Source organism: Oryza sativa, chromosome 2 (assembly GCF_034140825.1).
Source record: "Oryza sativa Japonica Group chromosome 2, ASM3414082v1".
In the NCBI taxonomy this organism is placed as follows: domain Eukaryota; kingdom Viridiplantae; phylum Streptophyta; class Magnoliopsida; order Poales; family Poaceae; genus Oryza; species Oryza sativa.
The window spans coordinates 11,115,974-11,185,468 of record NC_089036.1 but is presented as its reverse complement, the minus strand read 5'-3'; the positions used below and the strand labels follow the sequence as shown (position 1 = coordinate 11,185,468).

Below are 69,495 nucleotides of genomic sequence, written 5' to 3'. Positions count from 1 at the left end.
GCTCCAGGACGTGCTGCAAGGCCTCCTGCATGCTGGCCTTCCTGTCCTCCTTGTTGTTCCACAGCTCTGACACCACGTAGCTGCCGCTGGCATTGTACTCGTTGATCTCCAGCAGCGCCGTGGTCACGGCCTTGTAGACCTCGTCACCGAGCTGCTCCTTCAAGCCCACTAGCTTCTCATCATCTTCATTGATGATTTGCTACAGAAAAGAAAACGGATATCGTTGTCATGTCAGTGATGGAAGTGTAGATCATATATTTGTCGGGAGATCGAATGCGAAAAACTGTGCCAGAAGATTTCATTCTGTTGAGCATACCTCAGTCTTTCCTCCTCTGGTAACAATCTTGAACGGATGCCAATTGGCATCCTTCAGATTTTCTTGCCACTCGGAGCAAAATTCAGCAGCTTTTATTTCAGCTTCACCGTCAGCAGTACCATACCTTTTCTTGCAAGCTGCAAGGAAGGGTTTCTCATCCAGCTCGCCCATTCTCTTGAGTCCGATGGTGCTACGAGGGCCTAACAATTCTGATAAGCCCTACAAAACATACGCACAAACTCAGGTCTCAGCCACAATCATAGTATAATAAGATTGAATCTGAAATGAGTCCAAATAAACACAAATGAAAATATCTTCAGACTCTGTCAAGCAGTAGAAAGGAAAGATCAGCATATCATCACATTACAGAAATCAGCGCTTTCTTGGCATCTTGCAGTTCATCATTTGTCTTCCTTTCTTTGATAATGAGAGTTTGATTCAGACCTTCCATATATTCCATCTCCTCAATCTTCTCATTTAGTTCCTCAGTCAGCTCGTCAGTACGTTTCTTCACATCAACACCCTCTCCCTCCATGTGTTGGACCACCAGCAGTCTTCCTCTAAGTTGTTGTATTTCCAGTTCCAGCTTTTGCTTTTCATCCAATTGCTTTTCTAACTGCAGGATTTTGTTCAGAGCAATCTCCTTCTCTTTCTGTGAGATTTTTACAAGCCAGAGTAAATTCCAGAGCATGAGAAATTAAAAGAATCTTGCATAAGATTAATAATTGGAAACAAGAGTGCAGACCTTGTGTTTCTCAACAAGCTTTAGCACATTTTTATCAGACTTCTGTTGCTCGATTCTAGCCATGTGGATGGAGTCGTTTTGCTCAGAGTTCTGTAGGGGAAATCAGTAAGACAAACAGTCAGATAAGATATTCTAACAAAGATCATCGTAACCAGACTGTAAATGCGGAGCTAACAGGAAGTGTAATATAGATACATGACAAGTATACAGAAATCCTGTCACCCCTAGAAAGATTGTCATAGCTGTTCCTGAAGATAGAACTCTGAAGAGGAAATGCAAATGCTAAACAGTAACATAAAGCAAAGAGAGCAAAGCTGTGGTTACATTCATACCTTTTTCATCTCACTCTCCAATTTTCTTCTTTCTATGTCAGTTTGAGCAACAAACTTGCTTAGTTGCTTGGATCTCCTCTCGATGGCATTCTCTTTATCATCCAACTGTTTCCTCAGCTGATCAGTCTCTTCAAATATTTTCTGTGAATGTTCACGAGCAGCAGATTGCATATTTCGCATTTCTGTAACAGCAATAAAATGAAACAACACAATAGATATTATTATTCTGGCAAATTGGCAATAAAAGTAGACAACAACATAGCAATCATATGCCCATGGCATGAGAATTATTCATATGAACAGTTTGTAGTATGTACCTTCATTGTAACTTTTGTGCAGCAAGTCAGTTTCTTCCATTGCCCTTTTAACAGAGAGATTCATTTGATTGCATCTGCATTCCAGTTCCACCAAATACTTGCTCTTAGCTGTAATCTGGTGTGACAAGTTAGCTATGAGAGTCTCAGTCTTGCGAGACAGGTCATTTTCCAGACCAGACACGGTCTTCAGATCACCATTTGCTGACAAAAACCTACCAACTGGGTCACTAGATTTGTAGTCCTCTTCTTTTGCCATCCATCCACAGATGTACTTCTCTTGTCCAAGTGCTGCCCAATCCTTTTTACCCAGACGTTGTGATTTGAAGTAGTTGTGGAATGCCAAGGCGTTCGTGAACCCAATCCAATCTTTGCTGAAACCGACAACTGCATAACCAGTATACCTACCCTCGGAGCAGAGCACAGCAGTAAACTGCAAGGGATTGAAATTAGCTAGCTGCTGCATCAGACTAGCTCCATCCTCCTTTGTTTTCTCAGCTGGAACATTTGCAAGGATGCCCATCCATGGCCAAACATACGCTTCCTGATCTTGCAATGGCCTTGGAGGATTACTTGGTCCAATGGCCTGTCGTGATGGCAATGAGCCTGCTGCATCAGCATAGTCGTTCTTGAGAAGATTGGCCAAGGCCATGTGGTTTGCCTTCACCTTTGGAGCGCGATTGGATGCGCCAACCCCAATGGCATGCTGAAGTAGCTCGTTGTAACGGTAGTCCTGCTTCTTCTTCCCCAGACAGAATGGGCATCTGAACTTTTCATTGCCTAGACTCACCACCGGCTTCCCAGACTTGAGGTCCATGTAGCACTTGTCAGCATAGTCATCAATATCTGCATCACTTAGCTCTGACTCGTCGGAGGTGAAATCCATGGCAGACCTGAGTGACACGGAAATATTCAGGTGAGAACATTGCATTGAGCTCGAAAACAGCACTGGATGCACCTTTGTTACAACCACAGTTAAAAAAAAATCAAGCAAGGATGTAGTAAGTGTGCATATGGCATTGTTCAGAACATCAGAGGACCACACAGAACAACAGGGCAATGGTCATTCATGATTAGAATAGGAATTACGATTGCATTTCAATTTGCATTTGCATGACACAACATTAGACAGTGTTACAGATTCTCTAACACTAAATGTGCTTCAGTAGAAGAATTGAAATAAGTCAGCAGCAAAATAATTATGAAACAAGCAACACAAAATCCTACAGTTTTGAAATAACTCACTGATGTGTGTTCATTTTGCAATCTACTTCTTTTTTTTAGCAAGAAGGGCAGATCCCCTCCCATTTCCATTAAAGAAACCAGCACAGAACATTTCAGGAACCACTACACTCAGAACAAGTACAGGAAAAGTATATAACCTGAGAAGACCTGATAGGCAATGCCATCCCCATTTGCACCCCTGAACTAGCCTAAGCAACAATCCAGTAAAGTTCCAGCAAACAAAACTACTGCCAATGAACAGAGGTGATGCAATCTATTGCAATTGCATCAGAAACAGCCCTATAGAAGCGAAACTCGAAATATCTACACAGTCCAAGTATAAATGTATAATCAAGAAACCTTTTAGGCACCCTCACTAACTATCAAAGATCAGTTCAGTCGGACTTAGTCGCACCGCAGCCCATGATAACTTCCCCCATGGGAATAATAACTATTTGCCACTCTTCCGAGTAGTTCTAAAGGATTTGCCATTAAACTCACATGTCATAGACACATAAGGACCCACATGTCAAATACAGCGAGTGATAAATTCTTAATTGACACATCTTAAAAGTTGCAAATAATTAAATGTCCCTCTCCCATGGACAACCAGTGCTCTCAAGCAACTGAGATGTTTATGCCTTTCCCTTCCCCCTTCTTTTTTCCTTTTTAATCCATCTTCTCAATCTCAATTCTCAAATCGACCAAAAATCCGGCGCCGCCTCCCTCCGTTGCTCAAGCGGTTGCTCTCCCCTCTCCCCTCTCTCTCTCTCTCTCTCTCGTGGGCCAGTGAAAGGCTCCTAACGGGCCATGGGCCTGACTAGTGAGTGACTACACAGCCCAGCAAGCATCAAAGCATCAAGGCAGCATCTCTCTCTCGTCGGCAGAGCGGGCGACGGCGGCCGGAGATGGTGAAGACCGCCGGCGCCGCCATGCCGAGAGCTCTGCTTCTGCTTGGCTTGGATGCAGGTGCAGAAATGTGTTATGAGCAGGCAAAGAAGCGAGATGAACCTACAACAACAACAAGAAAAGGAGCACGCAGACGTACGCAGACTTGGCATTTCCGTATGGATGGGTGAGAGATTCCATGGAGATCGACCAACCAAACCAAGTGGAAATCATTCAATCAATCGAAGCAAAATGGAGAAAAAGCAAGGAAGCGAGCAGAGGAACACATGGTATATATAAAGCAACTAGAAACCCATATCCTCCTAGTACTTGGATGTGTGTTTCCATCTACTATGGAGTACGCACGTAGAGATCGATCGATCAAAACCCACCCTATAGCTATATCATACGCGTGCAACGCAGAAACAAATTCACCCAGAAAGAAAAAAACGACGACGACGAGGGAGGAGATTATCCACCACCATCCGCGCGAAAGCAAAAACGAAGCAAGATTCTCCTGCAAGATCCAAGAAACCAACAACAACAACAACAAGAGGATACACACACAGAGAGAGATGGAGAGCAACGACCTGAAGCGCCTCCTTCCAACCAAAACCAGATCGATGAGCACGTCGTCTCTCTCTCCCTCTCTAAGCTTTGCTTTCTTCCACCTCCTCTCTCTTATAGGAAGGAGAGGAGAGGAGAGGAGGAATTAATAATGTGGAGGCCACACCTGCTGCTGCTGCTGCTCTGAACCTGCACCACGCGCGTCGTGGGAGGCGCCGCCTCCATCCTGGCCGTCCACCTCCCTGAATCGACGGCGGTTAGGTTAGGGGTGATGGGTGGGCCCCACGGTGGAGGGAGAATGAGAATGACGAGAATGGCATGCAGATGTGGTGGCCTTCCGACTGTCCTACGCCTTCTGTGCCTTCCCGTTCAGGAAAGGAGAGGAGAGCTTTTGACTGCACTCTCCTTTCTTTTTTACTGCTCTGCTCTGTGCAGGCCTGCCAAATCTGCCATGGATGGATGGATGGATGGATGCTTTTTGTTTGGTTTTGCACGGATCCGGCGTTGCCGTGTTGCACAGGATGCTTTGCTTCCTCCTCCTGCATCCTGAATGAGCATGAACGTGCAGATCAAGTCGAGAGATTCGAGCCAAACATGGCAGTGAGAATTGAAATGGTTCACGTTTTCGTTTTTCAGATATGCGAACATGAATATGAATACTAGTATCCGGTTGTGTATCTCAGAGTTCTCTACTAATAAAAAAAAATAGAACCCCTTCATTCCAGTTCTTTCTCAACCACTGTATTTCTCTCATGTAAAAAAGCCACATGTCTTAGTTAAGAAAAAACCTCCTACCTAAAAGAACCGGTGTTTCCACGTAAAAATTGACACATTGCATATTGAAAAGAAAAAAAAAATCAAATCCTGTCAAGCCATATTGAAAAGAAAAATCGCTTAATTTGTAACATATGGACGCACACATAGATCGAATATGAACCAATTATTCGTTTACGAATAATTTTGAAAAGCATGAAAACCTCTCTAGTTGTGGTCCCAAAACAATGGATAGATGTAACTAACTCTTTTATCATAAAAAGAAATATTCTCATTAGTTTTAGCAACCATATTACTAGGACATAGGCACATGCAAAGAGCCACAAATATAGGCACTTTAACACCAGCTTGCGGACATATAACATGTTAAGTAACAGATGAACAGTTCAAGCAGCAAACGACATGCACTCTTTCTTGGCAAGGACTATGTGATTAATTTGGTCCAAGATTTCAGAAATTTTATATAGGCATATGATGTAAAAGCAGATACTATAAAAAAAATCTACGATGGAAAAAAGAAAAAAATCAACTTAAATCTTAAGTTTTAAAATACAAAATTTGATGCATGTATATATAAACGTAAGTGAAACGAGGGAAAGTGCCTGTAACCTAGTGGTTACAAGAGCCTCAGTAGCACCTGAGGTCCTGGGTTCGACTCCCCATAGGAGCGAATTTTCCAGGATTTAACGGCGTTATGCTTTCAGTGGTAGGCGACGTACCCGTCGACAGCGAGGTGCCTGTGGTGACTTGCCGGCCCAGTCTTCGAAGATGCTCATAGGGGTAGGGTTTGCGCGTTATGCTTTCAGTGGTAGGCGACGTACCCGTCGACAGCGAGGTGCCTGTGGTGACTTGCCGGCCCAGTCTTCGAAGATGCTCATAGGGGTAGGGTTTGCGTGTTGTGAGTGACTGCGTTGTACTGCGTAATTTTAAAAAAAAACGTAAGTGAAACGAGATGGCGCTGATATATTTGAAGGCCTAGAAACGCCCATGGCCTAATGAAGTGACTTCTAATCAGGGGATTGTGTTTTTATTCTTTCTGCTTCATTTCTCTCTCTCTAGCTTCCGGGAAATTGCTCGTTTTCTTCTTTCTCTATTTTCGCTTGCTGCAGGAGAGGTGCTCATTTTTTTCTTTTATTTTCGCTTCTTGTAAAAGGAAAACGTGGGCCGACCAACGCAACACCAAGGCAAAAGGAGCTGTGCACTCTGAGTGTGTATCAGGCAGGCTGAGTCCATGGGCAGCAAGGATGGCTGCCATCTTGTCTGTTTAACACAAAAACGGAAGGTAAGTACACATCAGTGACGGACCGGCTGACACGCAAACCAGGCGCACCTCATTTTCGGAAAAAAAAAAGCATCGTTATCGGCAGAAGGCATCTCCCATCGTCTCTTTCCCTGGCACCGACTACTCATGTGTGTGCTAAGGTGAAGTGGATAAATATTACTCCCTCCGTCTAAAAAAAGGCAAACTATGGATTTCCGTGTCCAATTTTAACTGTCCGTTTTATATGAATTTTTTTTATAATTCATATTTTCATTGTTGCTAGATAATAAAACATGATTAATATTTTATGCGTGACTTGTCTTTTTAATTTTTTTCATAATTTTTTCAAATAAGACGGATGGTCAAACGTTGGGCACGGAAACCAGGGTTTGTCTTTTTTTAAAACGGAGGGAGTAGGCATCTAGTTTGATTCGGTAAAATTTGCTGCATGATATAAAATATCATGGTCTTTGCTACGTGACATTATCTAAAGAAAGTATGTTAGTTCGTGGATACCATAGAAATATGGTAATTAGTCGTATACTCAACGTATTATTTTATTATATTTGATGGAAACAAAAAGAGAAAATTCATAAGAAACAAGTTTGCCCTTGTGGACTCCTCCTTGCCCCCGCCACCACCAGTAGCGGCACCGCCCCCTCTCCTCCCGCTAACAACCACTCCCACTACCTTTTCCTCATCACCCCAGCGGCCACCGCTATAGTCCTCCTGCTCGTTATACTCCTGCTGCTTGTCGCGCTGCACTTCCTGAGCTACCACTGCACGCTCATGTTCTCACCGCCGCCGGACCCTGCCTGCTTCGCCAATACTTCCGTCGCGCCACTGGTGGATTCCACCTGTGTAGCTTTGCCCGCAGTGCCGCCTCGCCGGTCTACCTCACCGCCTTTCCCCAACATGTCGCTCGTCGTTGAGAGATTCCTCGATTGGCCCAGACGGTTCGCCAGCACCCGCGTGGAGGCGGCCGCTCTGATCGACACCAAGAACCTCACCGCGCATCTCATGTAGATCTCGGCAATAACCATCATGTCCTGCGAGGGAAGTAAGGCAGAGGTCCATGATAGCTCCACCGCCGATGCCTATTGTCGGAAGAAGACCAGGAGAAGGGAGAAGAAGATGAGAAGGGAGAAGAAGATGAGGGCAAAACAAACATTTTACATAGTTTTTCTCTCATCAATTGGGTGGATATTGTATTTTTATGCGCTCGGTGTCCTATGGCAAATTACCACGCTTTCGAAGTGTCATTAGGAAAAAATCACATTCTTACGACGTCTACCAGCAAAGATAATAAGTTTTTAAGTGTCATGTAGCAAATTTTGCATTTTGATTCAACAATATGTAGTTTACATGTTTCCACTATATATATGGTTTGCAATATATATTTTGCCAGATTATGAACTTATGTGAGACGTGTGTGGTACCAGTAGTGTAATTATTGATGTTCTACTTGTTTTCAAGGATGAGATATGTACCTCTAGAATATATATTTATGGAGTTATGCGCTTTTTGAGGACCGGAGTCTAGTTAATTATATACATAGTCAATGTTTCATTTAGAATCTTGAGGCTTTCTAGTTTTACCTTTAGGACATCGCAAGAGTAACATTATAGGGGAAAACACTATTAATGTGGTAATTAGCTAATGAACATTGTGCCTATTATTTTACTGTATTTGTGCTAACAACGTGTGAGAGGGCCTATTTTTTGACATAGGGTGACCAAGTTGGCCCTAAGTGTATCACACATTTTGACAATTTGACCCTTTAAAAAAACTATTTTTACAAATGAACCGCCGCCAAACTTATTTTAAAAATAACATTTTTTTCAGCGCCACATCATCTGGCGCTGAACTTGACACCTTAGCGCCACGTCTACTGGCGCTGAATGCCGTGCCATCGCGGATGGGAGGCTAAGTCAGCGTGCCAACGCACATTCAGCGCCACACTATTTGGCGCTGAGATGTCTAAGTTCAGCGCCACATGATTTGGCGCTGAAAAAAGGGTTATTTTTGAAATAAGTTTTGGCGGAGGTTCATTTGTAAAAATAGTTTTTTCAAAGGGTCAAATTGTAAAAATTGTGTAAGCGTATCCGGCTCAAATTGAGATGGTCTGGCTCAAACATGTCTGTCGAGGAGTGATCCTCTCTAGCGGGAGATCGTGAGATCCCCCTTTTTGAGTTCAGCCGGGGAAAAGGGTTCGCCTCTCGAGATCGTGTATCCACCCTCAGGGTTTCCAGATCGCGTATGGGCGCCAAGATTATACAGGTTCGGGCCGCTATAGAGCGTAATATCCTACTCCTGTGTGTGGGATTTATGATTGAGTGTTACAAGGGTTCCCCAACTCTGGAGAGTGCTATTGGTCTGCTCCCTCTAAAGCTCAGGCCTGCTGGGAGTCGTCCCCCTTTTTCAGCGGGCAAGGTCCTCCTTTTATAGTTCAAGGGGATACCACATGCGCCGCTCCTACCTACTCTTTTATGGGAGAGGGACCCACTTTACCTTGACCGGACCACGATCCGTGCCTTCGCCCGGAAGCTAAGCGGCAGTTCGTCCTTTAGTGGGATCCGGCGCCGCCCCCCGCCTGCCACGGGGGACAGCCCTATAATTTCCTCTTAAATGAGTGAAGACTTGTGGCGGTCCTCGCGTGGAGGGAACCCCAGATGACGCCCCGATGGGACGGGACATACCTACCTCCACTCCGCCGAATACAGAGGCGACGTGGGGGCACGGCCGCCCGTCCAATCGGACGTGGCCGGCAACAGGCCGGTCACAGACTGGTCACACCCGATTGACGTGGGTCAGTCTAGTGGCACCGCACGTTCGCCCTTACCGCATTAAACGCGGTGAGGGACAGTTGGGGCGCCGCGCATTGATGGTCGTTCAGCCTGGGTCTCCTCCCCGCTTGCTCCCCCCGCCACATGGCAGTTGGGCGAGGGCCTCGGGGCAAGGCAGCGCGAGGGCCCGAGGGGCATGACGTGGCACCCCGAGGCCCCCCGGCCGCCTCTGCGACTCGCGAGGTGTAGGGGTAGGGCTAGGCTGTAGAGCCACGCGGCTGGATGTGAAGGTAACTTCCCCTCACTTTGCATACCCCCGGGCCCATATCTCCGATAGTAGCCCCCGGCACCGCGTCGGACATTGGCCCCCTGAGGGCAGTCTGACGTGGCGCCTCACGACTTCCCGTGCCGAGGTTGTGGGCCCGGCGGGGAACCCAGATGGTTGCCGCTGAGCGGCCAGGCTGGCGCATTAGCCATAATGGCGATTTGACCGCCATTAACCGCGCTGATGATGGGGGCGCCTAGGGCGCGAAAATCAGGGGGTCGACCTGGCCATGCCCAGAATCGTCACCCATGCCGCCTCGACTCCCCTACCTGCCAGGCATGCGATGGGACCGACGGCGGGCCCGCCTAATCGCGCCCGTGAACATCGCACGCCCCGCGCCGAGTGTGCCGCTGACAGGCGCACTAAACGCGGGGCGTGGGTTCAATGGGCGATGTGATGAGTGGACGCGAGAAACGATGAGGCAACCGCAGGTGTAGGAATCGAGGAGGCAACCGCGAGGGCGTGAAACGAGGAGGCGAGCGCGGTCGAGGCGGGGATAAAAGGATAGGGAGGCGGAGATTTCGTCCCCTTCCTCTCGCCGACTGCTCGCCCGCACACTCGCTCCTCAAGCCCTAACGCTTCTCTCGCTCCACGCTATTCCGTACACCAAACTCCTCGCCGTTTCCCCGCCGGTCATCATGGCCCAAGACGCTAGTGACGTTGTGCTCCCGGTGTCGCGCATCACGGCAGAGAGGCACCTTAGCCTCATCCGCAAGATCATGCCGGAGGACGCCGCCATGATGGTGGGGGAGTCACGGCCGCGGCCGCGGTACCCAGAGCGATCCGTGCACCTCCTGTCCTTCGCCATGGTGGGGTTGATCCTGCCATTCTCCAGGTTCTTCCATAAGGTTTTGGATTTCTACGAAATTCATGCCTTGCATCTCACACCCAACGCCGTGATGACACTGGCCATCTTCGCGCACTTGTGCGAGATGTTCGTCGGGGTGCGGCCGACGATGCGGCTGTTCCAGTCCTTCTTCGTCCCACAGCTGCTGCAAGGCGCGGTGGTGGGAGGATGCTACTTCCAGCCCTGGCCAGGAACAGCGGGGCAGTACATTGAGAGCCACCTCCACAACAAGTGGGAGGATTGGAAGAAGGATTGGTTCTACACCGCGCTGCCGGATCATCCGCGACTTCGGCTCCTCGCCGGCCCTCCCGAACGATCCGCCGCGTGGTTAGCGGTTTCGGAACTAGGCGAGGAGTACGACGCTGTGCGGTATCGCCTCAGGGGCCTGCGAAGCCAGGGCCTAATGGGGGCGATGGTGTTCGGCGACTACTTCCGCCGTCGCATCGCGCCTCTCCAGGAGCGGTCCCACGGCGCGTGGGAGTACATTGGGCACAACGATCCCATTCGCACCCACGTGGGTGAGCGTTGGGACTGGGGCAAGGAGGAAGCGAAGACGGTGATCCGGCGGGTGGTGAGCAAACGCTGATTCCGGACGGGATCCTCGCCCTCTGCAGCGACCGCGACCGGGAGAGTATCCTGGTTGTGATGTCGGCCATCGGTGCTGGCAGGGGTCGGTCCCGCCGGGGCGGCGCCGGTGGTGGCGGCGATGGCGCGGGTAGCTGCGGCGCGACCGCAGGTCTCTGGCGGGGGCGGCGGCTCCAGGGCGCCCAGTCCGAGCCGTGGACCCGGGGGGGGGGGCCTGGCCAGCAACCCGAACGGGAAGCGAAAGGTGTCCGAATCTCGGCCGCCTTCTCCCCTGCGCAGAGGGGGCGCCGAGCGAACGGCGGACCGACCACCAACGGGCCACAAACGCCCCGCCACGTCCGAGGCTGGATGGAAGAAGAAGCGGCTTCGAAAGATAGGGCAAACGGAGCCGTGCCGGGGGAGTTTCATCGGGCCCTTGAAGTAGACCTTCAAATGCCCCCCTCGCAGGTACGATCGCTAGCACCCGACTAGGTGCTCTCTATCCACCTTGGCCTCTTGCTTTTCCCCCTTCTTTTCTTTCTTAACGTGATCAGGGTTCTCCGGTAGCGGGATTCCTTCCCAGAGGGTCGCGGCGTCTGATCCCTCGCAGGGGTCAAAATTCGAGCGACCGGATGACCGGGACCCGGCCGACTCGGTGCTATGGGGCCTTCGCAGTACCCTGGCGGGGCCCACGGGCCACACGCTGGGTCTGGCTCCGAGTCCGCCACAGCCGAGGTGCAGCCAGCCACAGGTGATGGCAGCGGCGGTGGCGCCCCCCCGGGGGGCGATCCCGAGGGCGCGACCCACGAGGAGCGCCACTCGGGAGTGGAGGCCAAAGCAGGTCGTGGCCCAGAGGCCGAGGCTGGGGGCGGGCCCGAACCCGAGGCCGAGGCCGAGTCAGCCCGAGGGCTCGAGGCGGGGGGGACGGGGGCAACCGTTCCCCTCTGCATCTGGGGCACCCTCGGGGCTGGCCACGTAGAAGGGGGCCGAGAGCAGCCCCCAGTCCCGCGGGGGTTTCAATAGCACTCCGTCATCCCGGGGGCGGACCGCGACTTTTTCTTCTCCGACTCCTGCGAGCATGGAGCCACTCCTGCAGGTGCTCGCTGCCGCCGACTCCACCGTCCGGGAGGGGCTCAATGCCCAAGTTCAAGCCCTGGCGGACGAGCGGGCGGCCCTGGAGGCGGAGTGGGCGCAGCTCGCGGCGGACCGCGCGTGGGTTGACGAGGGGCGCCGCGCTGTGGACGACATGGTGGAGGTGGGGCACAAAATGCATCAAGCCCAACTGGCGGAGATCCAGGCGCGCGAAGAGACGCTGGACTCAGTCATGCGGGAGATGGAGGAGGAGCGGCAGGCGGCGCTCATCGCTTCGAGCGTCCTGGATGAGGTGCTGGGCGACATCCGCCTGCAGTACGAGGCCCACGCCGAGGATCTGGTGAAGAGGGTTGAAGACGCCCGTGGAGTCCTCGACGCGGCTGCCGCCCAAGAGAGGCGGGCATCGGAGGTCGATGCCTTGTTGCGGGCTCGGTCGGCGGTGCTCGAGGCCGAGCGTAAGGCCTTGGACGAGCGTGCCCGCTCCGCGCAGGAGTTCGAGGCCACGATCCATCGACGGATCGAGGTCCTCGACCGCAACCAGCGCGAACAGGACGGGCGCAGCTAGGAACAGGCGCAGCGAGCCCGGGGGTGGAGGAGCATGCTCGGGTGCTGGAGGAGCGTACCCGGGCACTGGAGGAGTGGGCGCCCATGCTAGACCAGCGCGAGACCACTTTGGCCGCCCACGAGAGAACGGCGGCCGAGGCGGAGTCCTCCCTCCACCTCCGTGAGGAGGCCGCTGCCGAGCGCAACCGGACCACCCTCGCCGCAGAGGCTTTTGGTGGCTCGTTGCGCGGAGGAGCTGCGGCTTCGAGAGGAGGCGTGCCGGGAACGGAACGCCGTGCTTGCCGTACGCGAGGCTGAGGTGAACCGCCGCGAGGTGGCGGCACGCCGGCTGGGCGAGCAACTCGCGAAGCGCGAGGAGGCCGTTGCGGGCGCGAAGCTCGGCATCTGGAAAGCGCCCGCGCTGAGCGCGCGGCGATGGCGGCGAGGGCTTCCGAGCTGGAGGCCGCGAGAAAGAGCTGGTGGCAGGCGGGCAGCCCAGCGGCGCGGAGTTGGTAAGCCAACTCACCGCGGCTCAAAGCACTCTCGCCGACCTGGGGCGCCTGGTGCAGGACCAAGCCGGGGAGATCGTGGCCCTCCGCCTCACCAACGAGATTAGACCTGGCCAACTCTCCGACGCCGTCGAACAGCTGGAGCGCGCGGGATGCCGGGTAGGCATCTCCGTGCGCCAGGACAGGAAGCTCCCGCCTACACAGCCGGCACTTGCGTTCCGGCTGGACGGGATGGCGGCAGATTTGGAGAGGCTGGAGGAGGAGGTCGGCGAGGCCGTGAAGTCATCGTCGGCTTCTTTGGCGCGGGCTACGGTGGAGCTGGTCCTCACGAGTCACCAAGCTCGCGACCCCGACTTCCTCCCGTGGCACGCGCTCGAGGACTGCCCCCCGGGGACCAAGGCGAGGGCTCAGGAGCGAGTCCGGGAGGCGGCCGACGCAATCGTCTCCAACTTCGAGGGGTCGGCCCCTTGGTTCAACCTCGTACTTGCCTTGAACGAGGAGAGCGGGAGAAAGGTCGATGGTGGTGATGACGGCGGCGAGGACTGGGACGAGGTGGTCAGCGGCGCCGGACTCGGGGGCCCGAGCACTCCGTGACTATCTCCGCTTTTCTTCTTTTATTTTGTTATGTGCTCGCGGTGAACGCTTCAAACTTTAGGCCATCGTGCCATCCTGTTTGTAAATAAAGCTTCCCCTTCGCTCCTTTATGTTCTTGCTTTCTCCTTTGAATGTCTGCGGCAAGGAAAGAAGAAAAACCAAAGCTAACGTATTCAATTGACTTTCTAGTGATTAAGTTGCCGCTCTTACCCACTTTATACCCCCCCTCGGGCTCGTTCCGGTGAAAAGGGAAATTCGCGCTCGATCCGCGGGACCTAAGTGGCGAGGGGCAAGGCCGTCGCCCCGAGGGAGCTACCCAGCGGGTCTGGCCAGACCGAGGCTACGACGACCGGGGGTCGGGGATGGCCGTGTGTAGGCCCTTCTGAGCCCCCAGGGTTCGCCGCGGCCCGTGTTTAGGCTCCCTTTCGGCGGTTTTCAGGTCACCCAACGCCACGTAGGTTCTGGAGTAAGCGCAAATCGTCCTTTGAACCAGGACGAGCCATAGGAAAGAGTAAGAAAAGGCGTGCAACGGCCTCCGCTTAAGCGGAAAAATTTATTGATGGGGAGGGGAAAAGATACAACATATTTAACAGTGGTAGCCCCCGGCCAAGCCAGCACAAGCCAAAGGATGCGCGGGGGTTGGCCCGAGCTCTAGGAAAGCAAAAGACGCGCAACTCTATGGATAGAAACGGCGGAGGTGTTCGATATTCCAGGGGTTAGGCAACTCCGTGCCGTCCTCCGTGGTTAGCCGAACGGAGCCCGGCCGGGGAACGCCGATCACTTTGTATGGCCATTCCCACATCGGTGAGAGCTTGCTCAGCCCCAAGCGCGACTGTAAGCGGTGCAGGACGAGGTCGTCGACTTGCAGTGATCGGGCTTGGACATGGCGCTGATGGTAGCGCCGCAGGCTTTGCTGGTAGGGCGCCGCTCGCAGGGCTGCACGCCTTCTCCGCTCTTCCAAATAGTCGAGATCGTCGCGGCGAAGATCATCCTGGTTGGCCTCATCGTACAGCGCGACACGATGCGAACCCAAGGAAAGCTCGGAAGGTAGGACCGCCTCGGCACCATACACTAGGAAAAAGGGCATTTATCCCGTGGCGCGACTCGGAGTTGTCCGATTCGCCCATAGTACCGCGGGCAGTTCCTCGAGCCACGAATCCCCGTGCTTCTTTAGGACGTTGTATGTCTTGGTCTTGAGGCCTTTGAGGATTTTGGCGTTGGCTCGCTTGACTTGGCCGTTGCTCTTGGGGTGGGTGGGCGAGGCGAAGCACAGCTTGATGCCCATGTCGTCGCAATAGTCGCCAAACAGCTCTCTAGTGAACTGGGTGCCGTTATCCGTAATGATACGGTTGGGCACTCCGAATCGGGATGTGATGCCCCTGAGAACTTGAGGGCGGAATGCTTGTCGATCTTGACAACTGGGTAAGCCTCGGGAAACTTGGTGAACTTGTCGATGGCGACGTACAGGTGCTGATACCCGCCTCGGGCCGCTTTGAAGGGTCCTAGGATGTCTAGCCCCTAGACCGTGAAAGGCCAAGAGAGCGGGATGACCTGCAAGGCCTGGGCCGGCTAGTGGGTTTGCTTGGCGTGGAACTGGCACGCCTTGCATCGCTTGACCCATTCTTGGGCATCTTGCAAGGCGATCGGCCAGTAAAAACCTTGTCGGAAGGCTTTACCAACCAATGTGCGTGAGGCCGAATGGGCCCCGCACTCACCCTGATGAACGTCGGCAATGAGCTCGACGCATTGCTCCCGAGAAATATACTTCAAGAGTATCCCGTTGGCGCCGCGTCGGTAGAGTCCCTTCTACGAGCACATACCGCTTAGAGATACGCGCGAGCTTTTCAGCTTCTGCGCGATCCTCAGGAAGAGTATTATCGTCGAGATATGCCTGGATGTCAGTCATCCAAACAACCTGACTAGGAGGGTCGGGACCGACCCCCTTGGGCCCCGAGGCCCATGGGTCGTCGGGGATTGGGGCAGAGACCGTGGCGCCGGGTCCCTCGGGGGGGGGGGGGGGTCCAACCGCAACGACGGTTGTGCGAGCCTTTCCTCGAAGGTCCCCGGGGAGAGTGGGGCTCGTGCTGATGCGATGTGTGACAACTCGTCAGCGACTGCGTTGTCGCGTCGGGTTACGTGCCGGAGCTTGAGCCCGTCGAAGTGGCATTCCATACGTCGCACTTCGCGGACGTAAGCGTCCATTTGCGGGTCGGTGCACTGGTACTCCTTGGAGACTTGATTTATGACCAGCTGGGAATCGCCTAGGACCAGGAGGCGGCGGATGCCCATTCCGGCCGCCGCCCTCAATCCCGCTAGGAGTCCTTTGTATTCCGCCATATTGTTCGTGGCTCGGAAATCGAGCCGAACGACGTACTGGAGGACGTCCCCGCTTGGCGAGGTAAGCGTGACTCCGGCCCCTGCACCTTGAAGGTTGAGGGAGCCGTCGAAGTGCATAACCCAGTGCCCGGCGCGAATGTTGGCGTTTGGGTCTCCTCCATCTCCGAGGAGGGGGGGGGCATTGGATGCAACAGGGTCGTCCACCGGGGTCCACTCCGTGATGAAATCAGCCAGAACCTGGCTTTTTATCGCGTGCCGTGGTTCGAAGTGAAGGTCGAACTCAGCGAGCTCGATGGCCCACTTTTCGACCCGACCAGTACCTTCTCGGTTGTGCAAGATTTGGCTGAGAGGGTAAGACATCACGACGGAAACCCGATGCGCTTGGAAGTAGTGGCGCAGTTTCCTTGAGGCCATTAAGACTGCGTAAAGCATCTTCTGGGCCTGTGGATATCGTGTTTTCGCGTTTCGGAGTGCCTCGCTGACGAAGTAGACGGGCCGCTGCACCTTTCGGTGGGGCCGGTCCTTGTTGTTAGGAGCAGCCGGTCCGGGGTGCCCGTGCTTAGGGGCCTCGGGGGTATCTCGGGCCATGTCAGGATTATAGGCGTCGGGGCCACCCGCCAGAGCCTCCCTTCCTCCCCCGGGGGCCTCGGGGCCCTCCCGGGGTTTGGGGGGCTTCGGGCAACGAGCCGTCGGGAGACGAGGGTCCATCGCCAGTCATGGGGGCCCCTGGTCCCTTGCCATAGCCGGGCTCGTGACGCGGGTCACCTTCGCCACGCTCCACTACAAGGGTGGCACTCACCGCGTGGGGGGTCGCAGCCAAGTAGAGTAGCAACGGTTCCTCTGGCCCTAGGGCCACCAGGATAGGTGGGGGGAAGTGAGGTAAGCTTTCAACTGATTGAGAGCTTGCTCCTCCTCCTCCGTCCACACAAATGGCCTAGGGCGTTTGAGGAGCTTGAATAGGGGCAACGCCCTCTCTCCCAGCGTTGATATGAATCGACTTAGGGCGACCATGCATCTCGTGACGCACTGCACATCCCTAAGTTTGCTGGGGGGACGCATCCTCTCTATCGTGCGTATTTACTCGGGATTAGCTTCTATGCCTCAGGAGGAGACTAGAAAACCGAGGAGTTTGCCCGTCGGCACACCGAACACACACTTTTCGGGGTTCAGTTTCATGCGCGTTGACCTAAGGCTGTCGAAAGTCTCAGCCAAGTCCTATAATAACATCTCCTGGTGGCGCGTCTTTACCACCAGGTCATCGACATACGCCTCTACATTGCGCCCTATTTGATTACTCAAAGTAATGCGAGTCATGCGCTGAAAAGTAGGACATGCGTTCTTGAGATGAAAAGGCATAGTTGTATAACAAAATGTGCCTACAGGAGTAATGAAAGCATTTTTTTTCCTCATCTTCCCTAGCCATACGGATCTGGTGATACCTAGAGTAGGCATCCATAAAAGACAAAAGGTCGCACCCTGAAGTGGAGTCGACTATTTGATCTATGCGTGGTAAAGGGAAGGGATCCTTAGGGCATGCCTTGTTAAGGTCCGTGTAGTCGATGCACATCCGGAGCTTGCCGTTGGCCTTCGGGACAACCACCAGGTTTGCCAGCCACTCTAGGTGGATGACCTCTCGGATGAAGCCGGCCTCCATGAGCCGCGTCAGCTCCTCTCGGATGAAGGCTTGCCGCTCCGGGGTTTGGCGCCGTACCTTCTGCCGGATGGGTCGCGCGTCCAGCCGCACGGCGAGGTGGTGCTCGATCACCTCCCTGGGGACCCCGGGCATATCCGACGGCTTCCACGCGAAGACGTCGGAGTTTGCCCGCAGGAAGGAGACGAGCGCGCTTTCCTATTTGGCGTCCAAGGTACCGCCAATTTTGGCTGTCTTGGACGGATCATCGCCAAGGGGAATCTCCTTGACTGGCACCTCGTCGGCCGAGGTGAGGCGCTTCTTGGAGGCGCAGGACGCGGAGGCCTCCGGGACCTGCGGCTCCATGGCTGCCGCCAGGTTGTCGGCGCGCTACTCCGCGCAGGCGAGAGCGACCCTGACATCGCCGAAGACGGTGATGGGGCCGCTGGGGCCCGGCATCTTCATCTGGAGTTAGGCGTAGTGGGTGGCGGCCATGAACTTCACCAAAGCAGGTCTGCCCAAGACCGCGTTGTAGGGCAGATTGAGGTCCGCCACATCGAAGTCGATCCGCTTGGTGCGGAAGTTAGTGGAGTCGCCGAAGGTTACCGGGAGCTCAACGTGACCCAGAGGCCACGTGTGCCCCGAGGTTATGCCGATGATCGGCAGTGACGGCTGGAGCTTCATCCCTTGGGCCTTGAGCGTGTCAAAGGCAGCCGGGGAGATGATGCTGAGGCTAGCCCTCCTGTCGACCAGGACACGCTTCATCTTGATGTTGTGGATGGTCGGGGAGACCACGAGGGCCAACTTCCCTCCCCGAGCGAGCACTGTCGGATGGTCGCTCTGGTCGAAGGTGAGCTTCACCTCCAACCAGCGCGCCTTTCGTGTTGCCTCGTGAGTCGGGACTGCAGCCAGAAGCTCACGTCTCATGGCCTTGAAGCCACGGCGGGAGGTGTGAGCGCAAGCACCCCCGTCGAGGGTGGCGACGGTCCCCTGAGGTATCTGGAATTCCAGATCCTTGCTGTCATCATCGTCATCGGCGGGGGCCTTCTTCTTGGCCTCCCCTCGCCGGTCATTGGCAGGGCTCGCGGGGGCTTTGCCCTCCCGTTGACCCTGCCGCTTCTCCTCATCGGCTTTCCGAAACCCTCGGCCAAGTTCTTGACCAAGCGGCAGTCGGCAAGGCTGTGCCGATAAGTGTTGTGCACCGAGCACCACTTGTCTGCCGACCGACCCTCGCCGGATGTAGCGGTGGAGCTCGGCCTGTCGCCGGTGGCTTTTTCCTTGCGCGGGGCCCGTGAGGGCCCATCGGCCGCAAGGACGTGGCCCTCGTCATCAGAGCGGACCGGCTTCCTTTTCCCCCTCCTATCTCGCCGCTTAGAGTGGGGAGCGGACTCGGGGGCAGCCGCAGCCGCCGCGCCGGTGCCGGGGGAGTTCCAGGCCCACACCTCCTCCTTCCGAGCCACCTTGTCTGCTAGTTCGAAGAGCTCGGTGATGGTCTTGGGCTCCTTGGAGGCAATTTTCTCCAGCATGCGGTTGTGCCGCACGCCGTTCCGAAACGCATAAACGACCGCGTGGGCCGGAATGCACGTAATAGTGTTGCGGACCTGGCAGAAGCGCTGTATATACGAGCAGAGGGACTCATCGTCCTTCCGCTGCACAGCATGCAGGTCCGCCTCCTCTCCTGGGTGGGGGTACGTGACCTGGAAGTTTGTAATGAACTGCTGGCACAGGTCCTCCCAGGAGTGGATGGAGTCAGGGGGCTGGGTCATCAGCTAGCCGCGCGCTTGACCCTTAAGAGCCATGGGGAAATAATTCGCCATGACCCGGTCGTCCCCCCCCCCCCGATGCTGCCACGATGATTGTGGTATAGATATGGAGGAACTCGGAGGGATTGATGCTGCCATTATACTTCTCCGTGAGGTTGGGGCGAAACTTCGGGGGCCACCGGACATTCCCAAGACTCGCAACGAAGGCCCTACAACTAGTCCCTCCAGGGGTGAACGTGGGGGGCGGACCGCCTCGCGAGGAGGAATGCGGCACTCCGAACAAGGAGGCGCCTTCTCCCATGCGGGCAGCACGGCGCTCGTCCCGGCGTCGCTTAAGCATCCTGCTCCCCGTAGAGGCCATCGTGATGCCTCCGACTTCCTGAGGCCCCTGACGACGTTGGGGCCGTGGACCGCCTCGAGGCCGTGGCCGACCGACGGGCCCTCCTCCTTGCTGACGAGGAGAGGGTGGTGGGGGTACGCGACGTACTAGTGGTGGTGGGCCGGCCACCTGCGGCCAGCTGCCGCTAGGCAGTGGTGACCAGGTTGGCCACGTCGTCCAACCATCGCTGGACGGGGGTCTCTGGCTCCGAGTTCACGGGAGGATGCCGTAGAAGGGCTCCTGCCGCCTGAAGCGCGCCTCGGGGCGAGCCACCGTCACCGTATGTCAGGCGACGTCGCGCTCCGATGCGCCATGGCTTCCCCCCGCCCGGAGGCGGGGAGAGGGCCGAGCCACCCGACCGGGTGGGATCCTCCCTCCGCGAGGGGTCGCGGCGGGGCGGAGTCCGAGAGTTGCGGCGGTGGTGACGGGGGCCGCGGCTCCCGCTAGCATCCTCACTCCCGGAGGGAGTGGGGGTGTGCACCACCACTTCCTCCTCCAAGACCTCGACCATGATCGTCGAAGGCGGAGGAAAACTTGGGGCAGAAGAAAATAACTTCTCTTTGAAGCACGCGAATTCCCCCTACCTGGCGCGCCAGCTGTCGAGGAATGATCCTCTCTAGCGGGAGATCGTGAGATCCTCCTTTTTGAGTTCAGCCGGGGGAAAGGGTTCACCTCTCGAGATCGTGTATCCGCCCTCAGGGTTTCTAGATCGCGTATGGGTGCCAAGATTATACAGGTTCGGGCCGCTATAGAGCGTAATACCCTACTCTTGTGTGTGGGATTTATGATTGAGTGTTACAAGGGTTCCCCAACTCTGGAGAGTGCTCTTGGTCTGCTCCCTCTAAAGCTCAGGCCTGCTGGGAGTTGTCCCCCTTTTTCGGCGGGCAAGGTCCTCCTTTTATAGTTCAAGGGGATACCACATGCGCCGCTCCTACCTACTCTTTTACGGGAGAGGGACCCACTTTACCTTGACCGGACCACGATCCGTGCCTTCGCCCGGAAGCTAAGCGGCAGTCCGTCCTTTAGTGGGACCCGGCGCCGCCCCCCGCCTGCCACGGGGGACAGCCCTATCATTCCCTCTTAAATGAGTGAAGACTTGTGGCAGTCCTCCTCGCGTGGAGGGAACCCCGGATGACGCCCCAATGGGACGGGACATACCTACCTCCACTCCGCCGGATACAGAGGCGACGTGGGGGCACGGCCACCCGTCCAATCGGACGTGGCCGACAACAGGCCGGTCACAGACTGGTCACACCCGATTGACGTGGGTCAGTCAGGCGGCACCGCACGTCCGCCCTTACCGCATTAAACGCGGTGAGGGACAGTTGGGGCGCCGCGCATTGATGGCCGTTCAGCCTGGGTCTCCTCCCCGCTTGCTCCCCCCACCACATGGTAGTTGGGCGAGGGCCTCGGGGAGGGGCAGCGCGAGGGCCTGAGGGGCATGACGTGGCACCCCGAGGCCCCCCGGCCGCCTCTGTGACTCGCGAGGTGCGGGGGTAGGGCCAGGCTGTAGAGCCACGCGGCTGGATGTGAAGGTAACTTCCCCTCACTTTGCATACCCTCGGGCCCATATCTCCGACAATGTCCTAAGCCAAACCAATCTCGACAACTGACGCTGGCCAGGCAAATCTAGCCTTCTACCCCATTGCAAGTACATCAAGAAAAGAACTCAACTCAACGAAATCAACAAACCATGCATCCCAATCGAATCAAAACAAAGAAAAATCGAGCCTACCCTTTGGACACCCATTTTAGATTCACCAGCTTCGTAACAGATTCCACGCCCTGCTCTGACAACAGTGTAGCCATTGCTGCAAGCCAATTCCACTCCTAGCACGAGATCACCCTTGCATCCCTATTCCTAGTGGGTCAGGGATGATGAACGGGTCATGGTGGCAATGTCAAAATAGAGCATATATATGGTTGGGGTGGCGACATAGGGCTCTAAAGGGTTGACGGATCCAGTTAGTCTAAATATACAATAGGGGTAACTTGATCGCGCCGTGTCAAAAAGTGGGCCCTCTCATGTGTCATCAGCCCGAACACACTGAAATAATGGGAGTGGTGTCCACTAGGTAATTATCACATTTAGAGAGTGTAACTTTACTTTTTACGGTGTACTATAGTTAAAACCATGAACTTATGTAGTAATTTGTCTTGTTTTTTTTTAAAAAATGGTTGACAGGATTATGCACATGCTATTTACAGAATTTCGAAAATTAGAAGAAACAATAGAATGCCCACAATTTGCTGGTAAGCGTTGTTAATTTGGTTGGACCCATATGATGCTGTCCCGTATAGACTCCTATTGACTTTGTACAAGTGTACAACTAACCTTTTATTATGTACAAATAACCATACGCGTCTAGATCAGTGTCAGCTTGCTAGCCTAAGGTCAGTTATACATTTTGGTGATACGGATCGAAATTTGCTTTGCTATAAAAGTAGGGATAATTGCTTATTTGACCCTATCTCGAAACGTAACTATCAATTTGACCCTATTTTTCTAGGTTTGTTTATTTGATCCTTTTTCAAAAATGAAGATCAGAGTTGACCTTATTCCGTGAAGTCCAACTAACGGTGTTAACTTACGGGCCAGATGTCCTTTTTCCCTTGCTCATTTGACTATGTTTATATCAAAGTTTTTTAATTTGAATCTTTTTAAAACATTTATAACAAATTTGACATAGCTTTGATAGATTTGAGAGCTCCAACAGCAAATTCATATCCTACAAACCACTAATATTCATGTCCCTACAACAGCTCCAACAAACCACGAATTCATATCATAGAAATCATGGAGTGAGGAGGGAGGGAGAGGGGCGGCACACATGAGCAGCAACCACCGCCGTGCCACTGCCACTGCTCCCACCACGACCAACATCGCTCCTCCTTCCTCTGCACGACAACAGCGCCCCTCTGCCGTCTGCGCAGCCACCACCGCTCCTTCCTCTCTCTCTCTCCGCCGGCGCCATCCCACCCTCCCTCCTCACTCCGTGTGCTTGCGTCATCGCTGTTGTCCATGAAGCAACCACCGCCGCGCGCCGCTACTTCCTCTCTCTCCGCGTCGGCGCCGCCCCTCCCTCCCTCATCACTCTGCGCGCTTGCGCCGCCGCCACTGTCCACGCAGTAGCCACCGCTACTCCTCCTCGCATCACCGTGCGTCGGTGCCACCCCTCTGTTGATGCAAAAAAAAACCCAAGTCCAGTCTATGATTAACCAAATTTAGTCGTTAACACCCTCCCTCCCGCCTCAATCCGTGCGCCTGCACCGCCATCGCCGGCCGTGCAGTAGCCACCGCCGCTCCTTCCTCTCTCTCTCCGTGTCGGCGCCACCTCTCCCTCCTCCTCGCTCTGCATGCCTGCACCGCCGCTGCCGTCCGCGCAACAACCTCTGACGCTGCCCCTCCTCGCATAGTCGCCGCCGCTTCTCCTTCCTCTGCGCTAATGAGTTGTGTTAGGATATTGTTACGTATAATCAAGGGTATTTTGGTTAGTTCGCGATAGCAAATTTATTTTCTTTATTTCCCTAACCGAAACCCTAGCGCACCAGTGAAAACAGGTTTAGACGGTGGCTTCAATTTTGAAAAACTGGGTCAAATAAGCAAACCTTAAAAAAAAGGTCAAATTGGTAGTTGTGCTTCAAAACATGGTCAAACAAAGCAATTGCCCCATAAAAGTAACATGCTTTACCATTACAACGTCTATTTCCCTATGCATTTGGGTATCCTGGTCTATATATCCAAATGAACCCATCGTTAAATGAAAGAGGCATAATAACATAAGAAAAAATTAAAATAATTTACAGCCAATAATGCGCTTGCTTGACATCTCACTGAAACCATACAGTCCATACTTCATCCTTGTGCATCTGTCAATTAACATCATCATCAGAGCTACCGTACGAGCTTACAAAATCTTGGGCCGGGCCAATATCAAATTAACTCTTCTCCCATTCGGGAAAGCAAAAATGTCCAACTCAACTCCTTCAAAATATTTGCATATCTAACCGTAAAACCGGGTATATCGACCCATCCTACTATTAAACCATGTAAAATGACTCACTGGCTGTTTGGAGAGTGGTTTTCGCTATGTGGCGTCCACGTGGTAGCTCAGTCATCACATGAATTAAAAATAAATGTGGGTCGAACATTTAAATGATATGGAAAAGAAACAAGTACTCATTTGACCCTATTCACCAGGCTCTACCAATCTGATCTCACCTTTTCAACTATACTTATTTGATCCCATTTTTAAAAATTGAAGATTAAGGCTAACCTTATTTTGTGAAGGAAGATAACCGTGCTAGCTAAGCGGCAAATTGTTATTTTTGCCCTTGCTCATTTGGTCTTCTTATATAAAAGCCCTTTTTTTTTATAAATTACACCCATAGTACAACAACTTGGCGGGTGGGTGCGATATAGTGTAAGAACTCGAGAATTAAACGTTCGAGTGCAATAATTTGACAAATGGGTGTGTTTTAGTACAAGAACTTAATAATTTAATATTTTGATACATAAACTTAGCTAAGCATATAAGCATATGCTAGGTGAGTTTTTCTCATGATATCAATATGCCATTAAATAGCAATCCTATGGATATTACCTTATAATATTGAATTCAATCTTTAAGAATTATACTGCATATCTAATTACCTTTAAGAATTTTGTTTTCTTCACCTTCCCAAATCTCAACCAAAATATATTAATTTCTACCTCCAGTTTAATTGACTTTTAGTTATTAGTTATTAGGATAATATAAATATGCTTATATACAAATCCACGCTAGTATGTTGTCAAAATAAGTACTTAAAAATAAAATATGTATAAAAAAGTGCTCTAAATAATTAAGTTACCGCATAACTTCTTAACTTATTGTATCAAAATCGTACATATCTTGCAAGTTGTTGCATTTATGCGATCACTTATAAAGTTCTTGAACTAAATTGCACCTATCTGCCAAGTTGTTCCACTAGAACGCTCATTTCTCAAGTTCTTGTATGAAATTGCACCCACCTGCCAAGTTGATGCATCGTGGATGCAATTTACTCTAAGATCTTTTTGACATATTTATAATAAATTTAACATAGCTATTCAAACCGTGCAAAAATGACTCACTCAATTGTTTTGAGGATGGTTTTTTGCTAGCGTGGCGTCCAGATGGTAGCTCTGTCATCACATGAACTAAAAATAGATGTGGGGCCTACATGTAAGTGATTAAAAAAAAGATAATTGCTCATTTTACCCTATTCTGAAGGCTAACTACCCATCTATAATCTCACTTTTTCAACTTTACTTGTTTGACCCCATTTTTCAAGTTTGAAGATCAAGGTTGACCCTATACCATGAAGACAAGATAACTGTGCTAGCTATGGGGCAAATTGTTATTTTTTCCTCGCTCATTTGACCATGTTATATAAAAAGTCTTTTGTTTATTCAGACCTTTTTGACATATTTATACTAAATTTGGCATAGCTTTCACAGATTTGAGACAAGTGAAGTACACAAAGGTTTGAGATCATTAGGACACAATGATATAAGTGGAGTACTTGGACTTTGCAGGTGGACACTATTATGAAATTAGGATGGACCCTTTATTTTGTGGGTGAGCATTGCAACGGACCCAAAAATTCATCAACTTGTGCTTCGATGTCCTACTTGAAAAGTGGGGGTCAAATGAGCAAAATTGAAAAACTAGGGTTAAATTGCTTCGGTACAGAGTGGCATGAGCAATTGTCCCTAAGGAAAACATAAAAAATTATGGGCCCACATGTTCGAACCGACTCTTCTTCTCCTCTATCTTTCATCTTTCTTTCGCAGAAACAAGCGCAAGAATCCAGAAAAATAGTGCAGACTTGCTTGTCGCCATCTCCCCACAAGGAGGCCAAGTGGCGGCAATGGCGGAGGAAGCTGAGGAGGCCACCATCATCACCTGGGTTATGAATGGCATGGGGTGGAGCAGCGTGCAGGCTGAACTTTTTCTGCATGTCGGTGTTGTCATCGGGGAAGAAGGTTGTCGAGCTGAGAAGGAAGTCAACAGGGTTGCGGCGCGAAGCTGCCGGTGGCCGCGGAGTATGACATCATGGAGGAGATGGGCCGTGGAGCTGGATGTTGGGCGCTGCTGTTGCTCTCTCTCCTCCGCCGAGCACTCACCTTGCTGAGCAGACCGCCACCGCTCTCACCTCCAGTGACAAGAGACGACAAAGAAAAGAGGCTAGTCCTCCCCACCGTCATCATCTTCCACCTCCCCACAGGGGATCCCATCCTCCTCGTGGCTCTCCAGGGATCGTTGACCGCCACCGCCTCTCTTCCCTCAGGCACGCTGGTGAGCTTTGACCTCGTGTAGGTCCCTTCAAGGAGGGGCATGTTGTGGTGGAGGTAAGTGAGCGCCATGGGGAGATATGATAGGATGGTGTGGGCCGGGAGTGCCATGGCTAGGGTGAGACTGGTGACGCTTGTGCCGGACCTAAGCTCCTTGCCACCATCCTCTCTGCCTCCCCCGGCTGATTTTCCTCACGTGGGGCCATCGCCTCTCTTGTCTATGAGGAAGTAGCTGCCGCCTTTAGCTCTTTTTTTTGTCGGGCACTGCCTTGGTCCCACCAGTTGTCACCGTCGGCCCGACCACTGCGAGAAAGGAGAGGTGGACAAAATGCCACATTAACAAAAACATCTGCCAATACTGCTAAGACTTTGTACTGGTTTTAATAGTTGGAGGGGTTGATATACCCGATTTTAGGGTTGAGGGATACAAATCAGATCTAACCTTTATCTGAGGGAGTTAAATTGGACCTTTTCCTTTTCTAGAGTATCCTACTCGGCCCGGCCTGGTCCGAACTCCAAAGCAAACCAGCCTCCATCCCTCACGTCATCCCTCCTCGCGCCTCGTCATCGTCGTCTTCCGAAGGATGCTACGCATCGGACGTTCGATATTTTGCAAATATCCGATGTCTGCTAGTTATGGAGGTCTTACTTTATGCATGCACCTACACCTGCCTCTATACATGTCAGTGTGGGTCTATTATTCTCTCTTTAGCAGAGTATAGCAAGTACCTCCCACTCATGTACATGCATACAGGATTTTTCTCCTAAAATATTTATCCGATCAATAATCTGATTATGCTATTGTGTTTGTTGCAATTAAATCTTCACAACAAGATCTAACATCATTATATTTTGATAAAATTATATATGTTTTTTCATCACTTGGATAAATGTTTCAGCCCACTTAATAAGATGTTTCATAGGGGTGCAACATTATAAAATTACTAACTGCAACACCCATAATCAATGCATGAAACATTGAGTCGTAACGAGTGAAACATCATAAAAAAACATATGTGGTATACAATATGTAAATAATTAATTCTATTGAAACATTTTTTATCACATATAAAACACCAAGATGTAATTATTGAACCATGATAAAATACTTATTGAAACATCTAAATAACATGATGTACAACATTTGCAAACGAAGTACAGAAACATCATACAATACTTACTGAAACATCTTAATAACGCCATATGCAGCATAAAATTTAAAAAAATCATCGTAATTTAATCATATGAGATGTTGTTGTAAAGATTTAATTGTAACTAATAAAACGGTGTAATTGGATTTTAGATTCACTATTGGAGAATCGCTTTTTAGTCTCAGTTGGGAACCCTCCTATAGTGACTAAAGATGTTCATTTTAGTCCCGGTTGAAATAACCGGGACTAAAAATAGATTTTTAGTGCCGGTTTGTAACACCAACCGAGACTAAGTTACCAACCGATACAAAAGTTATTTTTTTTCTTTTTTTTCTACCGCAAATATCTCCAAATCAAATAAAATAATAAATCACAGATTTTGTTCACACATCCCAAATCATTCACAGCAACAAACCAATATCTCAACATCCCAAATCATCCACAACAACAAATCATACATCATTCTCAAATCACAGATAAAATCAGCAAACAATTATTCACATTATTCACACAACGAGAAGGAAAAAAGAAAAAGAAATCCATGAATCCTTCCGCCGCGCGGTCTTCCGCGCCGGGCCGCCGTCGCTCAGCCACCGCCTGGCGGCCGTCGCCCTGCCACGCCTGGCCGAAACCTCCCCAGCCCGCCATCGCCTGGCCGCCGCCGCCGCCGCCCGGCACGGCTCGGCCCCGGCCGCCGCCGCGGCCCCTCCCTGGCACGGCCCTAGCCGCCGCCGCCCTTGCCCGGCACGGCCCGGCCGCTGCCCCTCCCCGGCACAGGTCCGGCCGCCACCGCCCTCGCCCGGCATGGCCCGGCCGCCGCCGTGGCCGCCCCCGCCCAGCATAGGCTCGGCCGCCGCCGTCTCTCCCCGTCACGGGCCCGGCCACCACCGGCCGCTTCTCCTGCAGATCTGAGGAAGAGAAGAGAGGAAGGGGAGAGGAAGAGATGAGAGGGAAAGAGGAAGAGATGAGGAAGAGAAGGGAGAGATAAAGAGTGGAGGGGAGGAAGAGATAAGAGGGTGACGAGGACTCAGATCGATGCGCGCGCACGGAGAAATGATGAAAGAGAGAGAGCGAGATGTGGGAAACTGATTTGTAGTCCCGGTTGGTATAAACAACCGGGACTAAAGATCTGATCTTTACTCCCAGTTGTTTATACCAACCGGGATTAAAAATATTAGAAGACTTGCCACGTCGTGCCAAAAAAGATTATCTTTAGTCCCGGTTAGTGTTAGATCATTGCACTTTTAAACCGGGACTAAAAATGCTTTTTAGTCCCGGGTTTTTTAAGCAACCGGGACTATTGTTGTTTTTGGGCAACCAATCAAAGATGGTTTCTCCCGTAGTGATTGGACAAGTATTTTTGGAAAAAAAAAGGCTACATCTTGCTTAAAAAGTTAAATGCATATGCATATGCAATTCAAAAGGCAAAGAAGAGAGAGAATATGAGTGGGATTGGCTGAGAGCGTCCGAAAGTATTTTCCTCGTCTTCCTCGATCCACGCTTCTCGCAAGATCCGATCGACTCGATCGACAATCTCAGCTGCTGTTCGTTCGTGCGTGCGTGCAACCGGATGTGAGATCGATCTCCCGTGCGCTGTGAGACGCGCGTGCGGAGATCGATGAGGAAGGAGGAGCTGGACTACGTGCTGATCCCGCTGGGGATGGCGCTCATGGTGGGGTACCACGCATGGCTGCTCCTCCGCATCCGCCGCCGCCCGGCGACCACCGTCATCGGCGTCAACGCCATCAACCGCCGCATCTGGGTCCGCCACATCATGGAGGTTCGTCCGTACACTTGATCTGGTTTTGGTGGCGAGCGAGATGAGAATGAGATCGCCGGAGTGACGGGGTTCGGGTGGATACAGGAGGCGTCGGGGAAGCACGCGGTGCTGGCGGTGCAGACGATCCGGAACAACATCATGGCGTCGACGCTGCTGGCGTCCACGGCCATCACGCTCAGCTCCCTCATCGCCATCCTCATGTCCTCCGCCGGCGGCGGCGGCGGCGATGGGCTCCTCCCGGGCGCGCCGCTGGTGGTGGGCGCCGCGGGCGAGACGGCGCTGTCGGTGAAATTCTTCGCCATCCTGGTGTGCTTCCTGGTGGCGTTCCTCCTGAACGTGCAGTCCATCCGGTACTACAGCCACACCAGCACCCTCGTGAACGTGCCGGTGCGCCTGATCCAGCGCCGCCGCCGCCCGGGCCTCGCCGTCGACTACGTCACCGCGACGCTCAACCGCGGCAGCTACTTCTGGTCGCTCGGCGCGCGCGCCTTCTACTTCTCCTGCCCGGTCTTCCTCTGGCTCTTCGGGCCCATCCCCATGTTCGCCGCCTGCGCCGCCATGGTCTGCGCGCTCTACTTCCTCGACGTTTGCGACGACTGGGAGGAGGAACACCAAGACCACGACGAGCAGGATGGAAGCGGGAGTGATGAGAGATCAGGAGAAGCGAAGGTCTGAGCCTATGTGTGTTAGGATGCTACGTAGATAATTTTTTTTTAAAAAAAAGTACTTCCTCCGTTTCAGGTAATAAGACGTTAAGTCAAAAGTCAAACTAGTTTAAGTTTGACTAATTTTTTAGAAAAAAATAATAGTATTTTTAACTCAAGACTAACATATTATGAAAATTTATTTAATTATAGATTTAATAAAAGTATGCTGGTGTTGTAAATATTACTACATTTTTCTATAGAGTTAGTTAAACTTAAAGTAGTTGATTTTGACCAAAGTCAAAACGTATTATAACCTGAAACTGAAACAGAGGGAGTAATTTGAAATGGATAACCAACTCAATTTTCCGCAAAAAATAATAAAAAGTTCTCTTGTATATCCACAGACACTGCACATAATCAGTCCTGTGAAATAACCCTCCCTAGGATGAGCAAAATGCAAGAAACAACATATGCAACGATATATCGCTGTAACAGGCAAGCAAATCTTACGAATTTGTGAGTATCAAAATATAAGTAATCTCTCCATCCCAGAAAAATATAAGAATCTTCGATTAGACAAGACACTTCATAAAACTACAAATTTGAATAATCTACATGTTCAGAAATGTCTTATCCGATTCTAAACTATTAAATTTTAGACATTTTAGACCGAGGGAGTACTAAATAATTAAAGAACCGCAGCATAGTAATAATAATCTAGGTGTGCAATAATTAAAGTACTACTAGATAACTAGAACAGAACCGAGTCACATTCTACCGTAATTTACCTAATATATCCTAATCCACAGGTATAAACAGATCAGAAAAGATGCTCATCTTGACCCCATAAGTTTATCCTCGTCGTTTTCACGCTCTCTCCCTATTTACACAAGTAGATGCACCTGTTATCAACATAGAGATGCATAATTCTCTCGATATGTGGTTGAACGACAAATATGTTCACTTTATTTATATAATGTTAGAGGAATTTTATAATTATTAAGATGTACCAAAATTTAGTACAAATTTGGAAGGTCAAATTTGGTACCTTCCAGTACCGGAGGGAGAGGTACAAAATTTTACATTGGGGGCTGTTCAAATTGATGTCATTTTTAACCATACTATTTTTTTTTGCAAAACTATCAAAAAAAAAATATTCACGTTTAGTTTTGCCAAACTTTGGTAAATACATAAGAAATCCTGTTAATGCCTAAATTTTGCTATTGCCAAAGTTTCATAAGGTTTATTTTGGCTACAATCTAAACATCCCCTAGAAAATAGGGAAAAGTCCATTTTACACCCTCCAACTCTTTGTTTTGTCTAAAATACACTCCCAAACTCTAAAACCGGATATTTCACACCCTCCAACTTTCAATACCGTTCACTTTACACCCTCGAGTGGTTTTTCAGCTGGTTTTCGCCTATGTGGCATTGACGTGGAAGTCTAGGGTGGAAATAAAAAAAATAGGACCAAATGTCAGTCCATAGCCACGGAGGCAACCACCTCTTCTTCTTCTTCCCTCATCTCCTCTTCCCTTTCTCTCTCTATCCTTCTTCCTCCCAGAGCTATGGCAGTGGCATTCTTGAGCTCGTGGAGTAGGAGATCGGTGGTGGAGACTCTTTGAGGCGACGGAGCTCAAACACATCCCTAGCCTTTCCTTCCGCGCCGACTGCCGGCGAGCCCGAGCTCAAGGTCCACCTCTCCTGCAGCCTCCAGGAGCAGCTATCTTCTCCATGAAATCCAACTCGCTGGTGGTGCTAGAGCTGCTTGGGGACGTAGAGTTCGGCGGAGGCGATGGGGCTTGGGGATCAGGAACTCAAGCTCGATGAGGCGGCGGCGGCCGGCGGATGCAGATATGGCCTTGAGCTTGACCTCGTCCTCGATCAAGCAGTGGCGGCGTTCCATAGGAGGACTCCTCCCCACGCGTGTGGCTCCGGCGAGGTCCGCCTCTTCCGCGCAGGGCAGCAAGGTCCACCGCTGTTGCCACTCTCCTCGCTGGCGACTGCGTGCAGAGCCTTTCGCTGGCGACTGCCTCCGCGACCATGGCAGCGCCGCCGCCCTCGCAGCTCCACGCTGACGCCGCAGCCACCGCCCTCGCAGCTCCACGCCCCGCCCTCACAACCACACGCCGACGCCACAGCCTATGCCCTCGCAGCTGCACGCCGATGCCGCAGCCTCTGCCCTCATAGCTCCACGCCGACGCCGCAACCGCCGCCCTTCGCAGCTCCACGTCCCGCCCTCGCAGCTCCATGCCGATGCCGCAGCCGCCGCCCTCGCAGGTCCACGCCGCCGCCGCCAACGCGAACAGGGCAGGGAGGGAGAGAGAGTGAATATGGGCTTGGCCCATATTATGTTGTGGACTGACGTGGCAAGGGCTGATGTGGCATCCGACGTGTCAAAAACCACCGTAAAAACAGCCCGGGGGATTAAGCGTCCGGTATTGAAAGTTTGAGGGTGTATTATATTCGGTTTTATAGTTTGGGGTGTATTTTGGATAAGCATAAGAGTTTGAGGGTGTAAAATGGACTTTTCCCTAGAAAATATATGATGTCTCCCAATATCTTCTTAATAACTATAAAATCACTCATAATTTTAAATATATAATATGTATATGGCATGTTTATCACCAGCACGTCTAGAAGACCTGATGGAGCAAGGAACTTACAACAACTAATCAAGAAAACAGTAGATCAAAATTAAGAAGAAAAAGTGCTTTCTTGATCAAAATCAATAAAACAGGAGTTCTGGGCTAGCTAGTTGCTACCAACCATGATCAGCCCCACTGTCTTCTTCATTGTCAAATCTTCGTGCTGAAGCCAAGGGTGGAGCTCGGAGGACGTAGGAGATATGCTACCGGCGTGAAGGCTGACATCAGTATACAAAGGTCAAAGGGGGCAAGCGCTCTGGATTTTTCACAATTTGGTCCTTTCAAAAAATCATTTCGCAAATAGATACCTGAAAATACTTATCCCAAAAATGGTCCTTTTTGAGCGCCAGAGTCGCTGGCGCCGTCCTCCTACCACCGTGGCAGGTCGGCGCTGAGGTGGCAGGGGGAGCGTGCCAATGTGGCTGCCCCCCCCGGCCCCCGCATTTTTTTTATTTTTCTTTTATTATTTTGATATTTTTTCATGGTTAGGAATATACCAGAACCAACCATAGAAAAAATGAACTCAAATGGACGAAATACGTGACTTGTAGAATTTTTCCTCTCTAGTGTAGATGAGAGAGATGTGCAACTTTTTTATTTTTATTTTATTGATATTTTTTTCATACTTAGGAACCCACAAGAACCAACCGTAGAAAAGTTTAACTCAAATGGACGAAATATGTGACCTGTAAAATTTTCCAAAGCTCTACCGAAAAGCTTCTCGTCTTGAAAACACAATCTTGAAAGCTGAATTTGGAGGTTTTAATCTCGCTGAACTCAGCAAAGCCAGGGAGAATTGGATGTAACTTTTTCTGTAGATGTCCGTGGATATATTATTTGCCTGATTCTAAGTCCGTATGAGAAAGTTACGCCTGTTTTAAGAAATGACACTCGAATATAGCAGAAAAAACCCTAACTTATTTTTTTTATAGGATGTAAAAGAGGTTAAAAAAGGCTAAGAGTATTCAAAATCTAATCTACTTTTTTTGGTGGGGGGAGAGGTGGGGGGCTATAGGAAAACCAAAACAACGAAGAGCAGGGATAGCGCGGGGGAGGGGGTTGGGGGGGGGGGGGCTTTTCGGTATAGCTTTGAAATATTTGAGTTTATTTTTTTTACGGTTTGTTCTTATGTGCTCCTAAGTGTGAATTTATTTTTTTAAAAATAAAAAGTTGCACATCTCTCTCCTCTACACTAGAGATGAGAGAAGAGGTAAAAATGGCGGCCGGGGGGGGGGGGGGGGCAGCCACTCTGGCGCGCTCCCCCTGCCACCTCAGCGCCGCCCCACCACGGTGGCAGGAGGTTGGCGCCATCTACTCTGGTGCCCTGAAAAGAACCATTTATGGGATAAGTTTTTCCAGGAGTTTATTTGTAAAATAAGTTTTTCAAAAGTACTAAATTGTAAAAATTCTAGGGCAGGCGCCAACATTAGCGTGGAGGATGGGGGAAGGGAGTAGAGGGGAGGAGCCACAATCGCGCCGGCATGAAGAGGTTGGGAGAAGGGAGGAAGCGGCACCGCCCCGCCGGCGTGGAAGTGGAGATGGAGAAAATGGAGCGTCATGTGTGATGATGTCAGGGATCGATGCTTTTAATAATTCGGTGAAGCAGGTGTGTTCGGCACTTTCCCCTCTCGTTTGCCGCGCGCATGCTTTTCAAATTGCTAAACGGTACGTTTTTTCTAAAATGTTTCTATATGAAAGTTGCTTAAAAAATCATATTAATTCATTTTTGAAAAAAATAGCTAATACTTAATTAATCACGTGCTAATGTACCGCTCCGTTTTCCACGCACACTGTTCCTGGTTGGGAACCTCCAGTAGCAAACACACCCTAAGGGCATGGCCAACGCAGGGTACCCCTCAAATGCCACGTGGGATGGGGCAACACTCTCAAAAAGCTAATTTCCTACTGTGCTAGTTTCTCCAGGTGGTAGCCTCATATTTTTATTTCAGTCCTTGGTGTTTTTCATTTTAGTTCTCACAATTTTTCAATTTATATAGATGTTTAAATTTTATACTAAACACCCTAAAATCTAGAAATTAATATAAAATCTCTCCTCCTCCCTCTTCTCCCCAGTCCCCACCAACACCCTCCCCATTTCACGCCTCTATAGCTCTCCTCTCCTCTCCTCTCCCCTCCCCGGCAGCGATCGAAGCGGCGGCGGCTGACCCATCGACGCAGTGGCGGCCGGTCTCGACGCGCCGGCGTGGGGGGGGGGGGGATCGATGCGACCGTTCTCTCTAGTCCACCCCCTCTCCATCTTCTTCCCCGCGCGGGAGCAGCAACGGCGCGTGGCGACGGCTTGAGGTGAAGCATCTCCCCAACGCGGTTCCTCTCCTGTTTCTTGCCCAAAAGCACCGAAAAGCTGACGAAATTATCCGGCCCTCTGCAGGGGTCGCGGCGCTCTACCGGGATACGGTCCTGTCCGAGCTGGCACAAATATACTCCTTGGAAGGGGTGAGATCACGCTCCACGTTGGAGCGTTGGGCATGGCCTAAGTTTCCCACTAAAGCTGGTCTTTTCAGTTTGGGCCTGCTCAAATTAATTTATGAGACAGGCCGGCCAACAAGCCCAATGGGCGACTACGCCCATCCCTACTATCTTCCCCCACTAACGTGCAGCCTGTTTATTTGGCGATTGTTACTGCTACATCCGTTTCAGGTTATAAAACTTTCTAGCATTGTCCATATTCATATTGATTTTAATGAATTTAGACATACGTATGAATATGGGTAATGATAGAAAGTCTTATAATATGAAACGGAGGAAGTACTTGGTTCTTTGTAATTGTGACTTTGTGCATCTCCCTAGCTTCTAGGTGCAATGAATGATCAGTAAATTGTTCCATTATGAGTAGTAGAAAAGCCTATTTGATTGTCAATCCCTTAAAAGTACAGTAAGTCTTACACGTTAACAAGATTTGGTGAGTCCAAACTCCGAAGAATTTATTAATTAATGATTTATTTATTTATTATTATGAGCTAGATAAAGATTAAAGATTTTCCTTTTATTTCATCTTTGCTATAATATTTTCCTACTTCCGTTTCATTTTATTAGTTGCTTTGACTTTTTCTCTAGTAAAATATTTTTAGATTTAACCAAATTTATTAAAAAAGATAGTAACATTTATAACATCGAATTAGTTTCATTAAATATAACATTCAATATATTTTAATAATATTTTTTTGTGTTAAAAAATATTACTATATTTTTCTATAAACATAATCAAACTTAAAAAGTTCAACTAAGAAAAAAAGTCAAACTGACTTAGTTTAGAAGAGTGTAGGTAAGGTTGGCTGATTAACTGCTTCGCAAGATTTTTTTTTCTTTTTATCTTTTCTATATCTAATTCTTCTTCTTTTTAATTTTCTTTGTTTGAAGAGTCTGTTACTATTGTGGCAGTGTTGGTTCATTCATCCGGGAGTGCGTCTCAAATTATTCTATCCACCCAAATCACAGTGTGAATGCCACACATGACATGATGGGAGGTTGGTAACAAACTTGTGGAAACCAGGAGTCTAGGGAAAAAAAAAAACAAAATCTTCTCACTGAAACAAAAACGTCGATTATATATAGTTGGGTTTATTCTTCTTATCGATCAACTTATTGTGACACATTCCTTAGCATGGAATTCATACATATATATACCAAATTACCAATCCAGAGGCATACAAAAAAGATGATGAAAATTAAGGAAAGCACACATACACACCCAGGAAAACCTGATCAACTACTCGTCAATGGACTTGCAACACGAAAAGATCTTTATTATAAAATCATTTCATCTTTATCAATCGCTTGAAGTTAACCGGCGCAGTGAACCGGGCAGGGCCATCGTAAAATGCAGAGGCGGCTAGCTTAGCAGCCCGCTCAGTCGTGTAAGAAAGATCCCAAAACCAGTACTGCTTGCGGTTTTGGCAGGGTGGTTCATGTTCAGGTGTGCAGGGGGGAATACAGCATGTGCTGTTGATGTTCACAAACCCTGCACATACAAGATATAACCACAATAAATACATTAGATAAACAAGGACAAGTAGCATTTCCATGGTTTGTGTTACAGTCCATCTCATGATCCTCTATCCCAACCACAAAAAAAGTGTTCAATAATTTCGATTGACTTACCGTAAGCCCGAGGGTTCATGAAGGTGGCATTTGAGAATGCGTAGAAGTCGGCGATGGAGTAGGAGAGACCACTCAGCTGAGAGCTGAGATTGGAAAAGAGGGGCTTGAGGCCATCGTTGAATTCCCTAGCGAGACTGTTCATGGAGTCATTGCAGTCGACATTGTTTTCCAAGTTCTTCCTCATCCATGGCTGACACCCTAAGGGCTGGATGTTGATGATCCCAAACTTCCTTGCACCCAGGCCATACAACTGCATGATTATGGCCTTGTAGGAGGAAAGTGTATATGGAATGTTGAATGGTGATGGCTTTCTGGAATATCTTAATACTCTCCATATATTTACAGACAGATCCATGGTACCAATGCTTATCAGGAATAAAGATTTGGCCAACAGCTTGCTCAACTTCTGGTGGCCTAGGTTAGCCTCCATCTGGCTTACCGTGTCATTGAAGTTCTTCACTTGGTACACGAATGGAATCGTTGCTTCATCGTTCTGCATATTCACAATATAGCATCAATTAAGGTTATTTCCAGGGAAAACCCAGTATTTTATCTGTTAAATAACCATCAAATGTTTATTAACACTTTGATCTTTCATCTTGCTAGCAGATCTGATCACTCATATTCTTAGCATGCGTATATATAGTATAACCAAGAAATTCATCAGTTTGTGGTAGCTACTTTTCATCATAGATTTCAATATCCTATATAAAATGTTGAGTTACTACAAAGTCAAAATAAGCTCTTGATCTACCGACTAAATAATATTGGGTATAATTTTCCTGATAGCAAAGAGTAACGAACAAATTGAACGAAGACATGTATAATTGTAGATTGCCCATGAAATGGCCCAGCGAACTATCAGAAGTTGACAGTCAGAGATGATATTATATTGATATAAAATTTTCCTTATGTCACTGTCAGAAATTTTTTGAAAATTACAATGCCGACAAGATATCTAGTCACATGTTACTCTCTTCTTTCATTTGCAATTTCCAATCATTAATTAACCATCATGAAAGATCATGCTTCTGATAATTAGTGATATAGATATGCAACAATTCAAATATGTTTATATGACCAACTTGGATATATAATCACCATTTCTTGATGCCATTGCCATGGCAGCATTCACAATTAATATTATGGTTGAATTTGCATTTAAGCATATATTCTGGAGTTACCATGATGATCTGAATGCCAGCACCTGCTGAAGCATAGTTCACTCCGGTGAAATTGGTCTCCATTTTTATCGAACTGTTAAGCGATAGATAAGCTGGAGGGCTCATTTTGAATCCCATATCCTTTGCTGCATGCATAGCACACACCAATTAAAGTTGCATGCATATACCAAAAATTAACTTGGGTATTTTTCTCAAATAAAAGAATACTTGATAATATGCACTACCTTTCTCAAATATAGAATCATATATATCAATGTAACAAAGAAATACCATTTGCAAACCAAACATTATGAAATGCTGAATCGTCGTTAGTATTTCTTTATATTCATCATTTTTTTTTTACAAACTACAATAACATTACTACCTTTATTTGCTAATGTCTTCTGAAAGTCAATAGTAGTATAGAGCAACGACCACACTACCAATTAGCATTAATTCATTAATTATTTGTAGTCGTGTTGGGTATATTGTGGGCGATTTATTCTAACTGCTTGAAAACACTTAAAAAATCTTTCGGCTAAAGCAAAAAAAAAAGACTGTATAATAACCATCAAACATCCATCTAATTCACAAATAACTATATGAAAAACTATGACACAGAAAATACAATTTAATGGTGACATAACTGTAAAAGATAATAAGGGCAATATGATCGATCAAGTCGCTTAATTACCAATGAAGTCAGCCATGTTGTATCCATTACTGAACCTTCCAGTGGGCTCAGAGCCAGGGAAGTCGATGCCATAGTAGGGGTAGTCAGCCTGGGGGGCGTCAGACGGCAAGTAGTTGTTGTTGCCAACGTCCAGCATGCCGTCCCCGAACACGAAGATCGCCGGTACAGCCGTCTTATGGCCTTCAGCAGAGCCAAGCACTTGAAAGGATGCTATTATCACAAGGCTTAGAACTATGATCCTGAAGTGCCCCATCATCATCACCAAACAAGCCAATTAAAACTCAGGAACACTACTGCATATGTTATTTATACAGCATTCATGTAGAATGTATATATATGATTGAACTGACGATTGATAGGAAGTAAAAGTGCAGTTAGCTAGCTAGCTATTTATATGCACAAATTAAGTGTCAACTATGTTATCAAAGTCCATGGTCTTAATTAAACTGATGGTATGAAAGTCAAAGTCAAGTATTGAGATATGACGCTTATTCAGTAATTCCTATCACATGGCTCATGCTTCGTAGTTAAAAGTCGGCAACCTCAAACCTTTTAAAAGCTAAGTCATATAGCTCTACTCTCAATCTCTTGGCCTACGTAGATTTTTTTTTTGATCTTGCCTAAATAGAATTTTTAGCTGTACGACTAATAGTACTTGTCTAGTTGCAGTTGATTTATTCAGGGTAAGCGCATGGGCTAATTAAATTAAAGGTGATCAATACATCCACTGTGAGCTGAGTCTTTCTAGCTGAAAGAAGCAAGGCATTTACAGTTTTGGAGGAAGTCAGCAAGGTATGGCTGGAGAGTAGTGCTGGGAGAGCAAATGCATACACAATAGCAGACTATGAAGTTTCTATATGTAGCCTACCTTCAATTGGATGTGTTCTATATATGTCCCTGAACATCTATATAGTAGTTGAGATTTATAATTTTCATTCAACGAATGCCTAAGATTCTTAAGCCAGTAGGAGCATGCTTGGGAGTTGGGTAACCCAACTATACCAGTGAAATAATAGCCCCCCATTACTGAACATCCACGGCTAGATCAGTGGAGTAAGGTGCATTACTGATCCAAAAAATGGGTATTGTCGTATTGAGCATTGCATCAGACATTGAATTTCAGATTGAAACATCAATTTGGAACTACAAAAATTGATAAATCGATTATAAATTCGTAGCATTGATCATCAAAATCTCGGAATAGAATATCAAATTGAGGTGGAAGTAGCAGCCTCTTTACAAGAATTCAAGAGCACATAAGGCAACTATGTCAACAAGAGCTCGATAATTTGTGCAGACAATCTGATGAACAAAGCTTGAAATCCCTAGATTTTAATAAAACGTAACACGTCGGCTTAGCTGTCCATGAATCACACTTGAGCACACAAGAAAAACAAATCGCAAGATGCTTCAACCTACCACCAGCAACCGAGGGTGTTTGCAGAAATACTGATGATGCATCATCTCCTCGAGCTGCTTGGAAAGAAAGCGACGCGACGGCCGCCGGAGATGTGGGGAACGAGAGGTGGAGGCGGAGAGGCCGGCGCAGGAAGAAGGAGAGCGAGGGAAGCGCGGCCCTCCCCCCGGCGGTGGCGGCCGGCCGATGACATCCCATCCCCCCGCCACGGTGGTGGCGTGGCGGCGCAGACCGAAGGGGAGGGCGGCGCGGTGGTGGTGAAGACGGTGTAGAGAGAGAGAAAGGAGGAAGCTCGACGACGGCGGCACACTTGCTTTCCGGCAGAATGGGCCGAAATACAGGGACAAAAGGGCTTATTTACCGGCTTACGGCCCAATCCAACAGTAAGCCGGCGCAGCCTCGGCCCCTCGGCCTCGCGCAGAGAAAGCCAACATAAAGAGAGAGAAGATCAGATCAGAAGACGCGATCGAGGAGCGACATTGCCGCGTCGCCGCCCAAAACCCTAACCCCCTCCTCGTCTCCTCCTCACGCGAGTCGCGATGTCGCGCCATCGCCGTCCCGCCGACACAAGCCCGCAGGCCGCAGCCGCAGCCGCAGCCGCCGCTTCTTGCAGTGCAGCTTGCCGCTTTCCAGATTGCTTTGCTGCCATCGAGTACTGCCGAGGAGAACGATCAGTAAATTCAGGAATCAGGACTCGGAGTGGTATGTTTTGTGTTCAGGTGAGTGAGTCAATTTCCTAAATCTCAAATTCCCAATTGCCATAAGTACATGTGAAAAATTGATTCAGTTGCAGTTGTTCCCTAGGATTGAATGTTAGGTTAATTATTTAAGGGAGTACCTATGCATCTTTTAAAAGATTTTTACGATCGTATCAGACAGATTTTTAATCTTTAGATTAAAATCCAATAGACACAGTAAAAGGCAAAAAGCAACTAAGAAACACCATAGTAGACACTAAATTACCATATCTTTAAGAAAAAGACCAAATCCAATACAAATTTCAAAACTTACATGCGAAGATTCAAAAATTACACTGTAACTTACAAAAGTTACAATGTAAGTTTCATAAATTACATTATAACTTACAAGAAAAGAAAATGTACTGTAAATTTAAGTGAGAAAATCGAGTGAGAGATAAGAAAAAATCTTTCGAGTGAGATATAGCAAAATCGATTATTTAATTAATTCAATTGATGTTGCTCCTAGAGTTGGACGAATCGACGAAGGCCCTGACTGCACTATTGTGCTGCACACATGTACATTATAAAAAAGAAAAGGTTAAATGGTTTGATAACTTTATGCATTGAGAAGAAATTATTGGATGAAATTGATATTGGTACCATTATCAATGACTTCGCAGCTAGAAATGTCAGAAGAAATTTTCGAGGTAAATGTTCAATGTTTCCTATATAAATATTATTGATGAATGCAATTTAAATATTTATGACCATAATTCAATATATATATCTATTGATTATTATTATATCGTATGATAAGGGCCTTTATATCTAGTTTCACACCGGGGCTCTGAAAAGTCAGGACTAGCCCTGCCTACTCTAGGAAGGCCTTGTCATCTCCCCTGATTCCTTTCTCTTTATCACGGAGGCAACTGATGTATGCATCCATCATATGAATTTGAGGTTAGTTCAGTTACATTACAAATATAGTTATAAAAGGAAAGTAGGTTTGTTAAATAGGCGAACTTATATCGTCATTCAAGTATTCTGGTTCTGTTAGTACTTTCATTGATTTCCGATTAACCTTCACTCCTTCAATATGCACCATCACTTTGTTATCCTTTGTTTTATTAATGTAGGTAATGAAATGGTCTTCTTTTTTAGTCAACTCTTCAAAGGTCGTACAAATTATTAATATGGAAACATACAATCTATAATAGATCTATACAAAAGTACAATGTTTATTACCTTTAGAATTTTTTATCGGTGTCTGCCTATTCGCTTTCTTTTCTTTTGACCACGTAAGGCGTTCTTTGGTGGGCTTTTGTGTATTTTTTTTAGTAAGATCATCCTTATCGATGTATACTACAAAAGGGTAAGTCAAATCAGTAACACACAAACATAAAATAGAAGTAATAAAATTTAGGATGATGTAGAGAGTTCACACATTCAGATATTTTCTTTGGTGTTTGGTTGTTTTGTTTCCTCTTCTTTTCACCCTGTAATTAGTCTGTCTGGCATGATAGCTTCTTTTTCCATTCGCGCTTGAAAAGGAGGAAAATTAGTACCATTCACATGAGCATATGTAAGGATGAAATAGCATAGTACTGTGTTATTTTTGTTGGTGTTTGGGTTCTGATTTTGTCCTTCTTTTTACCCCTTGATTCGTAGATGAAGTTAGTCTGATTTGTTGGTTTGTATGTTCTTCATGTAGAACCTATAAGCCTCTTGTTGCTTTGATTGCACTCGTTACTGTCCTTATGTTAGGTCATGTTCACGTTAGTATTATGATAAGTTGTAGTAACGTTAGCGAGAGAATTTTAATTCACTTTACCTCCGTTTCACAAGTCGTGTTAATGTTTGGATTTATATAGGCCTCTTCGTGATGATTTGATACAGGCTCTCTGGGATCACTTTGTTCTTGTTCCACATCCTACAATAGTCAACTTTTTTTTATTTTTCTAAAATAAACCGTTCCGCTATATTCTATAAGCGATTGACCGAAAAACCATGGTTTTTTAAAATCGACCCGCTCCGGACGGTCCCAGATTCCATATATAGATTTTTTTTTCCTGAAATTAACATAAAAAAGAGAAAAATGCATCGCTCCTGGTCGGGTTGAGGCTGATAGGAGTGGATGCGGCGGCGGTCACGTAGCACCCTAGGTTTGCGGCGGATAGGGGCGGATGCGGCCGATGTCTCGTACCTCCTGCGGATCTCGGTGAATAGGAGCGGATGTAGCCGCGGTCCCATACCTCCTGCGGATCTCGGTGAATAGGAGCAGATGCGGCGGCCATCCCTTACCACCAGCGGCTTGCGGCGCTTGCCTGCCACGGGCGGCTTGCGGGGAGTTCATTAGCAATGCCTAAATCGTGCGGAGGTTTGACAGATAAAAAGGATGGACCAGGTGCCCCGATCTGATTTTCATTCATCAATACTCCTATTTCTTTCTCCACAAATCTCATCTTCCTAGCACCGACCTTCAAGAAATAGGAAGATGAGATTCGTGGAGAAAGAAAGGGGATTATTGATGAATAAAAAACAAATAGGGGTACCTGGTCCATCCTTTTTATCTGTCAAACCTCCCCACGATTCAGGTGTCGCTAATGAACTCCCCGCAAGCCGCCCATGGCAGGCGAGCGCCGAAAGCCGCTGGTGGTAGGGGACGGCCGCCGCATCCACTCCTATTCACCGAGATCCACGGGAGGTATGGGACCGCGGCCGCATCCGCTCCTATTTGCCGAGATCCGTGGGAGGTACGAGAGCTCGGCCGCATACGCCCCTATCTGCCGCAAACCTAGGGTGCTACGCGACCACCGCCGCATGTGCTCCTATCAGCCGCAAGCCGACAAGGAGTGATGCATTTTTTTCTTTTTTATGTTAATTTCAGAAAAAAAAAATCCATATATGGAATCCGGGACCGTCCGGACCGGGTCGATTTTAAAAAACCATGGTTTTCCGGTCAATCGCTCATAAAATATAGCGGAACGGTTTATTTTGGATAAATAAAAAAAAGTTGACTATGGCAAGATGTTGAACAAGAACAAAGTGATCTCAGAGAGCCTGTATCAAATCATCACGAAGAGGCCTATATAAATCCAAACGTTGACACGACTTGTGAAACGAAGGTAAGGCAAATTAAAATTCTCTCGCTAATGTTACTACAACTTATCATAATACTAACGTGAACATGACCTAACAGGAGGACAGTAACGAGTGCAATCAAAGCAGCAAGAGGCTTATAGGTCCTACAGGAAGAATATACAAACCAACAAATCGGACTGACTTCATCTACGAATCAAGGGGTAAAAAGGACATAATCAGAACCCAAACACCAACAAAAATAACACCAGGTACTATGCTATTTCATCCTTACATATGCTCATGATTGGTACTAATTTTCCTCATTTTCAAGCGCGAACGGAAAAAGAAGCTATCATGCCAGACACAGACGAATTACAGGGTGAAAAGAAGAGAAAACAAAGCAACCAAACACTGAAGAAAATATCTGAATGTATGAACTCTCTACATCATCCTAAATTTTATTACTTCTTTTCTATGTTTGTGTATTACTGATTTGACTTACCCTTTTGTAGTGTACATCGATAAGGAGGATCTTATCAAAAAAACACAAAAGCCCACCAAAGAACGCCTTACGAGGTCAAAAGAAAAGAAAAACGAACAGCCAGACACCGATAAAAAATTCTAAAGGTAATATCTAAACATTGTACTTTTCTATAAATCTATTATATAGATTCTATGTTTACATATTAAAAATTTGTACGACATTTGAAGAGTTGACTAAAAAAGAAGACCCTTTCATTACCTACATTAATAAGACAAAGGATAACAAAGTGATGGTGCATATTGAAGAAGTGAAGGTTAATCGGAAATCAATGAAAGTACTAATTGAACCAGAATACTTGAATGATGATGTAAGTTCGCCTATTTAACAAACCTACTTTCCTTTTATAACTATATTTTTAATGTAACTGAACTAACCTCAAATTCAGGTCATGGATGCATACATCCAATGTCTCCGAGATAAAGAGAAAGGAATCAGGGGAGATCGCAAGGCCTTCCTAGAGCAGGCCATAAAAACAGGTCTACTCAATGTAGAGGGAGCGCATGTTGAATCTAACAACCCTCGTGATAAACGATGGATTAGAGATATGGCATGCGACTAACTACCATTTGACATGGTAATACTTATTTAAGCTATGTATGTAATGGCTATTACAATTTATGAATGTATCTTACTGTTGAACATCTGCAGATTTTCCTCCCAACTAATATTACAGAAACACACTGGTACCTAGCCATTCTTAATGCCAAGCGACGTGAGGTGCAAATACTAGATTCGCTTGCCAAGCCAATCAATGAACATCGACCCGAACTAGGGCGTGTGGTAAGTGATACACTTCCACTTGCACAATTCAAATTGGTTTTGCCATGTTTTAACCATACTGATGTTGCACAAAACTTCCTACCTGCTAGCTATCGAGAGAGGATTACACGGGACAAAGAATGAACACCCACAGTTAAAACATGATTGGCTTGATTTTGTTATTACCAAATGGGAATACAACAAAGTCAAAAAATTGCTAAAGCAAGGAGACAAGTGGGTGACCCGTAAACTCTTCCACATGATATTCACATTTTTCAATTATGGTAACTTGTTAACCTAATGACTCAATTCTTGTAGCGTCTCGTGTGGCCTATACACCCTTAAGTTCATGGAGCATTGGAGTGGATCTTATCTCCCAGAAAATCAAATACAGGCAACTACAATAAACTCTATTCATATTTTGCACCAATGCTTCCCATTATGAAAACCATTTAAAATGCACTCCCTTTACATTAGAGAAAATTCCTATATACTCCTGAAAATTTACTCAATCCCTTCAATACCCCTGAATTTGACCTCATTCCTTATATACCCATGAGTTTTCATTTTAATCTTCTCTATACCCATCTCCATTAGTTGACCATTAGTTGACCGTTAAATATTTTACAACGACTATATTACCCATCCTATACATATGTGGTACCTACTCAATAAATTTTCATATGAAAAAAATTAACTTATACAAAATACAAGCAATATAATCATTTAATGCCCAACTTAAAAAATAAAACTTATTATTTTTTATTTTTTAAAAAATATGATTAAATCCATACATTAGTTTCACCAGAAAATTAAGAGCAAAAACTAAATTTTATTTAGGTTTAAATTTTTGGGAAGATATACGAAATTCATCAAATTTGATCTGAAATTTATTTAAAAATTTTAAATTTGTTTTCTAATTTGTGACAAACTAATTACATCCCCTTTATTTTTTCACAACGAATCTTTTTTCACTAAATATTTGTTGAAAAGTAATTTTCAAATTTTATGCAGAACTTTTTTTACAATAAATCTTTTTTATTTTAATGAAATAATGTTTTATTTTTAAAAATTCATAACAAATATTTAGTAAATTATTCCTTATTGGTTTTCACAACTCAAATAATTTACACAAAACGTTTCTAGCTTTTAACAATATACCAATGACAATAAAGTAATTTCTACAATAACTAACGGTCAAACTAATGGTCAACTAATGGAATGGGTACGTAAGGGATCCAAATAAAAATTCAGGGGTATATAAGAGATCAAACAAATTTCAGGGGCGTAGAAGGGATTGGGTGAAATTACAGGGGCATGTAGGGAATTGGACCTTTACATTATGCAGAAGGATATGAAAATATTTCGACAGGACTTAGCAGGAATTTTGATCAAGTCCGAACCGAACAAGATTAAAGACTGTCCACTACTACAAACCACGATATAATTACCTTACTATGCTCTCTTCCACTTATTACAGATTTTAGATACTCCTTGAGTATTTCATTGGTCCCAAACGTTGTTGCATTTTGAGTTAATTTTCATAGTTCAGATTTTGCTACGTTGGGGTCACAGACAGTGAAGCACACACATAAGGCTCATGAAATGGAAAGCCACAACAAATCCGATAGCCAAATAACAACGATCATTCTATTCATGGTCGTAATAGTAATGAGAAGGAGCAGTATATAAAACCTTACGCTTCGGGATGACTCATGGCAGTAAGCTGTCCGCGTCACTCACGTGCATCTGCTTCTACGTCGCACCTATACACCGAGAACCCCTTTGCCGGCATGCAGATCCCCTTCACGCACGCCACCGTCTTGCATACTGACCCTGCTCCTAACAATTCAACCAAAATAATCAAAAAACAATACAATGGTTTGAAGAACGAGCAGCCATTTTCTGCAATAATCGGGAGAAAGAGTAGGCTTTTAGAGGGGCTCACACGGGAGATGAAAACTTCAGGGAGGGCCACCATTGGTCGTCAACGAAAATACGAGGAGCAGCTCCATAGCTGCTCCGCCACAGCCGCATACCACCGGCGAATCGCCACAGCCACACCCGAGGTCGCTGGAGGCGGAGGAGGCGGATGGGGCAGAGGGCCGTGAGGGCGCTGGAGGCGATGGACGCGGCGAGGGAGATGGTCGGGCGATGGAGGCGATTAATGGCGTCGAAGGAGGCGGCGAGGGTAGGGTAGGAAGACGGCGGGGGAGGCAAGGGCATCGAAGGGGGAGGAGACGCCAACGGCGTCGGAGGTGGAGAGGGTGGGGCCGACGGACGGCGACGTAGGGGGCGGGAAAGGCGGTGAGGGCGGGGGAGACGGACAGCGACGGAGGGAGCGGAGAAGGCGGCGAGGGCGGGGGAGGCGGACGGCGACGGAGGGGGGCAGAGAAGGCGACACTGGCGGAGGATAGGACGGCGACGGAGAGGGCGGAGAAGGCGGCGAGGCCAAGGGAGGCGGCGGTGCTGGAGGGGACGGAGACGGCGAGGGAGAAGGATCGGCGATAGAGGCGGTGAGGGAGATGGACGGCGACGGAGGCAGGGATGGAGGGGAACGGACGACGGAGGAGAGGGATGGAGGGGAATGGCGTCGATTAGGATAGGATAGGGAGAGGGTGAACAGTTAGATAATGACAAATTACATAATACCCTACGCGAATTATTATCTCTGGACAAATATACCCCTCCACATTTCTACTCTCATTAAATCTGGTGGGAGTATAACTATATCTCAACACTACGATTAAATACGATCAACGGTTCAGATTAATTTTACTACAAGTATAAAGCACCGGAACGAGACTCTTCCCAACTATATTGTATTTCTGTGTATAACTCCCAACAGATGGTTTGGTTTATGTAGAAAAGGTACATACATATTTATGGCTCGGTAGAGCACGGATCGAAGGACGGAATGTTTGACTACTTACAAATCTTGTCCAAATAACCGCATATGCTGAAGCATAGTTGATGCCGCTGAAACCCGCATCTACTTCGATCAGGCTATTATTAAGCGACAGAAAAGCTGGAGGGCTCATCTCCAACCCCATAGCCTTTGCTGCAACCACACAAAAAAAAATCATATTACCATGCATGTCTTGACACAATTAACTGATAGTTTGATACGAGATGATATTTGTGTCGAGGGAACATCCGTCGTTTTGTGCCTGTTGTTTAAAACGTCATATTTTTCTTAAAAAAATTGACAAGATAGATTAATATGGGAATGTATCACTTTATAAACATATAATTCAGCATATATAATTAGAGAAAACAACAAATTTAGCAGTGAACTGTATGTTCTATTTAGAGTCAAATTTATTTTTTTCTACATATATAAATTGAATTTGAATAGTGATATATATCACCGATTTATTTTTTTAAAACACGGTACAAACGCATGCGATATATATCACAATAGTGATATATATCACCGATTTATTTGATATATATCACAACGTGCGCGCTCACCTCTATAAATACACACACAAACCCTACCCTTATAAGTACCTCCGATATATTTTGTTAATATTTCTTTTGATGATTTTCATGAATCTATTCTGTTAATATTTTTTTTGATGATTTTTAAAGCAATACTTAAAAATGAAGAGATGCAGATGGCGGACACAGAAAAAAAACAAGTGTTGGGTGTACCCACATATGCCAATTAAAAGAAAATATATGTCTTTATGCATACAAACACAAATAAGCCTCAGACGCTTATACGGAGTACATAACAAAAATTGTCAGATAGAAGATATAACTGCAACTATTTATGTAATGAAAGATATAAATTAAAGAATTTGTCAAAATATAGCTAGAATCTGAATTCTTTGGTGCTCACTAAAAATAAACACTAGGCACTGCTCTTGTTCACATACCTTTGCCCACTCAACTTAATTTAAGAACAGAAATCACAAAATAGTTTCAGTTTTCAGTAATTTAGTTTGAGGGAAACTGGGACTAAGAGATGAAAGTGCAAATATGAATAAGTGGAGGATATATAGCAATTGTGCGCTTCTGCTTGTTGAGTAAAGACAGTTGCACAGCTTCTCCCGCTTGGCAATACATCATCCTTCTGGTCGTCACCGGCGCTACCCCTAAAACTCTGTCGGCACTCAGCAGTTCACCACGCGCGCTCGCACAGGCACTATTACTTGTTGCTACTCCTGGCTTTAATCCTTAAAATATAAGGTAATTTGAAGAGAGATGTGGCAAATCCTAGCATTATAAATCTGGACAGCCGCTTATATATTTTAGGATGGAGAAAGTACAACTTTGTTTAACGCTTACAACCAGGTCTGACCTGCTGTTCTGGCATGTGCCTAATAAGCTATTATATACTCCCTAAACCCAGCCGCTTATATATTTTAGGATGGAGAAAGTGCAACTTTGTTTAACGCTTACAACCAGGTCTGACCTGCTGTTCTGACATGTGCCTAATATGCTATTATATACTCCCTCCGTCATAAAAAAACGAATCTAATACCGGATGTGACATATTATAAAAAACGAATCTAATACCGGATGTGACATACTATGGTACTCTCTCCTTACAAAAGTCTAAGTCATTTCTTTTTGCACCAAGACCAAAAACAATTAATTCATTCACCCGAGACAAAACCAATGAGCATGTAACCGATAAACACTAAGGAGCTGTTTGGTTGGGCTGTTTTCGGCCCGTATCAGATACCAGCGTGAATTGATTCCCTTACATCTGTTTGTTTTAGATGGACCGTAATCGGTTAGCCCGCAAACGAATCCCAGCCCAATACAAAGTTGATTACGCTCCAGATCGGGCGTTACGCGTTACCGATACGGAGGCGGAGCGGAGCGAACGTGACCTAGCCTTGAGCGCCGCCACCTTGCAGCGCACCGTCGCTGGCGCCGCTCCCCCTGCCCGGCGTGCGTCGTCGACACCGCTGCCCCCTGCCCCGACGCCGCTGCCCCTCCCCTCGCACGCTCCATGACCGCCCGGAGATTGCCCGCCTCGACAAGGCCGACAACCCACTGCTCTGCTACCTTCAGTCCCTCCTCCATCTCCCTCGAGTTCCACATCCCTGACGACTGGATCTGCGAGAAGGACGAGGCTGTTGAGCATCAAGAAGGCATGGCAGAGATCTTGAGGCACACGAAGAAGGCACCAGCCACCAAGGAGGTTCTTCTGTCGTTTCCGCCGTCGCCGGTGAGAACCCTCCCCTCACTGATACCACCACTCTTTATGATGATATACTTGTGATGCTGATGATTGATGATCTTTTTCTTTTCATTAACAAATCATGAAGTAGTTTATACTAGTGAATCATTTGTATTCTTGATTGGTTGCATGTATTCCTGCCTCAGTTCTGTTTGCTTTATAAGTTTACATGAGTTTTGTAGAATCTGTTTTTCCCGATTGCAGGAAAAATCTGGAATAGTAGTTGATGGTTCTTTCATATTTGTTTTCGAGTGTAGGTAAGTTCCGAAATTTTGTCGGACCAACTCATTTTACTCTCTAGATTTTGAGAATTTTGATTTTCATTACTGCCAGGTGATATATTATTTTGCAGAGTGTGAGATTGGAAAAAAAAAGGTTTGTCGTGCATTGCCTTTTCGACAGAATTGTCATCTTGCACATATATAATCAATTTACTTATGTTTCGCAGCATGGACTGTTCCAAACCAATCTACTCGCTGAATCTGAGTCTACTAATCTAGTAGTTTCACTCATGTCAATTGTTCATCCATATATTTCCTCAGTACTTTATTTAGACAGATCACAATGTATCCTCTTGTTGTTTAGTTCATTGAACTTCTGAAGTTCTCACTCCCAGCATGGGTCTTATATTTACTCTTGAGTATTCGGAAGCTACATCTACAAGATCTTGTTCAGAGATCTTCCAGGATGATGCTAGGCTGATATTAGATACAAATTCAAGAAACTAGCTGCTTTCAAATATTTGCATGTCAAAATGGATCCGATATTTACTCTTGAGTATTCCGAACCAAACACCACCCTAGCTTGAGATCGTTGGATCGAGATTGAACTGTTGGAGTTCCACTGCTCTCATCGTGATCCTTCCACAAGGATTCAAGTGCCAATTATTGCTTATCTCATGACTGCTGCGAAAATTAGTCTCGCGGTGCAGCTATTTACTTGTTGGTTAACTGCCTATATATCTGGTATGTGCATAACTGTCCCATGGGCAATTTATTTCTTTACTTGTTATATTCCAAAAACTTTGTTAGCAAATATTTTTTTTGCAGCTGCTGTTGACATTGTTCAACAAATATTTGCTCTACTTTCTGATTAGCATTTAATTTTCTCTTGTCCAGGAAGTTGACTTCAGATGGCCCTGCTTTCCATTTTCTTTTAAAATTCACTTTGCAGAAGCAAATGGAGGGTAAATTTGCAGGTGAGCTAACTTATATTTCATGAAAAGTGTATGATTGGAAACCATAGAAACTATTCCACTTGTTACCAATTGCATAAGTGGAACACATATTTTTGGGTTTCGTGCTCTCCTTTAAACTCACAGTGGCATCTTTTATTTCTTTTAATGTAGAAGTAACATTATAAATTGGATTCCTTGCATCTTTGTTTGAGCATGAGAACATATTTACATGCATGTGTGCTTCTTAACTTTGGAGTCAATGCCCTTTTTAGAATGAAGCGAGGACCTGCCCGATTATTCACTTTCAGTAGTTTCTAGATGCATGTTGTCCAATTATATCACTTGAATTCTAAAGCCACATGACCTTTTCTTGAATTATTCCTGTACATGCCCTAGCTAGAGTGCTACCACTATCCATAATTTCTACTTGAGATTATTAAACTGATGTTCACATTTTCAAGACTGTATACACTTCCCAATGTGTGATAGTATCAAACAGTTGCATGTTATAAAATTGTGAATATTTTTACATAGCTTTGATGTGCTACACGTGTTTGAGAACACTGCTGCTATGTAGCTTGTAATGTGCCTTAGCTTTGAGCTACGTCACGTTCTAAGCGCTCCCTGCTTCGGAAGCAGCCGTTACCCGTTACCATGTTCCATCCAAACAATGTAATGCAAACATGAGACGTTACAGCGGCCAACCAAACAAAACCTGTAAAGTGATACATTTTCTTCCCTTACTGCTGTAGCTGATCCCATTTACGTTTGCATTTCCTGACCTCAACCAAACACCACCTAAAATGGCTTCTTGGTACCTATCAATAATTTAATTTAGCACATAATGATTACAAATAGGACTAAAATGGCTTTTTGGAAAAATTAAAAAATAAAATAAGTCTTAGACTTTTGGAAGGAGGGAGTACTACGAATCTAGAGATACTACGAATCTAAAGACATGTATATCCAGATTCATATACTGCTAGCTAGAATGTGTCACATTCGGTACTAGGTTAGTTTTTTATGGGTTAGAGGAAATAGTGGACTTAGGCCATAGTGCTAGGGAGTAGCTAGCTGATCCTATTTTTTTTTCAAATTTCTTGGGTACGCCAGTGCACACCTGGCACACCTCCTGAAGAAACGTCATCTCGAAAGATGAATGGACTTTCCTAATTTGATACAATGAATAATCACTAGTACAACAACAATTTTTTCCATACAGCCCAAAAGTGATTTTCGCGTACGGAACTCTGGCCCATCTGCTTTGAAGGGTCTGCATAATTCACTATTTTTCCACGCGTGCGGGCAAAATCGGATTTTTGCGTGCGGGTACTTATATGGTTTCCACGCAAAAAACAAAAATTAAAAAAAATTGCAAAAAATAACCCTAGCCACCGCCAGATCTGGGTGGCCCCCGCTGCCAAATTTGAGCGGGGCTCATCTGCCCGCTGCGTGATCTGTCGCTGCCGCCCGCCACTCGCTATCGGCGCACGCCCGCCGCCCGATGCCTGTCGCGAGGCCGACGAAGGCGGATCTGCTCGCCGCCCGCGGATCCGGCCGTTGAGGGCCCTACAGCGGCGGATCAGGCTATCGCGGACCCTACGGTGGCGGATCAGGCCATCGCAGGCTCGGTGGAGGTGGATCCGCCAGCCACCGAGCCGCCCACTATCGCCGATCGCTCCCTCCGCCTGCTGCCTGCCTCGTGCCGCTCACCGCCTGTCTCGTCCAGTGAGGTGAGAGAGGAGATGAGGTGAGAGAGTGGAGAGGAAATAATGAGGAGAGAAGGTGAGAGAGAGGAGTGGATAAGGATGAAAAATTTTGAAGTGTCGAGAGGGAAATGAGGATGTAACTCAGACTTTAGACAGATCCTTAAGAAGCCCGTCTACAAAAATATATTTTCGCATGCAGCCCCTTAAGAGGTCTGCCTGCAAAAATAGGCTTATTTTTACGTGCGGACCCTTAAGAGGTCCGCCTATAAAAATCGATTTTTTATATGGTCCTCCTAAGGAGCCCTATACGGAAAATAGAGGTTGATTTTTGTAGATGCGAAATTACCGTCTGCAACGTATGTCTCATCCAGAAAAAAAAAACCATTTCTGTAGGAGTGAATACCTCGAGTAGTTAGTACATATAGCTAGCTAGGCCACATGCATATAGTGAAAATAAGTGAATTTAGGGCTGGTTTGATTTTACCAATATTTGGTAATTTCAATAGTGTTTAGTGTCTATTTGGTTTGGAGCAAAATTTTGGCATGCCAAAGAAAATAGGGCATTTCAATAGTTAACTTAGGCTATTTTGGCTTCAATGCAAACACAACTTTACCTTAACAAAATTAACCATACTAAAATTTACCAAACTTTAGCTTTAAAAAAATTGGTAAATCTAATTTAGGCTACAAAACAAACCAGCCCTTAATTACCAATGAAATCGGCCATGGTGTAGCCGTTGCTGACCCTGCCGGTGGCATTGCCACCGGGGAAGTCGATGCCGTAAAAGGGGTGATCGGCGCGGATCGGGTCTCCGGCCTCGGACGACGGCAAGTATTGGTTGTTGCCGACGTCCAGCGCGCCGTCGCCGAACAGGAAGATCGCCGGGACCGACGACCGCCGTGTATCGTTGCAGCCGCCGGCGACGACGGCACCACCAAGAAGCATCACTTGGAAGGTTAACGCTGCCATCGCAAGGAAAGTGCCCATTTCATCCGATCCACTGCCCAACTAGCAATTGTTTATAATTTCTGCAGTAGCGAAGTGTTGGAGCTGCCTGCCCCTATAGCTAGCTAGCTACTTATAAGCACAAGGTTTCAAGTGCTTCATGGATCAAGTATTCGTGTTGATCCGGCTAGTTTATCCTATCTATTGTGGTCTCAAGAGATAATTAAGTCAAGTGTTGATCGACGCCAGATGCATATAATGATTCCTCATCACGCATATATATATGCATAATGCATCCATGATCCATGCTTGCATGGCTGATCGATGTACATTGCTTCCAAGATAAAAAGAATATCTCCTAAAAACTTGAATGCTAATTAAGTCGACGGCGGTCAGCTCAGATCTCTATCCGATCCCTCTCTCTCTCTATATACAAAATCTCATGCCTATAGTGTGTATGTCTGCCAATGAAAGGATCGATTGATGATATGGTCAAGATCAATTGGTTATATGTTTGATTAGTTATCAACCAGCCGATGCCGATCGATTCAAGCAATCCAGGACTGCATGCTACCTGTGCGGCTACAATCACTAATAGGAGAACGATTTTTCTATGCGGTCGAATCTGATTTTCGCATGCGGGTGGTCGGCCCGCATGCAACCAAGGGTCTGCGTGAATCGCGATTTTCACGTGTGGGTGCTTATATCGCCCACACGGTAAAATAAAAATCGGAAAAAAAATTTCAAAAAAAACCCTAGAATCGGCAGCGGCGCCGTTGCTCCCGGCCGCTGCCTCCTCCTCGTCGGCGGCGGCGCCCGCCTCGTCGTTGTCGGCGCCCACCTCCCGCCAGCCTCCTGTCAGCGCCGCCACTCCCGGCCTCCACGCCTCCCACCGCCGACGCCCCTCCCCTCCGTCGGATCTGGGGAGGGAAGGAATGGGAGGAGAGGGGAGCCGGATCCCACGTGAGGGGCGGCCGGCCGCCGGATCCATGCGGGGACGGCCGCCGCCCACCGGATCCCGCGCCTCCACCACCGCCGCGTGGAGGAGGCCGTCGCGCACCGCCGTCGCTTTCGCCGCCGACCTCCACACCCGCCTCGGCAGCGGCGGCGGCCGCCTCCCACCAGCCTCTCGTCGGCGCCGCTTCTCTCGGCCTCCACGCCGCCCGCCGCCGTCGCCATGGGCTGCCGCCGAGGAGAGGAGAAAGGAGTGAGGAGAGAGGAGTGAGGAGTGGCGGAGAAAAACCTAAGGGAAATTAAGGATAGGATAGGACTAAGGACTAGGGGAGAGGAGTGGCGGAGAAAAAGAGAGAGGGGAGGGGAGAGGAGAGAAAGTGGGGGAAATTTTAAAGTGGGTAGAAGGGAAAAGATGGAGCGAGTATTTTCGCATGCGGCTCTCTTAATAGGTCCGCATGGGAAAATCGGCTCATTTTCGCGTGCGGTCCTCTTAAATGGACCGCACGCGAAAATGAGCCGATTTTCCCAGATGCGACGAGTTACCGTCTGCACGCAATCTGAAGGTCCCTGTCCAGGAAAATCGTTTCTGTGGCAGTGAATATTGTGTAGCTGTAAGATTGTTACACGTGCGATCACTGGATGTATGGCCATACGATGGCATATTGGCATATATCATAATATTGCATGTTTAACATATTCACCCATTCAGTTATTCAGCACAAAAGAACCTGTGGTTGTTGCCTGCAGTCGGTGATCAAGCTAAGTCGATGATGTTCTTTTGTGCTGGATAGGTTAGCTTAATTGCGTTCATGACACACGAGATGCAATATTATCTGGACGATGACAAGTAGCATCGGAACACAGAGAAAGACGAGCCGTGATGGACGAATGTCGCACCGTACTTTTTCAAAAACCCTCACATTCTCTAGGTTGTAGGATCACAATTACAATGGATTCTAGGGACCTATTTTCCCAACTACCTGTGCAAGCCAGCAAGCAAGAATTCCAGCAGCCTGATGATCAAGTTAACACAGCACATCAGCTATTGTGCACGCTATAATAAAATGCACCATTAGCAGATTTATGTTTTTTTGGTTTCCAACAAGCTAGTTTAATTGGGATATATCATAGCAACAGGGTTGTAATGTGTTACTCCCTCCGTCCCATAATATAAGAGATTTTAGGTGGATATGACACATTCTGTCTCTGTCTATATAGATTCATTGTACTAGGATGCGTCACATCCACCTAAAATCCCTTATATTATAGGACAGAGGGAGTATCATTTATCATAGCATCGAGGGAGTAATGCATATGTCTTCACTGATCACTTTTCGAGCTAAACTACCAAAAACCGGACTAGCTCTGACGGTCGTCATTGATTTTACTAACGTGCACGGGGAAATTCAATTTTCCATGACGCACTTATCTCAAGGTCAGAAAATTAATTTCCTTGATGTGGATACACCACTCGTCACAATAATTATATTTGATTATTCTGACATGGACAAGGCTGTCGGTGGAAATAATGGATTCACGGTGGCAGTTGCAGCTAATTTCGGTCGTTTGAACCAAATGGTGGGAGTGCCAAAAAAAATTGGTCGCTTCACAACACACGCAATTTCGCTGACATGAATGGACCATCAGTAAATTTGCATGCTAATAAAAGATGGAGAGAAAATTATTAAATGGAGACGTAGTGTACGTCGATGGTAAACAGAAATGTGCAATTTTCACGGAGAGGCGATCATGGGGCGTCCTTGGAGGGGCCCTGGTGATCTTGAAGGCTTGATCTTTTCCCTTGGCGATGGCTGATCTCTCCTTTTCAGATGGCAAATTAATATAGAGTACAGAAAATTGAGGTGGAAGTAGCAGCCTCTTTACAAGAATTCAAGAGCAGAATGGGCACATAAGGCAACTATGTCAACAAGAGCTCGATAATTTGTGCAGACAATCTGATGAACAAAGCTTGAAATCCCTAGATTTTAATAAAACGTAACACGTCGGCTTAGCTGTCCATGAATCACACTTGAGCACACAAGAAAAACAAATCGCAAGATGCTTCAACCTACCACCAGCAACCGAGGGTGTTTGCAGAAATACTGATGATGCATCATCGATCTCCTCGAGCTGCTTGCCAGGGAGAGTGGTCACGTACGGTCCGGAGAGAAGCGCCGGCCGCGGAGAGGGTCCTCGACAAGTGCGTGGCTGCTGCCTGCCGGAATCTCACTCACGCGCGCTGCCTGGAAAAAGAGCGACGCGACGGCCGACGGAGATGGTGGGGGACGAGGTGGAGGCGGAGAGCTACATACGCGGCCGGCGCAGGAAGAAGAAGAGCGAGGGAAGCGCGGCCCTCCCCAGGCTGGTTGGTGGCTCCCCCGGCGGTGGCGGCCGCCGGCCGGTCCATGACATCCCCCCGCCCCGGTGGTGGCGAAGAACTGAAGACGGCGGAGAGAGAGAGGAGGAAGCTCGACGGCGGCAACTTTCTTTCCAGCAGAATGGGCCGAAACACAGCGACAAAGGGCTTATTTAGCGGCTTACGGCCGTCCACAAGAAAATAAAAAGGAAAAAGTACACCTAAGGTCCCTCAACTTGTCATCGAGTTACAAAATCATCCTTAAACTGCAAAACCGGATACAACACATCCCCCAACTTACAAAACCAGTGCAAACTAGGTTCCTAAGTGGTTTTCACTCCAGTTTTGTCTGACGTGACAGCTGACTAAGGGTGGATCCTAGATGTCAGCCTCTACTTCCCCTCCCCTCTCATAATTATAATACTAAATTAGTTTCATCAAATCAATAATTAAATATATTTTCATAATAAATTTGTCTTGGGTTAAAAATGTTACTATTTTTTTTCTATAAACTTGATTAAATTTAAAGCAGTTTAATTTTGACCAAAGTTAAAACGTCTTATAACCTAAAACAGAGGGAGTATTTACTTAAATTTTTTAGTAAGACGAATAATCAAACATGATGTAAAAAAGTTAACATAGTCATATATTAAAAACAAAGGTAGTAAGTATTATTATTGTTGTTGTTGCTATTAATGAGCTAAGTATTTTAGGGAAAAAATTACTACTAATGGGCTAGGTTCTTGGAATAAAATTTCTTACTTGAAATATACGACTTAGTAGAACTAATACAGAGCATGTAGCGCTCTATTTGAGCTAAGTAGCATGTATTGTAACAACTAAAAAAAATACCAACTTTTAAAAATCAACTTATTTTACTTTTATTTCTTCCAACGCTAGGCTTAGTTGGTTGCCGTGTTTTGATCTTCAGAAAATTCCATATGTGCCCACAAGTTTTTCCTCAATCCCTTCTATACCTTTAAATTTTTAAATTTTGCATCATCTCATGTACAGTTGTACCACTGAATTTTTCTTTTTATCCCCTCTTTACCCATTATGTTAGATTTTTATAAAATGAATATATTTCCCTCTCTTATACTTACGTGCAACTTATTTTAAAAACATCAATGTTAATGTGATTTTTTATTTATAATAAAAATCAAACGGGGTAGAATTATTTAATAGCAAATTTAAAAGAAAAACTAAAATGTGATCTCGATCATCTCTGATCAGTGTATTCCCATCAAATTTGCTATTAAATATGTGAAAAATTAGGAGATCTCGATCATCTCCAGTGTATTCCCATCAACCGCTTGAAGTTAAGCGGCGTGGTGAACTGGCGTTCTCCGTCGTAAAATGCAGCTGCTGCCAGCTTAGCGGCCTTCTCCGTGGTGTGCCCCACGTCCCAGAACCAGTACTCCCTCCGGTTCCCACACGGCGCTCCGAACTGCTCATTGCAGGGCCCTTTGCAGCACGCAGCATCAGTGTTCGTAAACCCTGTGTACATACGATGACAAACTAACATTAGGAATGCATCATCATTAAAAAGAAATGCAAGAAGTAAATTGTGACGGTTCACGAATAATCTGACAGATTTTGTCAAGTAATTAAATACCATTAGCCGACGGGTTCATGAAGGTGGCATTGGAGAAGCCGTAGAAATCGGCGACAGAGTAGCGGAGGCCGGGGAGGGAGGAGCTCAGCCCGGCCATGAGAGACCCCAATCCGTCGTTGAACTCCCTCGCGAGGGCGTTCATCCGGTCGTCGCAACCGCCGACGGGGCTGTGGCTGTGCGGCTGCTCCGTCACCGCCGGCGCGCACCCGATCGGCGGGGCGTTGACGACGCCGAACCTCCTCGCGCCCAGGGCGTGCAGTGGCCGGACGACGAGCTCGCCGTAGGAGGCGACGAGGTGCGGGATGTCGGTCTCGTTGTCGGGCGGCGGCGGCGACGGCGACGGCGAGTCGAGTATGTTGGCGATGCGGTAGAGGTCGGAGGTGCCCGCGGAGATGAGGAAGAGGGACTTGGAGAGAAGCTCGGTTAGCTCGTGCTCGGTCACGGTGCCGTTCAGCTCCTCCACGGTGTTGGAGAAGTATCGCACTTGTCTCGGCAGTGATACTGATTCTGCGTCGTCCTGTATGGTGTTTGGGAAAATCAGGCGACTGATAAATAGTAAAATGGTAAATATTTATGAAATTAACATGAGATTCGACTCGTTTTACCTCCATGGAAATATTTCCCAACTGTATTGTTTATGTAAGAAAAGGTCGTATATGTAAGAAAATGTTTGGTTTATGTAAGAAAATGTATATATGGCTTAGGCTATGTTCAGGAGGAGGAGGAGTCCTCTTTGGCACGCAAAATAAAGCACATATTATTACATAATTAATTAGTATTAACTAATTTATTTTTTAAAAATAGATAAATATGAATTTTTAAAACAACTCTCATATATAACTTTTTTTTTAAGAAAAACATACCTTTAGCAATTTGAAAAAAGTGTGCACACGGAAAACGAGGAAGGTGAGTTAGGAAAGTTGGAAAAAGAACTGAGCCAGTAGAACACGGATCGAAGGACGGAATGTTTGACTACTTACAAATCTTTCCAAATAACCGCATATGCTGAAGCATAGTTGATGCCGCTGAAACCCGCATCCACTTCGATCAGGCTATTATTAAGCGACAGAAAAGCTGGAGGGCTCATCTCTAACCCCATAGCCTTTGCTCCAACCACACACAAAACAATATCATATTACCATGCATCTCTTGACACAATTAGTTTATAGTTTGATAGGAGATGATGTTTGTGTCGAGGGAACGCCCCATCGTTTTGTGCATGTTGTTTAAAACGTCATTTTTTTTAAAAAAAATAGGTAAGCTTGATCAATATACGATATATCATAAACATATAACTTTAAATTCAGCCTATATAATTAGAGACAACAAATTTAGCAGTGAATTTTTATGTTCTGTTCAGAGTCAAATTTGCTATTTTGTTTCTACATATATAAATTGAATTTGAACAATGATATATCAACAATCTATTTATTTTTAAGAAACACAGTACAAATACAGGCGCTCACAACGTGCACACACTCACGTCTATGAACACACATGCGAATCCTACCACTATGAGCACCTCCGATCTATTTTATTAATATTTATTTTGGTGATTATCACGAATCTATTCTGTTAATATTTTTTTGATGATTTTTAGGCTATAAGTAAAAATGAAGAGACGCAATTGTGGACACAGGAAAAACTAGTGTTGGGTGTGCCCGCACATGTCAATTAAAAGAAAATATATAAGTCTTTATGCATACAAATACAAATAAGCCTCAGACGCTTATACATAATTAACAAAAATTGTCAGATAGAAGATATAACTGCAACTATGTAATGAAAGATATAAATTAAAGAATTTGTCAAAGTATAGCTAGAATCTGAATTCTTTGGTGATCACTAAAAATAAACACTAGGCACTGCTCTTGTTCACATATGTTTGCTCACTCAACTTAATTTAAGAACAGAAATCACAAAATAGTTTTAGTTTTCAGTAATTCAGTTTGAGGGAAACTGGGACCGAGAGGAAATTGCAAATATGAATAAGTGGATGATATATAGCAATTGTGCGCTTTGTGCTTGTTGAGCAAGGCCCTGTTCTATTCTTCAACTCCAAACTCTAACTTACTCATTTTTCATATATAGCACGTTTTTCAAACTGTTAAATGGTGTGTTTTTAAAAAAAAATCTATATAAAAGTTATTATAAAAGCAAATAAATTTATTTCTTAAATTTATAATAGTTAATACTTAATTAATTAATTAATCAGCTTCTCCCGCTTGTGAATACATCATCCTTCTGGCCATCATCGGCGCTACCCCAAAACCCGTGTCGGCACTCAACAGTTCAGCACGCGCGCTCACACATGTACTGCTACTTGTTGCTACTCCAGGCTTCCGTTCCAAAATATAAAAGATTTTGGGTAGATATGATAAATCCTAATACTGTGAATATAGACAGAGAAGCTGTCTAGATTCATATTACTATGATTTGTCACACATCTACCCAAAATCCCTTATATTTTGAGATAGAGAGAGTACAACTCTGTTTAACACTTAACACTTACAACAGGCCTGACATGCTGTTCTGGCATGTGCCTAATCTGCTATATTGGCTGTGTTTAGTTCCTCCTCTAAATTTTTTTTGACGTATACATACGCACATTTGAAGTATTAAACGTAAACTAATAACGAAACAAATTAGAGATTCCGCCTGTAAATTGCGAGACGAATTTATTAAGCCTAATTAATCCATCATTAGCAAATATTTACTGTAGCACCACATTGTCAAATCATGGCGTAATTAGGCTCAAAAGATTCGTCTTGCAATTTACATGTAAACTATACATTTTTTTCACATTTAATGCTCCATACATGTGTCTAAATATTTGATGTGACGGAATTTTTAAAAGTTTGAAGAGAACTAAACAGAACCATTATCTACTGGACTTAGGCCATAGTGCTAAGGAGTAGGTGATCCAAATTTTTTTTTTCAAATTTCTTGGGTATGCCAGTGCACACTACACCCTTGGGTCCGCTCCCTGAAGAGATGTCATATCTAGAGATGAACAGACTTTCCCAATTTGATACTCCCTCCGTTCCATTTTAATTACAACCATGAGTTTCCGTGTCTAACTTTAATCGTCTGTCTTATTTAGTTTTTTAAAAAAAAATTAAAAAACATAAGTCATACATAGATTACTGTTCATGTTTTGTCATCTAATAATAGTAAAAATATTAATCATAAAAAAATCAAATAAGACAGACGATCAAAGTTAAACATTAGAAACTCCTGACCGTGCTTAAAATGGAACGAAGGGATTATAATGAATAATACCACTGGTAGTTAGTACGTATAGCTAGTTAGCTAGGCCACATGCATATAGAGAAAAAGGAAATGAATTTAATTACCAATGAAGTCGGCCATGGTGTAGCCGTTGCTGACCCTGCCGGTGGCATTGCCGCCGGGGAAGTCGATGCCGTAAAAGGGGTGATCGGCGCGGATCGGGTCTCCGGCCTCGGACGACGGCAAGTATTGGTTGTTGCCGACGTCCAGCGCGCCGTCGCCGAACAGGAAGATCGCCGGGACCGACGACCGCCGTGTATCGTTGCAGCCGCCGGCGACGACGGCACCACCAAGAAGCATCACTTGGAAGGTTAACGCTGCCATCGCAAGGAAAGTGCCCATTGCATCCGATCCACTAGCCATTTTTTACACTTTTCTGCAGTAGCAAGGTGTTGGAGCTGCCCCTATAGCTAGCTAGCTACTTATAAGCACACAAGGTTTCAAGTGCTTCATGCATGCTTGATCGGCTACTTTATCCTAGCTATATATTGTGGCCTCAAGAGATAATTAAGTCAAGTGTTGAGATGCCAGATGCATATAATGCTTCCTCATCACGCATATATGCATAATGCATCCATGATCCATGCATGCTTGCATGGCAGATCGATGTACATTGCTTCCAAGATAAAAAGAATATCTCCTAAAAACTTGAATGCTAATTAAGTCGACGGCGGTCAACTCAGATCTCTATCTCTCTCTCTCTATATATAAAATCTCATGCCTATAGTGTGTATATGCATGCTTATATATCCAGTGAAAGGTTCGATTGATGATATGGTCAAGGTCAATTGGTTATGTTTGATTAGTTGTCAATCAGCCGATGCCGATAGATTCAAGCAATCCAGGACTGCATGCTACGTGTGCGGCTACAATATGTTGAAATTATAAGCGCATAATGATTTAATTTATTCCATAAATAAATCATGACATTGCAGATGTAAACTAGATTGAACGCATCATTAGATCTACACATGTAAACTAAGCAGTAAAACATGAGCAGATCAAATATGCGCAACATGTCGAACACGTACCGAGGTGGCGGAAAGACCGGTTGCTCGGCAGGAACTACTCGCGGTTGCGGACGTCAACGAAGGCGCGCAGCACACGAGCAGAGAGGAAGGCAAGCCGTCACGGACGAACAGGGAGCAGTCGCGCGAAGCATTTCCCAAAAACCTTATTGCCGCCTTCTCCCGGTGCAGGACGTCGAAGGCAGAGGTTCCGGAGACCTGCTCTCCCGATCACCGGTGCATGCCGGCGAGCGGGATGGAGTAGTCTACGAGTGACGGCGCAGTACAGAGTAGGAGGCAAACCCTAGATTGATTTCGCGTGTGTTGCGTGAAGGCGGCGGCTCGGTTTATATAGAAATAGGTCGCTTGATCGGGGCGCCCGCGTAACCAAACCGGATAAGTCGCGCGTAACTTATCCGGACTCCACGCCGTTTTCACGCACCGGATTTTTCGGAATGTTTCAAAACAAAACAAATCCGAATTTCCTGCAGCAAAACAAAACTGCAAAAGGAGACTACATCTGCGCAAGGGTGAGGAGCCAATTTTGCGGACCATTTGACGTGTACGTCGTGCACGCGCGCCGCCTGCCTTGCCAAGCCAGGCGAGGTGAGCGAGCGCGCGTGTTTCCCCTCTTCTCTCCACCACACATGCTTCAAGTGGCTAGGAGGGCATCCTCCCTTTTAAGGAGGTCCCCCTCTCATAGAAAAAGCAAGGTGGTACTAAACTTCACATGCATGCCATCCCATGAGGTGGGCTTTTGTGATTTTCAAAAGAATTAATCTTCGAATGGGCCTTAGCCCATCTATTAATTCCAACAATCCCCCACCAAATCTCAAAATCCCACTGAGATTTGCCTTTTCCAATGTACTGTTTATATACCAGCGGTTCGATGGAGACCGATTAAGGTTAAACATCCACCTAGAACTCCAAGCTACACTTACTCACAACTTGAACAATGGACTACGCCTTGAATTGCAAGTCTTGTGCAAGCAAGTTTCACTCAGAGTCTTATCTGGTACTAGACCGTCTGTAGACTACCCCTCGGGTGGAGCGTATAAGTCATACTCCTAGATCTTTAGTAAGATTCCTAGAAGATTCACCCAAAATCTCTATAGACTGCGACCAACAGTCAAGCTTACAAAGGTGAGTTCTTTCAAGAATGCTCTGCAGGACATCATCTTCGCTAATTAAAGCCAACAGAACTCATTAAGGCATAGCCAACCTGCCTTGCAGCTCACGAGAGTACATGCATCTTCACTTAGAGAGGGTATAGATTGGTACTCTCCTCTAGTTTACTAATGGTTTGTTCTTCCCAGGTTCTAATTCACGGGATCTCCGATCACATAGACTGGGTTACCACCATAGTATAACTCACATGGGTCTCAAACCTATCTCCTACGATGCATTGTCTATCACATTTCGTGATAGTCCCTTCGTGAAGGGATCTGCCAGGTTTCTAGCTGTTTGGATGTAATCCAACGTTATAACTCCGGAGTTTCTCAATTTCCTGACAGACTTCAATCGTCTTTTCACATGTCTAGACGATTTCTTATTATCCTTAGAACTATTCACTTTGACAATTACCGTTTGATTGTCATAGTTCATAAGGACAGCCGGCACCGGTTTTTCAACAATAGGAAGATCCATTAATAGATCACGCAGTCATTCTGCCTCAACAGTAGCAGTATCCAGTACCGTCAGCTCTGCTTCCATGGTTGACCTCGTCAAAATGGTCTGTTTGCAAGACCTCCACGAAACAGCACCACCACCCAGTGTGAAGACATATCCACTAGTGGCTTTTATCTCATCCACATCAGAGATCCACTTAGAATCACTATATCCCTCCAGTACCGCAGGATACCTAGAATAGTGAAGCCCCAATTCCATAGTATCTTTCAGATAGCGCATTACTCGCTCAAGCGCACGCCAGTAATCATCTCCTGGATTAGAGGTAAACCGGCTCAACTTGCTCACAACAAAGGAGATATCAGGCCTAGTTGCACTAGCTAGGTACATCAGCGAGCCAATGATTTGGGAGTATTCCAGTTGATTCCTAGCAATTCTCTTGTTCTTGCGAAGCAACAATTGTCGACCTCCGATTTTGGAAATCGGAAATCTCCTATGTTTATCAGTACCAATCCCTGGATCAGTAGTTGGTACACACATACATAGCCGAATCACAACATATCATGAATGAATTCAGGCTAAAAGAGTTAAATGCTTACATTAGGGCCTGGCAGGCCAACAACTATCAGAGAAACAACAGCGGAAGACAAAATAATACAGGGGCCCGGTTGACATACCACAAGCAGTCGACTGGGAAACGAGACCTAGAATGGAATTAAACTCCGATCATCTTGTTAGGTACGCAAGCGCACTAACAAGGGCTTCTCTTCAACACTCTGCTAAAAGATATATATAGAGCAACAATGAGTACAAAAGTACTCAGCAAGCCACCACACAAAATGTAGTAATGTACAGGATAATACAAGGAGTGGCTATGGTTACTTTGCGTAAAGCTGAGTTTTCAAATATCATTTCACAAACCTAAGACCTAGCATAAACTGATCAAGTTTTAACTCCATTGTTCATTAAACAGCGACGGTTCTATCCACCATCCATTGTGTTCCCAAGGATAGCTTCCCGCCACTGGCCATCATGGTTTTCTGGGGTCTACCCCTTCTCGCCTCTCGAGAAGTTGATCCACTAGTACAAAATCATGATGCATATCCCATCCCAATCAGATTAAGAAATTAGAGTCTAGCCAAGTGTAATACATGTCCCGGTGCTCAATAACCGCGAGCACGGCTATTCGAATAGATTTGTTTTACTCACACTGCAGTGGATGTACACTTTACCCGTACTCCGCAACTGCCCAACACATGAGCCTCGTCCCAACACATGAGACGCGTCACGGCAAAGCCTTTCAATAACCTCACATTGGCAGTACCCGCTCCATGAACTTAAGTCCTCATGCACTCTAGGCGTCATAAGTTTCTAGCAGTGAGAGGAGTTCTGGCGCTCCCGAGGAAGAAAACTCACGCAAGTCTAACATCGCATCCTGTAGTTGAACCCAATCTATGCTGTCCTCTTTTGGGTATCTCCTTGTAGTCTTGTAGTCTTGACAAGTCAGTCTCTGGCCATCCGTATCGGGTATCCGCCATCTGGCCATCCGTATCGGGTATCCGCCAACAGACTGCTTGTTCATCCACACACCTAAGTGAAACCACTATGCAGGGGTACTGCCTCCGCTCGGCTATCTACTCCGCTAGGTCTATACCCATTCGAGAAGTACGGTTGTATTGGGGTCGTTTCATGCTTAGCTTCATGGCTCTGTCCTTAACTGACCAGGGATGGCACTAGCCTTTACCGGACACCACCCAAATCATCCAGCCGCCCCAGTCGAAAACATTTGTTTAGTTTTAATTTTCTTTCACAAATCATCTCATCAATGCCATGGCAATGTGGCACTCATGTCTCTACATGCCGTATCTCAACTACCCTCCCCAAGGTAGTTGCCCAAGCATAAAGCATTTGATAAATATGAGAATGCATGAATCTAAATTAGCATTACTCAGCATTTGTCACAAGTGACTATGGACTCATACGTAATTATGGGTACAAGGGAATAATGAGATAAGCAATAATCAAAGGCATGGCATAATAACAAGTAGGATATTCATCATTGCATGCAATTTTATTTGTAAACAAAACAATTTCGCAATTGGGATCAACATGCTCAAGGGGTGGGGTGATGACTTGCATGCTCAGGATAGTTCTTATTCTTGATATAATCTTGATCAACCTTCACCTCCTGGAAGCTGCATACGTTGCCTCACGACTAACCGATATACAAATTCTATAATACGCGAGAAAAACCAATATTCAATCAAATATGCACAAGCAAAATATAGTTGTTGGGGTCGATTCGTGTTTGCAAACGGATAATCTCTTAATCATTCCTATTGTCATGGCGGCTTGTTTAGGATCTAATCATCATAATATAAATGGGATACACATTTCATTAAATCAGAGTTGATCTATCGAGTTATGGTAGGAGTATGACCACATATGCTTCTAATTAGTTTACATGGGTTTTACAGTGATAAAGCATGGTAAAGAGAATTATCCTCACACCTAGTTTACTGTACAATAATCAATTTTATTTATTAGCATATTTTTAAGTTGATCATAATCTAATCATTTGATATTAATTATGTAACAATTATAAATATATTTTACTAAACAGTGAGTTACATACCATTGGAAAGCTTATGAATTTAGATAAATTTAGGTTCAAGTTTCACTCGAATCGGAGCTAAAATGAATAAGTTATACTAGTTTAAAGATTCAATTTCGAATTAATCCGAGAAATTGTGAAAAGTTACTGTTCCTAATAGATTTGTTCTTAATCCGAAATCCTATCCACAACTACATTGACTGTCATGTGGGACCCCGGGTTTATTCCTTTTCCACCGGATTAATTTTTGCTAGGGGAAATATAGGAGTGGGCCCGGCCTGTCAGTGGCTCGAATGGAGGTCGTCTTCAACCTCCAGCCGGGCAGAGGCAGCCGTGCCATGCGCGCTGGGCACAGCCGGGATGGCGCGAGGCCGGCACGGCGGCGGCTGCGGAAAGTACGGAGAGGCTCCGGCGACCTCCCACCACCGTCAGCGACGCGCGGCGGAGTGAGGGCGAGTGGCGCAGCATGGCTGAGCTCGGGCAGCTAGGTGCTAGGGCGATAGGGAGGGTTTCCGACCAAACTGGTGAGGGCGTGAGCGTCTACGGCGTATGGGGATTCGATTTCATCAGCTAGATGGAGAGGGGAGCTCCCGGATGGCTTGTCCACGGCGAGCTCGCCGGCAGTGCAATGGCGGCCAGGCCGGTACGGCCACGGGTGCTATTTGGCGAAATTGGAGCCGATGCTAGCTATTAGAGAGTTAGAGGATGCTATGGGGTCGAGGGATTACGCTAGGATGGAGAGACGGCGAAGGGCGGCGACGCGTGGTGCGGTGCAGACAAAGCAGAGGTGGCTAGCGGTCGGCGATGCCCGAAAGTGTTCGACGCGTGGTTCCCGGTGTCCAGCGGTCCTCAGCTCCCTCAATGGCGACGGCGGCAGCACGGCTCTTCCTCCACTCCCTCCAACCTCCAGCTCCGGCCGGGGAGCCTCGCAATGCTGATCTCTAGCGGTGGTGAGAGAGTGATCGCAAGGTGCTCGATGAAATGTATTCGGGAAGAAAGCTGAGAGGAATGGGGATTTTTGTTGGGGGCTTAGCTTAGGATGTAAGGAAACCATGGGGATAAGATCGCCGGCACATGGCCTGGATGAGCTAGAGCTCTAATGGCAATCGGATAAGGAATATGAGGTGGACGACGCGGATAAGGGTTTATCTCCTTCTCCATTAAGGTTCTGTGGCTTAATCATCGCATCTATAACCTATGTACTGCAGGTCTAGGCGCTAGCTGGAGGAAGGGCATTGTTTTGTCCAGCGGGCGCGGTAGGGATGCGCAGTTTTAACCGATGGACGCAGAGCGGCATGGTGACGATGGCGATGCTCCGTGTTTCTTGGAGGGAAACGGGAGAGCGGTTGGAGGCCGGGATTCACGGCGGAAGAGCGGCTTGGCGTGGCTCGAGTTTGGCGTGGTGCGGCACATGGAAACGGTGCGACGCGGGTGCGGCGCGGTGCATGGGAGGGGTGGATGCGGCACATGGCACAACGCGAGCGCGGGAGTGGCGCAGGTGCGGAGGCATGGCGCGGCGCGGCGTCGGGTGGTAGCGAGATCGATGCGATGCACGCGGCACACGGGAGCAGTGCTGCAAGGGTTGGGAACGGGATGGATGCGTTCCTGATCTGCTGGGCTGGGCCTATGTCGAACAGGTGTCGGGCAATGAACAGTGGCGGCTAGGAAAAGAGAGAAAAGGAAGAAAAGCGAAAGGAAGGAAAGGGAGGGGCTAATCTGCAAAAGTGAATGGGATTGGAATTTGAATTGAGATGTAATATATATATTTTGGTTTTGGGAATTCAAATATGTATTTGAATATTTACTTATTTCCAAATGAATTTGCATTATATTGGGTTACTCTATAATTAACTTAAATAATTGCTGGCTGTGATATAGAATTAATATATTTCCATAGAATACATTATAAGGGTGGTGGTATATTTACTCAATTTATTTACATGACCAAATATTTTATATGAGTGAATCTATTCCATGAGAGACTCAATGAACATTATAAATATTAATATAAATATTCCAGTGGAACGCTCCTTTATATAGGGTCATCGTAGTGGCGATTATTTCATGGTTGCTTAGATGTCCTGACACTTGTCAACATGGTTCAAGTATTTAACATTCAATTTGTAGTCTGCATTATAGAAATTAATAATTGACTTGTACTTTATTCGGCTTGCTATCATGTGCACAAATATTTATAGGATTAATAAT

The 69,495-nt window shown here is 46.8% G+C and overlaps 6 protein-coding genes and 1 long non-coding RNA gene across 7 annotated transcripts in view; 1 reads left to right on the top strand and 6 right to left on the bottom strand.

The window, feature by feature from the left end:
* LOC4329065 (factor of DNA methylation 1) overlaps positions 1–4,613 on the bottom strand; it is a 4,938-nt gene extending 325 nt beyond the window's left edge. Inside the window, exons 1-7 of the mRNA XM_015769210.3 lie at positions 4,410–4,613; positions 1,711–2,600; positions 1,394–1,575; positions 1,062–1,151; positions 684–968; positions 317–535; positions 1–199 (exon numbers count right to left, since the gene is read on the bottom strand). The exon at positions 1–199 is cut by the window's left edge and continues 325 nt beyond it. Of these exons, the coding sequence (XP_015624696.1) occupies positions 1–199; positions 317–535; positions 684–968; positions 1,062–1,151; positions 1,394–1,575; positions 1,711–2,593 (1,858 nt within the window). The 5' untranslated portion in view covers positions 2,594–2,600; positions 4,410–4,613. The remainder of the gene's footprint in view (positions 200–316; positions 536–683; positions 969–1,061; positions 1,152–1,393; positions 1,576–1,710; positions 2,601–4,409) is intronic.
* Positions 4,614–14,357: 9,744 nt separating this feature from the next.
* Positions 14,358–16,726, bottom strand: LOC136355210 (uncharacterized). The gene is made up of 4 exons (XM_066307606.1): positions 15,818–16,726; positions 15,397–15,487; positions 14,814–15,067; positions 14,358–14,672 (listed from the first exon to the last, which is right to left on the bottom strand). The coding sequence occupies exons 1-4, from the start codon at positions 16,724–16,726 to the stop codon at positions 14,358–14,360; spliced, it is 1,569 nt and encodes a 522-aa protein (XP_066163703.1).
* Positions 16,727–18,119: 1,393 nt separating this feature from the next.
* Positions 18,120–19,414, bottom strand: LOC136355209 (uncharacterized). The gene is made up of 2 exons (XM_066307605.1): positions 18,877–19,414; positions 18,120–18,802 (listed from the first exon to the last, which is right to left on the bottom strand). The coding sequence occupies exons 1-2, from the start codon at positions 19,412–19,414 to the stop codon at positions 18,120–18,122; spliced, it is 1,221 nt and encodes a 406-aa protein (XP_066163702.1).
* Positions 19,415–28,601: 9,187 nt separating this feature from the next.
* Positions 28,602–30,252, top strand: LOC4329064 (uncharacterized). Its single transcript, XM_015769365.3, has 2 exons — positions 28,602–29,040; positions 29,125–30,252. Exons 1-2 carry the CDS (start codon positions 28,879–28,881, stop codon positions 29,713–29,715), a joined length of 753 nt encoding a protein of 250 aa, XP_015624851.1. The 5' UTR covers positions 28,602–28,878; the 3' UTR covers positions 29,716–30,252.
* A 5,629-nt stretch (positions 30,253–35,881) lies between these two features.
* Positions 35,882–39,998, bottom strand: LOC4329063 (GDSL esterase/lipase At5g55050). Its single transcript, XM_066308075.1, has 5 exons — positions 39,731–39,998; positions 38,312–38,521; positions 37,639–37,763; positions 36,455–36,947; positions 35,882–36,314 (listed from the first exon to the last, which is right to left on the bottom strand). The coding sequence occupies exons 1-5, from the start codon at positions 39,924–39,926 to the stop codon at positions 36,109–36,111; spliced, it is 1,230 nt and encodes a 409-aa protein (XP_066164172.1). The 5' UTR covers positions 39,927–39,998; the 3' UTR covers positions 35,882–36,108.
* An 18,090-nt stretch (positions 39,999–58,088) lies between these two features.
* LOC9272069 (GDSL esterase/lipase At5g22810) lies at positions 58,089–62,563 on the bottom strand. Its single transcript, XM_015769420.3, has 3 exons — positions 62,106–62,563; positions 58,750–59,266; positions 58,089–58,631 (listed from the first exon to the last, which is right to left on the bottom strand). The coding sequence occupies exons 1-3, from the start codon at positions 62,151–62,153 to the stop codon at positions 58,420–58,422; spliced, it is 777 nt and encodes a 258-aa protein (XP_015624906.1). The 5' UTR covers positions 62,154–62,563; the 3' UTR covers positions 58,089–58,419.
* A 2,569-nt stretch (positions 62,564–65,132) lies between these two features.
* LOC136355025 (uncharacterized) lies at positions 65,133–68,240 on the bottom strand. Its single transcript, XR_010739034.1, has 2 exons — positions 68,016–68,240; positions 65,133–65,449 (listed from the first exon to the last, which is right to left on the bottom strand). It is a non-coding gene; the product is annotated as an uncharacterized lncRNA (long non-coding RNA).
* Positions 68,241–69,495: the final 1,255 nt, after the last annotated feature.

What these genes read in the sequence shown, in the direction of transcription:
- LOC136355210 (XM_066307606.1), bottom strand. Translation starts at nt 16,726, where the DNA reads ATGGACCCTCGTCTCCCGACGGCTCGTTGCCCGAAGCCCCCCAAACCC. An exon ending in ACGGGCTCAAGCTCCGGCAC is followed by an intron (nt 15,488 to 15,817) that starts GTAACCCGACGC and finishes ATGTGCTCGTAG; the next exon opens with AAGGGACTCTACCGACGCGG. An exon ending in GGCTCGAGGAACTGCCCGCG is followed by an intron (nt 14,673 to 14,813) that starts GTACTATGGGCG and finishes GAGGCCAACCAG; the next exon opens with GATGATCTTCGCCGCGACGA.
- LOC136355209 (XM_066307605.1), bottom strand. Translation starts at nt 19,414, where the DNA reads ATGACCCAGCCCCCTGACTCCATCCACTCCTGGGAGGACCTGTGCCAG. An exon ending in CACCGCTACATCCGGCGAGG is followed by an intron (nt 18,803 to 18,876) that starts GTCGGTCGGCAG and finishes CGCTTGGTCAAG; the next exon opens with AACTTGGCCGAGGGTTTCGG.
- LOC4329063 (XM_066308075.1), bottom strand. Translation starts at nt 39,926, where the DNA reads ATGGGATGTCATCGGCCGGCCGCCACCGCCGGGGGGAGGGCCGCGCTT. An exon ending in CAACATGGCTGACTTCATTG is followed by an intron (nt 37,764 to 38,311) that starts GTAATTAAGCGA and finishes CTATGCATGCAG; the next exon opens with CAAAGGATATGGGATTCAAA. An exon ending in CTGGCATTCAGATCATCATG is followed by an intron (nt 36,948 to 37,638) that starts GTAACTCCAGAA and finishes GTGAATATGCAG; the next exon opens with AACGATGAAGCAACGATTCC.
- LOC9272069 (XM_015769420.3), bottom strand. Translation starts at nt 62,153, where the DNA reads ATGCCACCGGCAGGGTCAGCAACGGCTACACCATGGCCGACTTCATTG. An exon ending in CACCATGGCCGACTTCATTG is followed by an intron (nt 59,267 to 62,105) that starts GTAATTAAATTC and finishes AACACCATACAG; the next exon opens with GACGACGCAGAATCAGTATC. An exon ending in CATGAACCCGTCGGCTAATG is followed by an intron (nt 58,632 to 58,749) that starts GTATTTAATTAC and finishes GTATGTACACAG; the next exon opens with GGTTTACGAACACTGATGCT.
- LOC4329064 (XM_015769365.3), top strand. Translation starts at nt 28,879, where the DNA reads ATGAGGAAGGAGGAGCTGGACTACGTGCTGATCCCGCTGGGGATGGCG. An exon ending in GGGTCCGCCACATCATGGAG is followed by an intron (nt 29,041 to 29,124) that starts GTTCGTCCGTAC and finishes GGGTGGATACAG; the next exon opens with GAGGCGTCGGGGAAGCACGC.